Source organism: Coregonus clupeaformis, unplaced genomic scaffold, assembly GCF_020615455.1.
Source record: "Coregonus clupeaformis isolate EN_2021a unplaced genomic scaffold, ASM2061545v1 scaf0821, whole genome shotgun sequence".
NCBI lineage: Eukaryota > Metazoa > Chordata > Actinopteri > Salmoniformes > Salmonidae > Coregonus > Coregonus clupeaformis.
In genome coordinates, this window is record NW_025534276.1 from 150,101 (window position 1) to 222,189 (window position 72,089).

Below are 72,089 nucleotides of genomic sequence, written 5' to 3' on the forward strand. Positions count from 1 at the left end.
TTTTCACATTTCAAAGCTTTCAATACATTCTCTATGGGTGTCTGTGTGCATGCACTTACGCGCTTTCGTCATACGTGACGTAACGTTGAACGTAACTAAGACAATGGCGGCTATCAGCGTCTATGTTGCGACCTGCAGTGTGGCGTTATTTTATGTTTTTAATTTGTAGACTTAGTTTACAAACATTCTGCAAACATTCTGCTTTGGACTGATCTTCGGTTTTGGACTGATCTTGTTGATCGTGTACATACCCGCTACGAACGGACTAAATAATGAAAAACGCTGCTGGCAGAGAGGTGGAGCCGGCCACCTTCACCCTGGTCAGAGCGGACCGCGATCCTGGTAAGAGAGCGACTGTACCCCGACATTGAACTGCTTTCTGTGTCATTGAACCTTACTATTGTTGATAAAACAAGTTTACTGGAGAACGGAGAAAAAAGTAGAGACTTTTGGACAAGGTGGATAATTGTATAATATAAGGCAGTTTATTCAGAGGTAAAGATATCTGCAATCGCGTTCACGGACCCGTTTCGTCAAACTCTTAGGGAGCTATAAATCAAGCCCCATTACTTACCATATCAGATAAGAGAAATTGCTGCAGCTACATATATTTTACATCCTGGCCCTACATAGTTCACTATTTGCATCACTTACCAAAATATTACATGTGGTCATATATGCTTGGAAAGTGGAGATGCCATAGAACGTCAAAAAAGTAAACATTGCTGGAGACACATTGCGTTTGCTAGCGAAGAGATTTGTTGTGGCAAATGAACTTGGGCTGGGAATTGCCAGGAACCTCACGATAAGATATATGCATCAGCATTGCGAGTCTCATGATTCTATACGTATTGCGATTCGATACTGTGATTTTATTGCGCACCATATGTCTGTTGCAGAGGGATCAGAAAGCCATGAGAACGAGTTTTTATCAGTCATGGAAATAAAAGTGCTGAAAACAAATTGGCTCCCAATGTGAAAAGATTGAGAACAAGCTATGAAGGAACAATAATGGTGTTTTGGTGCAGGTACAGCCAACTAGCGCTAAAATATTGCGATATTGTCAATACAGTATATCGTAAAGTATCACTATGTAACTCGATTTCTTTCACCCCAATCCCTCAAATTAACGGTAAATAACTGAATTGTTTGCCCCACATTTAGCTAAGATGATTAGCTAGCCAGCTAAAATGTTTTATTTAGTTAGCAGTCGCATCTACAATAGTTTACTGTCAATAACATGTCTCCAAAAATGACGTGGTGTCTCCAATTGTGTTGACATTTTACAATTGCAATGCGCATCCATGAGTATCCACTTTCTGTAGCTCAGCTGGTAGAGCATGGTGCTTGTAACGCCAAGGTAGTGGGTTCGATCCCCGGGACCACCCATACACAAAAATGTATGCACGCATGACTGTAAGTCGCTTTGGATAAAAGCGTCTGCTAAATGGCATTATTATTATTATTATTATTATCTGAAGAGAGCCCCGAAACATTGTGTGCAGACATTTTATGCAATAAATGAAGTAGGTTCAATCTAGTAGTTCTGATCTTCTGATTGGTCCTGATGAGTTGGGCGAGGTCCCCTCCAGGCTACTGTCACTGTTGCATTGGCTCTGAGTCGGGTTCTCTGTCTTCAAATGTTCAGCCTAAGAGAGGGATTTTTTGTGTGTGTGTGTGTGTGTGTGTGTTTAACAGTGATGATGTGTGTGTGTGTGTGTGTTTAACAGTGATGATGTGTGTGTGTGTGTGTGTGTTTGTGTGTGTGTGTGTGTCCTCAGAGCAAGAACTCGTGAGTTGGAAGAACTGAGAGGCCTATGGCGTGGGTGTTGTCCTTGGCCACCTGCTGACAAGGCTGACAAGATAGGACCCTTTTGTCCATTGTTATTGGATAGGAACATAACTTATAACCAGCTCCTGACCTAAATAGATCTTAGCACAACATTTTACTCAACATATCATATTCCATATTCACTATAACAAATATATTTACTACGACATTAGCAAGAACCGCCACATCCTCAGCCGGCTAATCCAGTGTGTGAAGTTTTGCGGAGTGTTTGAGTTAGCTTTGCGAGGCAAAGATGAAACTGAGGGCTCCACCAACCCTGGTAAGCCAACACTTTTGAGATCAGTCAATAAATGCTTCTGGTATTGACTTATATGCTGCCCCTGTCTTCATGTTGTTGCTGGACATATCTTTTTTTAAATGTGTGTAGGTCACCTAAATCATCAGAAAAATTGCCCCTCCTGAGAATTTTTTCAGGAGCCGCCACTGCATACTGACAATAGTAAAGAGCACAAGAAAAAGACAGAGAAGAGAAACAGACAGGATTGGAATGTATATTCTTGCACAAGCAGGAACCACAACTGAAGTACAGAAAGGGATCGCTATTAAAGTACGATGTCACGGTCGTCTAAGGAGGAGGACCAAAGCGCAGCGTTGAGGGTGAACATATTTATTTAACGAATGATCACACGATCAAAACAACAGACGATAACGTGATGTCTACGGTTTTACACAAACCAAATACGAACAAAAACCCACAACCACAAAGGGAAAGACACAGTTTAAATATGGCTCCCAATCAGAGACAACCAGCCCCAGCTGACACTCGTTGCCTCTGATTGGGAGTCACTCAGGCCAACATAGAAAATACAAACATAGAACTACACACCCTGGCTCAACATAACAGTGTCCCCAGAGCCAGGGCGTGACATACGAGGGTCAAATCATTTGGGTAATTGTGACCTCAGGATAATAAAAGGAACGACAGGTGGATCATGGGTAACTGTGACCTCAGGATAATACAAGGAACGACAGGTGGATCATGGGTAACTGTGACCTCAGGATAATAAAAGGAACGACAGGTGGATCATGGATAACTCTGACCTCAGGATAATAAAAGGAACGACAGGTGGATCATGGGTAACTGTGACCTCAGGATAATAAAAGGAACGACAGGTGGATCATGGGTAACTGTGACCTAAAAAAAAGGAATGACAGGTGGATCATAGACATAAGAATAACAGCCCAAGACTTAGATAAACAATTTGATGTAGTACTTACAAATGCTACGTATCCAGGGGGCAGTGTTGCCGAAGTAGTTATTCCTTGGGAAAGTTCACTAAACCCCTTACATGTTAGAGCCCCATCAGAAGCAGAAGGAAGAGAATGGAAGGAAGAGCTAAACAATGACTGGTATAGATGGGCACAATATACTACATTACAATGAAAGAAAACTGTCTAATCTGCACTTCATCTCCCTTTTTAAAATAATTAACAGTAGTACCAAATCCCCACAGCTACCAGGACTGTGCTACGTTTAAATCACTACTTCTGTCATCTAAGGGACTCGGAAAGACCGTATTGCCCAGCAGAATGTTTGTCATATTTTAGGAAATCCTAAATATGAACAATTTTATAATCAACCAGGATGGGGAGAGAAGTGTAAGCAATTAGACGTTAGAATAGAAACCAGGAAAAGGGAAGCACCAGAGAAATATCAAATAGACTATGAGCGGAAATATGAGTGTTACAACAAAAAAATCGGGTTATATCATTTGGGAGAATTCAAGGGAGAATGTGAAACAACATGGCACCTAGATACAGATAGCTTTTGGAATGCAGACACCCTCAAAGAAAAATGGATCAGGCAGCAGGGTCAAGTACTGGGGTAATAGTTATCCCGGAAGGATGCGGAAATCAGACACTGGCATCACCACTGATCGTTCCTTATGAGGATCAGTCGGGGGGCCATTGAGAATTTCTTCTGGGTCTGTCAGGGGCCAACTAAGGACATTATGGCCAAAAGGATGGAAAGGGATCTGTGCCAGAGTACAGCTGATACAAAATGTTTTAAATAGTTGACTGGAAGGCCTTAAACGTTGATATACAAGATACTAAATTAAATAGATCAGAAAGGGCATATGGAGCTGACCCCAAACGTACAGGTAGGTGCTAAAGGCCAACCTAGAGGAATTCCCAATGAATTTAAAGCTAGGAGTGAGAATAAATCTGGATTTGAATCAATATTTCTTTGGATAACGCTTAATAAAAATGTGGAATGGAACAATTAAATACATTACAATCAACAGAGGTTCATAAATTATACTGACTCAGTGTAACAGTGTTGCTTCTGTCCCTCTCCCTCGCCCCTACCTGGGCTCGAACCAGGGACCCTCGAAACACCGTTACCCGTCGCTCCACAAAAGGCTGCGGCCCTTGCAGGGAAACAACTACTTCAAGGTCTCAGAGCGAGTGACGTCACCGATTGAAACGCTACTAGTGCGCACCGTTAACTAGCTAGCCATTTCACACCAGTTACATCAGCATTGTCAGCGCTGGGAGAACAAGTACAGGCAACAAGTAGGATGATCTGGCAGAATAGACAGGCTCTGGATTGTCTCCTAGCAGAAAAAGGCGGAGTCTGTGTTATGTTCGGAAGCGAGGGCTGAACTTTTAGTCCTAATAATACTGCCCCAGGAGGAATATTCTCTGAGGCAATGATCAAGCTTAAAGGATTGAGACAGGAAGTCAAGATAATACCTCCCCAGGAGGAATATTCTCTGAGGCAATGATCAAGCTTAAAGGATTGAGACAGGAAGTCAAGATAATACTGCCCCAGGAGGAATATTCTTTGAGGCAATGATCAAGCTTAAAGGATTGAGACAGGAAGTCAAGATAATACTTCCCTAGGAGGAATATTCTCTGAGGCAATGATCAAGCTTAAAGGATTGAGACAGGAAGTCAAGATAATACTTCCCTAGGAGGAATATTCTCTGAGGCAATGATCAAGCTTAAAGGATTGAGACAGGAAGTCAAGATAATACCTCCCCAGGAGGAATATTCTCTGAGGCAATGATCAAGCTTAAAGGATTGAGACAGGAAGTCAAGATAATACTGCCCCAGGAGGAATATTCTCTGAAGCAATGATCAAGCTTAAAGGATTGAGACAGGAAGTCAAAATAATACCTCCCCAGGAGGAATATTCTCTGAGGCAATGATCAAGCTTAAAGGATTGAGACAATGCTGGGCAGGACACGTGTGCCTGGGATTGGCTGGTTCTTGACATTTGGAAAACGGGGAGCAATGTTCACTAAAAATGGCAATGATAATAAGCATAGCACTGGTAGTAACGGGAATAGTCTTTTTGCTGTTTGTTGCCATTGCTGAAAACCCAGTTGATCAGAACCACGGTGAAACAAATGACTGTGAGGAGAACGACCATAAGGACCGGAACCCGAATGGGACATGAACTTGACAGAGGTGATCCCAGTTACCAGGGAAACCAGGACATTATACGAATTCTAATGGGAAGCAACGTCAAAGGAGGACCACTTGACTGCCCTTACGGAAACCCAGAATGTCTTTGATAGGGTGGTGGCAGGAGGAAGAGGAGGGGCTTGTCATGACTACAAGGACCAGCAACAGCTGGAGAAACCTGGACTTGGAGATATTCATCCTCCCAGACTTATATATCCTGTTCCATATTACTTTTGTGGTGATAATGACTCTAGAATGACGTCAGAAATTGGATAATAAGCAAACATAGATGAAGCATTAGTTAAGGGAACTAGGTGAGGTAACATTTGAAATGGATTTTGGTGTTGGAACTGGGAGTCCCATATGGGGGACGCCTGAGGAAAACCAGGAATCCTAAAAAAGATAGACTACGCCTCTCTCATGTCTTACCTATGTAGTAGATGTATGTTACAAAGGGTTTTCCAGTTACGAGTGTCCATGGACATGTCTCTTAATCCCCTAAACAGGTTCTGCTTAGATTCAGAAGTCGGTTGTTAGGGAAGTGAACATATTCTGCTTAGATTCAGAAGTCAGTTGTTAGGGAAGTAAACAGGTTCTGCTTAGATTCAGAAGTCGGTTGTTAGGGAAGTAAACAGGTTCTGCTTAGATTCAGAAGTCTGTTGTTAGGGAAGTGAACAGGTTCTGCTTAGATTCAGAAGTCGGTTGTTAGGGAAGTGAACAGGTTCTGCTTAGATTCAGAAGTCGGTTGTTAGGGAAGTGTCCGAAATGGAGAGCAAGCATTACTAGACCTTGTAAACATTAATAAATTATATTATGAGAAATAATATTAGAAATAATTCACTAGTTCATGTATTGCTTAAACAATTGCAAGATAACTGCCTTAAATAGATATTATGTTTGAAACAGAGCTGCATTATTGTTGTGTATTTTTTATGTGTTAGGATACTGACACTTATATTTTATTTCAAGTAGAAACATTTATGTTGTTACCTTTGGAATTGGTCATGTTTGAAAGTATAACCTTAGTGCTTTATATCGTCAACATTGTTGTTCTTATGTTAGTCACTACATATCCCTGTATTCATATATTAGTCACTATATCCATTTGTAAAGATGTGGGACCAATAAAGTCCCAGAGGGGGGATAAGATGGGAATTATTCAGTGGACTATACAGTAGTTACATCTCTTCAGACTCAGACTACAGATAAACATAGTTAATCACAACATGACGAACACGGAGCTAAAAAAAGAGATGTTATTTTTAAAATGTTTATATATTGTAAAGTGGTTGTCCCACTGGCTATCATAAGGTGAATGCACCAATTTGTAAGTCGCTCTGGATAAGAGTGTCTGCTAAATGACGAAAATGTTAATGTTAATCACAACATGACGAACACGGAGCCAGAGTTAAACATGGGTACATCTCTGTTGCTAGGCAAGAACTTAATTGGTTCCTCTCACTGGTGTAGTTACTGCCCTGCCTTGTATACAGTTGAAGTCGGAAGTTTACATACACCTTAGCCAAAGACATTTAAACTCAGTTTCACAATTCCTGACATTTAATCCTAGTAAAAATTCCCTGTCTTAGGTCAGTTAGGATCACCACTTTATTTTAAGAATGTGAAATGTCAGAATAAAAGTAGAGAGAATGATTTATTTCAGCTTTTATTTCTTTCATCACATTCCCAGTGGGTCAGAAGTTCAATTAGTATTTGGTAGCATTGCCTTTAAATTGTTAACTTGGGTCAAACGTTTCAGGTAGCCTTCCACAAGCTTCCCACAATAAGTTGGGTGAATTTTGGCCCATTCCTCCTGACAGAGCTGGTGTAACTGAGTCAGGATTGTAGGCCTCCTTGCTCGCACACACTTTTTCAGTTCTGCCCACAAATTGTCTATAGGATTGAGGTCAGGGCTTTGTGATGGCCACTCCAATACCTTGACTTTGTTGTCCTTAAGCCATTTTGCTAAAACTTTGGAAGTATGCTTGGGGTCATTGTCCATTTGGAAGACCCATTTGCGACCAAGCTTTAACTTCCTGACTGCTGTCTTGAGATGTTGCTTCAATATATCCACATAATTTTCCTTCCTCATGATGCCATCTATTTTGTGAAGTGCACCAGTCCCTCCAGCAGCAAAGCACCCCCACAACATGATGCTGCCACCCCCATGCTTCACGGTTGGGATGGTGTTCTTCGGCTTGCAAGACCCCCTTTTTCCTCCAAACATAACAATGGTTATTATGGCCAAACAGCTCTATTTTTGTTTAATCAGAGCAGAGGACATTTCTCCAAAAAGTACGATCTTTGTCCCCATGTGCAGTTGCAAACCGTAGTCTGGCTTTTTTATGGCGGTTTTGGAGCAGTGGCTTCTTCCTTGCTGAGCGGCCTTTCAGGTTATGTCGATATAGGACTCGTTTTACTGTGGATATAGATACTTTTGTACCTGTTTCCTCCAGCATCTTCACAAGGTCCTTTGCTGTTGTTCTGGGATTGATTTGCACTTTTCGCTCCAAAGTACGTTAATCTCTAGGAGACAGAACGCATCTCCTACCTGAGCGGTAGGACAGCTGCGTGGTCCCATGGTGTTTATACTTGAGTACTATTGTTTGTCCAGATGAACATGGTACCTTCAGGTGTTTGGAAATTGCTCCCAAGAATGAACCAGACTTGTGGAGGTCTACAATTCTTTTTCTGAGGTTTTGGCTGATTTCTTTTAGATTTTCTCATGATGTCAAGCAAAGAGGCACTGAGTTTGAAGGTTGGCCTTGAAATACATCCACAGGTACACCTCCAATTGACTCACATGATGTCAATTAGCCTATCAGAAGCTTCTAAAGCCATGACATAATTTTCTGGAATTTTCCAAGCTGTTTAAAGGCACAGTCAACTTACTGTATGTAAACTTCTGACCCACTGGAATTGTGATACAGTGAATTATAAGTGAAATAATCTGTCTGTAAACAATTGTTGGAAAAATGACTTGTGTCATGCACAAAGTAGATGTCCTAACCGACTTGCCCAAACTATAGTTTGTTAACAAGAAATGTGTGGAGTGGTTGAAAAACGAGTTTTAATGACTCCAACCTAAGTGTATGTAAACTTCCGACTTCAACTGTATATAGGCACGTATAACGCCTCATACTAGTGGACGGGACTCTTAGTCAACAACAAGAACAACACGAACGGCTAGTCAGCCACCTCAGTAGATCTCAGACAGCAGATTCTCACACCAGGCTGGAGAGAGAGAGAGGGTGCCATAGATCAAGCCAAGTAATTAGTTTCTCTCTCTCCAAGAGGTGAATGTTATTATTGATACTGTGTTTATAGCCCTTAATAGACATGTTGTAAGTGAAATGCCATTTGCCATTTATTCATGTACATGTATGTATATTATATTGCATGGTTGTAACTCTTAACTAATACTGTTTACATGCGTGCATATATTTGTCTTTGTACCAAGTAATTAGTTTCTCTCTCCAAGAGGTGAATGTTTATATTGATACTGTGTTTATAGCCCTTAATAGACATGTTGTAAGTGTAATGCCATATGCCATTTGCCATTTATTCAGACGGGTGAGGGCCAAACATTTTTACATGGTCCTTCATTCAGCTGGATTTAGCGATCAATAGTTTTTTACACTCAGTCAGTTTGGTTGTTCCAGTCTCAGTGTCCCCAAGGTTGGTTTGACCTCATATTTGTTTACAATTTCAGAGACCGATGTTGGGGTTGTCAATATAAATGAGGTGAACCTGCAGTTGGGAGGCTCAGTATGAAGCAGAGGGGCAGGTATGAAGCAGAGGGCTAGATTGCACAGTGAAGTACAGTGAGGGAAAAAAGTATTTGATCCCCTGCTGATTTTGTACGTTTGCCCACTGACAAAGAAATGATCAGTCTATCATTTTAATGGTAGGTTTATTTGAACAGTGAGCGACAGAATAACAACAAAAAAATCCAGAATAACGCATGTCAAAAATGTTATGAATTTATTTGCATTTTAATGAGGGAAATAGGTATTTGACCCCCCCTTCTCAAATGGAAGAAACACAAAATAACAGTCAATCTCCCTCTGCCTGGGGCTCCATGCAAGATCTCACCTCGTGGAGTTGCAATGATCATGAGAACGGTGAGGAATCAGCCCAGAACTACACGGGATGATCTTGTCATTGATCTCAAGGCAGCTGGGACCATAGTCACCAAGAAAACAATTGGTAACACACTACGCCGTGAAGGACTGAAATCCTGCAGCGCCCGCAAGGTCCCCCTGCTCAAGAAAGCACATATACATGCCCGTCTGAAGTTTGCCAATGAACATCTGAATGATTCAGAGGAGAACTGGGTGAAAGTGTTGTGGTTAGATGAGACCAAAATGGAGCTCTTTGGCATCAACTCAACTTGCTGTGTTTGGAGGAGGAGGAATGATGCCTATGACCCCAAGAACACCATCCCCACCGTCAAACATGGAGGTGGAAACATTATGCTTTGGGGGTGTGTTTTTGCTAAGGGGACAGGACAACTTCACCGCATCAAAGGGACGATGGACGGGGCCATGTACCGTCAAATCTTGGGTGAGAACCTCCTTCCCTCAGCCAGGGCATTGAAAATGGGTCGTGGATGGGTATTCCAGCATGACAATGACCCAAAACACACAGCCAAGGCAACAAAGGAGAGGCTCAAGAAGAAGCACATTAAGGTCCTGGAGTGGCCTAGCCAGTCTCCAGACCTTAATCCCATAGAAAATCTGTGGAGGGAGCTGAAGGTTCGAGTTGCCAAACGTCAGCCTCAAAACCTTAATGACTTGGAGAAGATCTGCATAGAGGAGTGGGACAAAATAAACCTACCATTAAAATTATAGACTGACCATGTCTTTGTCAGTGGGAAAACGTACAATATCAGCAGGGGATCAAATACTTTTTTCCCTCTTTTTCCCTCTTTTCCCACTTTTTTCAATTCCGGTCCTGGAGGGCCGAGACACCTCTGTTTTTCATCCTCTCCTTCTAATCATGGGCTAATTCAGACCTGGGACACCAGGTGAGTGCAAGTAACTACCAGGTACAAATAAAAAACAGAAGTGTTTCGGCCCTCCAGGACCGGAATTGAAGAACCCTGTGTAGATGCTCTTGATTTTGGATTTATGGATTAGAAGCATTTAAGAACTTACATTGTTCAAAATAGGGGGGGTAAAGGAGGAGTTATCTGGGGGTTAAACATGTTTATTTACAATGGAAATGAGATTGGTATACAGTGCATTCGGAAAGTATTCAGACCCCTTGACTTTTTCCACATTTTGTTACGTTACAGCCTTATTCTAAAATGGATTCAATGTTTTTTTCCCCCTCATCAATCTACACACAATACCCCATAATGACAAAGCAAAAAACAAGTATTAGAACGTTTTGCAAATGTTCAGAGACTTGTCCCGAAGGCACTCCTGTGTTGTCTTGGCTGTGTGCTTAGGGTCGTTGTCCTGTTGGAAGGTGAACCTTCGCCCCAGTCTGAGGTCCTGGGCGCTCTGGAGCAGGTTTTCATCAAGGATCTCTCTGTACCTTGCTCCTTTCATCTTTCCCTAGATCCTGACTAGTCTCCCAGTCCCTGCTGCTGAAATACAGCTCGAGGAAGAGTCTTGGTGCTTCCAAACTTCTTCCATTTAAGAATGATGGAGGCCATTGTGTTCTTGGGGACCTTCAATGCTGCAGACATTTTTTGGTACCTTCTCCAGGTCTGTGCCTTGACACAATCCTGTCTCAGAGCTCTACAGACAATTCCTTCGACCTCATGGCTTGGTTCTTGCTCTGACATGCACTGTCAACTGTGGGACCTTATATAGACAGGTGTGTGCCTTTCCAAATCAGGTCCAATAAATTGAATTTTCCACAGGTGGACTCCAATCAAGTTGTAGAAACATCTCAAGGATGATCAATGGAAACAGGATGCGCCTGAGCTCAATTTCGAGTCTCATTGCAAAGGATCTGAATACTTATGTAAATAAGGTATCTCTGTTTTTTTAAACACATTTGCAAAAATTCATAACCTGTTTTCGCTTTGTCAAAATTAGGTATTGTGTGTAGATTGATGAGTATTTGTAGTTATTCAATACATTTTAGAATAAGGCTGTAACGTTAACAAAATGTGGAAAAAGTCAAGGGGTCTGATTACTTTCCGAATTGTTATGATGAGTTTCTCGGGTATCAAGTAATCAAGGATGTAAGAATATACTTGGACACTTTTGATGGGGAGTTCATATAAGATATTTAATATGGTACCATGGTTAGTTATAACAGACATGGCCCTGCCTCTTCCATCTTCCTAACTACAGAACAAAGATCCACTCTCTCTATATATATACACACTCTGTTACAAGTCTCTCCACGAACATCTGGTAAACCTCAATGGGCACTCCCATTCTTTGATGTTATTACCCTTTACCCCTGTCAGTAAATCCTGTCCATCAATTATTCTAAGATCAACCTCAGTAATCTCCTTTGACATAACTCCGTGGCACCAAACCACTTATCTACTAACTCTCCCCTGGTCCACACAATACTATGACATGACATCATTACAGTACGGTAAATGTATGCACTCACTAACTGTAAGTCGCTCTGGATAAGAGCGTCTGCTAAATGACTAAAATGTGAAAATGTAAAATGTGACACGAATGCACTGTAGGTCATCATTCTCGCCACCGCCAGAGAGAAGACAGGGAAGAAACCACCATTTACCTCTAGGCTGCTATATACTCTATATTTATTTGGTTTGTCATTCTGCCGTTTTTCATGGGATTTTAGTGGTAAATAAATAATTTATTTAGAATTTAACCAAATTAATTTGTCCAGAAATAGTTTTACCAGCTCCTAGCATTCTGAAATTGAAAGAGGGAGGGAGAGCCGCTCCTCTGCGCTCTGCCAGCGCTACACCCCTGCTGAAAATAGGGGCTTTTGTTTATGCCTTTATTTCCATATGAAATCAAATTGGATAAAGCCTACTCAGAAATACATTTGTATGTTTTTTTTATTTTATTTTATAACTGCAGCTGCTCACAAATGGACATTGTCAAATCAAAACCCAACCTTAATTTACCCGTTGTGACGCACGGATGTTACAAACTCCGTTTTAGATGAGACAGGCGTTATGACCAAAATGATTTACACTTTGTAGTCAATTTTGACACTAGAATAAATGCCTCTGACTGTTTGTTTGTTTTAACGTTTTTCTCTGTGTAGTTTTTCCAGGTTTCTGATTTGTTTCTTTGTGTGTGTGTGTCACACACTCTAACTACACCCCCCAATTACGATGTTTGTTTGTTTTAACGTTTTTCTCTGTGTAGTTTTTCCAGGTTTCTGATTTGTCCCTGTTTTTCTGGTTTTTGCTCTCAAAATCACACCGTTAATGGAAAAACAACAAAATTCTAAGTACACAAAAATACTTCAACCACATCAGGAGACCACTTTTGACATTTTCATTTTTGGGTGTAGATACCCTTTAATTCAAGTGGCACCAGCAAGAGCCTTGCTCGGTTAGTGGTGTCTCTGTAGCTCATGTGATTGCAGAGTTTGCTGAACAAATCACACCTGGATTGATGCAAATAATCTGGTTGATTTTAAACTGCTTCTCATGACATTGCTAGATTTCTTTCCAATCTGCGTTATCCACTCCAGTCAGCAGATGGCGATGTGAGTCTTTCAGGTGATGCTTCTTGCGTGACGTATAATCTAGTGGACGGGACGGGAAGCTTCTTCAACAGCGACAAAAGGGTACTGATTTGACCGTAGCTTGCTAGCGAACATAACACCGAAACATTGAAGCTCTTTAGACCAATCTTGTGTATTTAATCTTAGTGTTTAGCACATAATGTTTACGTGTCTACTAGTTCATTTAAACGTAATTTGCTTGTTAAATTATCAAATGTGGTAAATTGATACTGCACTAGGTTAATCGCCCGGAGCTTGAGCTCACTAAACTAGACGGAGAAAGAAGCTCTGGTGAAAGGAGAGGAAGAAGCTTTCAGAATGAAAAAGGAGGAAGAGGAGGCTATCACATTGAAAGAAGAAGAGGATGATATTACAGCGAAAGAGGAAGATGGGAAAGAGGTTGTCAGAGTGGAAGAGGAGAAGGTAAAAACTTTCAGAATCAAAAAGGAGGAAGATGCCATAACATTGAAAGAAGAGGAAGAACCTTTTGGAGTAAAAGAGGAAGAGGAGGCTATCTCAATAAAAGAGAAGCAGGAAGACATTTTGGGAGTGAAAAAGGAGGAGGAGGAGACTGAAGAGCCGATTAACACCAGTGAGTACTGTCTTAAAAACATGGGCATAGACTATGCAGTTCTTGAACTAATGTGTGGTTTTAAATGGTCTTTCTACTGAAGTTCTACACTTGAATATGTTGTTCAGTACTGTAGGTATTGTTTAAGGGGCAATCTGCCATTGGTACATATATTTTTTGGACTTTTAAATTAGATATATTGAATTCTCCATGTGGTCTACATTAAAGTGCACCTCATCTAATATAACAGGCTTTTCAAATTCAATATTTGTGCATAATTCCTATTTAAAATATCAAAGGGCACCAATTTCGTGGAAAGACCCTTTTACATTTGCATCAAACAATATTTTATAAAATCATGATGAATGTGGCCATTTTAGGCCCTGTTTAGATATATTAATGCCTATTGTAAGACTATGATTATAATAGATGGTCATAAGTTTACCATCTGTTTGATGTTCTCGTTCACACAGGAGGGAGACATGACTATCATGGATCCTCTGGGGAGCCTCAACAACATCCTGATGCTGGCGAGGCAGAGAAGAGTCTCTCCAGATCAGAACACCAGATGGTACAGCTTGGTCTGGTCTAGCATACAGCTTGCTCTGTCGGGGTCTGGGTTTCTGTAAAGCACTTTATGACAACAGTGACATCAGCATCCATAATGATATATGTCTGTGTCTCCTCTATATGGTTACCAGGACAACGCTAGCCCTTCCTCCCTCCCAGAGTCCCCGTGTCGTACCTCTCCCAGTAGCACCTTACTGCTGGGTCTGAAGAGGTTGTCTGTGCGGCTGGTGGACTGCAGGAAAACAACGGGGCTGAGTGGAACTGTGAGAGGAGGAGAAGAGAAGAAAGGAGCAGATTTGACTCATCAAAGTAAGTGCTGTAGTTTAGTTTGAACAATAAAATAGATCTGCCTACTGGTATCTGTTCCCAGGACAACCAGCAGAGTTCTGTTAGTTGACATGAAGATACACTGGTATCTGTTACCAGGACAACCAGCAGAGTTCTGTTAGTTGACATGAAGATACACTGGTATCTGTTACCAGGACAATCAGCAGAGTTCTGTTAGTTGACATGAAGATAGACTGGTATCTGTTACCAGGACAACCAGCAGAGTTCTGTTAGTTGACATGAAGATAGACTGGTATCTGTTACCAGGACAACCAGCAGAGTTCTGTTAGTTGACATGAAGATACACTGGTATCTGTTACCAGGACAACCAGCAGAGTTTTGTTAGTTGTCAAGAAGATACACTGGTATCTGTTACCAGGACAACCAGCAGAGTTCTGTTAGTTGACATGAAGATAGACTGGTATATTTCCACCACAGTAGACAGTTCTGTTAGTTGACATGAAGATAGACTGGTATCTGTTACCAGGACAACCAGCAGAGTTCTGTTAGTTGTCAAGAAGATACACTGGTATCTGTTACCAGGACAACCAGCAGAGTTCTGTTAGTTGTCAAGAAGATACACTGGTATCTGTTACCAGGACAACCAGCAGAGTTCTGTTAGTTGTCAAGAAGATACACTGGTATCTGTTACCAGGACAACCAGCAGAGTTCTGTTAGTTGACATGAAGATACACTGGTATCTGTTACCAGGACAACCAGCAGAGTTCTGTTAGTTGACATGAAGATACACTGGTATCTGTTACCAGGACAATCAGCAGAGTTCTGTTAGTTGACATGAAGATAGACTGGTATATTTCCACCACAGTAGACAGTTCTGTTAGTTGACATGAAGATAGACTGGTATATTTCCACCACAGTAGACAGTTCTGTTAGTTGACATGAAGATAGACTGGTATATTTCCACCACAGTAGACAGTTCTGTTAGTTGACATGAAGATAGACTGGTATATTTCCACCACAGTAGACAGTTCTGTTAGTTGATATGAAGATAGACTGGTATCTGTTACCAGGACAACCAGCAGAGTTCTGTTAGTTGACATGAAGATAGACTGGTATCTGTTACCAGGACAACCAGCAGAGTTCTGTTAGTTGTCAAGAAGATACACTGGTATATTTCCACCACAGTAGACAGTTCTGTTAGTTGACATGAAGATAGACTGGTATATTTCCACCACAGTAGACAGTTCTGTTAGTTGACATGAAGATAGACTGGTATATTTCCACCACAGTAGACAGTTCTGTTAGTTGACATGAAGATAAACTGGTGGATATGGATGTTATGAATATCATAACATAGAGTTATTTTTCCTCTGGTTGCGACATGTGACATGCTGGTAGAAATGAGGTAAAACATTAAAGGGAGCACTAGGAGCATTTTCCTGTTTTCCTTTTCTGGTTTCCCTGCATTATATACAAATAGTGATGATAGATATTGTGGTCTACAGGCAAACAAAAACTCAAGATAGTTCAATTTTGAGTCTTAAATGAGGACTGTAGCATCTAATGATGAAACATTATGGAGTCTTAAAGGAGGACTGTAGCATCTAATGATGAAACATTATGGAGTCTTAAAGGAGGACGGGGATTAAAAGGGAAAGGAAAGGGGATATCTAGTCAGTCACAGCTGAATTAATTCACCCTAAATGTGTCTTCCTCATTGAACCCAACCCCTCTGAATCAGAGAGGTGCTGGGGCTGCCTTAATCGATGTTCCACGTCATTAGCGTCCGGGGAGCAGTTGTTGTTGGGGGACAACTGCTTTGCTCAAGTGCAGAACGGCAGACCTTTCCACCTTGCGGGCGTGGGGATTCGAACCAGTGACCTTTCGGTTACTGCCTCAACACTCTTTACCGCTAGTCTACAAATGTTCCAACTTCAATTAATTATTTCTCAATGATGCTTTAAAGGAGAAGTTTACCCCAAATCCAGAAACTCTGAAGTGTTTCCATACTGTGAAACTAGTCCAGTGGAGTTTGTCCTCTCTCCCTGTAGTGCTGTACTGAAACAGCTTCAAACACGTATCACGTGACGTTGCTGAATGCAGGCCAAGCTCTGCTACTTTGCCAGTTAATTTGTTATTTTATTAAAGCGATGGCCTTTGGCTTTCACCTGGAATTGTTTATGTATTAGAAAATGACAAAGTGAAAACAGGTTTTTAGAAATTGCAAATGTATTAAAAATAAAATACCTTATTTACATAAGTTTTCAGACCCTTTGCTATGACACTCGAAAATTGAGCTGAGATGCATCATGTCACGCCACAGATCTGGGGAAGGGTACCAAAACATTTCTGCAGCAGTGAAGGTCTCCAAGAACACAGTGGCCAACATCCTTCTTAAAAGGAAGACCTTTGGAACCACCAAGACTCTTCCTAGTGCTGGCCGCCCGGCCAAACTGAACAATCGGGGAGAAGGGCCTTGGTCAGGAGGTGAACAAGAACCCGATGGTCACTCTGACAGAACTCCAGAGTTCCTCTGTGGAGATGAGTGAACCTTCCAGAAGGACAACCGTCTCTGTAGCACTCCACCAATCAGGCCTTTATGGTAGAGTGGCTCGACAGAATCCACTCCTCAGTAAAAGATCGCAGTGCTAACTGTGCCACTAGAGATCCTGGTTCGAATCCAGGCTCTGTCGCAGCCGGCCGCGACCGGGGAGACTCATGGGCGGCGCACAATTGGCCCAGCGTCGTCCAGGGTAGGGGAGGGAATGGCCGGCAGGGATGTAGCTCAGTTGATAGAGCATGGCCTTTGCAATGCCAGGGGTTGTGGGTTTGATTCCCACGGGGGCCAGTATAAAAAAAATATGTATTCACTAACTGTAAGTCGCTCTGGATAAGAGCGTCTGCTAAATGACTAAAATGTAAAAAAATGTAAAGGATTCTCAGCCCATGAGAAACAAGATTCTTTGGTCTGATGAAACCAAGATTGAACTCTTTGCCTGAATGCCAAGTGTCACGTCTGGAGGAAACCTGGTATCCTCCCTACGGTGAAGCATGGTGGTAGCGGCATCAAGCTGTGGGGATGTATTTCAGGGACTTGGAGACTATTCAGGATCGAGGGAAAGATTAACAGAGAAAAGTACAGTGAGATCTTTGATGAAAACCTGCTCCAGAGCGCTCTGCACCTCACTGGGGCAAAAGTTCACCTTCCAACAGGACAACAACCCTAAGCACACAGCCAAGATAACACAGGAGTGGCTTCGGGACAAGTCTCTGAATGTCCTTGAGTGGCCCAGCCAGAGCCCAGACTTGAACCCGATCAAACATCTCTGGAGAGACCTGAAAATAGCTGTGCAGCAACGCTCCCATCCAACCTGACAGAGCTTGAGAGGATCTGCAGGAAATAATGGGTGAAACTCCCCAAATACAGGTGTGCCAAGCTTGTAGCATCATACCCAAGAAGACTCAAGGCTGTAATCGCTGCTAAAGGTACTTCAACAAAGTACTGAGTAAATAGTCTGAATATTTTGTACATTGTAGAATAATAGTGAAGACATCAAAACGATGAAATAACACATATGGAATCACTATGAAATAACACATATGGAATCACTATGAAATAACACATATGGAATCAGTATGAAATAACACATATGGAATCACTATGAAATAACACATATGGAATCACGTAGTAACCTAAAAAGTGTTAAACAAATCAAAATATATTTCATATTTGAGATTCTTTAAAGTAGCCACCCTTCGCCTTGGTGACAGCTTTGCACACTCTTGACATTCTCTGTCACCTGGAATGCATTTCAATTAACAGGTGTGCCTTGTTAAAAGTTAATTTGTGTAATTGTAATAATAAAGAAAAACCCTTGAATGAGTACCTTTGAATACCCTTGAATGGTATGTCCATACTTTTGACTGGTAATGTACACTGAACAAAAGGATAAACGCCTCATGCAACAATTTAATCTATTTACAGTTCATATAAGCAAATCAGTCAATGTAAATAAATTCATTAGCCACTAATCTATGGACGTAACATGACTGGGCAGGGGCACAGCCATTGGTGGGCCTGGGAGGTTATAATCCCACCCACTGGGAAGCCAGGCCCAGCCATTGGTGGGCCTGGGAGGGCATAAGCCCACCCACTGGGAAGCCAGGCCCAGCCAATCAGAATCAGTTTCCCCCCACTAAAGGGCTGTATTACAGTTAGAAATACTCCTCAGTTCCATTAGCTGTCTGGGTGGCTGGTCTCAGACTATGTGGAGGTCCTGGGCTGGCGTTGTTATACGTGGTCTGCGGTTGTGAGGCCGGTTGGATGTACTGCCAAGTTCTCTAAAATGACGTTTAGAGAAATTAACATTCAATTCTCTGGTAACAGCTCCTGTGGATATTCCTGCAGTCAGCATGCCAATTGCACGCTCTCTCAACTTGAGACATCTGTGGCATTGTGTTGTGTGACAAAACTGCACATTTTAGAGTTGCCTTTTATTGTCCCTAGCACAAGGTGCGCCTGTGTAATGATCATGCTGTTTAATCAGCGATGTCTTGAGTGTCCTAGAACTGTCTTTTTTTGTGTTCTGACTTATAAAACAGAATGAATAAAATAAGTAATGTAAACATATTATCAGTAATTACCAGGAAGCTCTAAAACATTTGTTTTAAAATCACATAAAGATTGTTTTAAATAATGAAATATTTGAAAACTTGCCTCAGGTTATTGAAGGATCTGATTTGGATTAAACCTCACAGCAAGGCAGTTTTATCATGTGGAGGTTTCATTCAGGTCTCTCTTTAAATAAACACTGTTTTTGACAGGAGAAAAACCAAAGTCGGAGGAACCAGAGACGTCCAAACCAGCAAGAGCGACTCCTCTGCTCCCACTGTGGAAAGACTTTTAACCAGTTGGGAAGCCTGAAAGCTCATGAGCGAATCCACACAGGGAAGAAGCCTTTCCATTGCTCCCACTGTGGAAAGAGTTTTATCCGGTTAGACAACCTGAAAAGCCATGAGAGGGCACACACAGGGGAGAAGCCTTACCACTGCTCCCAGTGTGGAAAGACTTTTAACTACTTAGGAAACATGAAATCTCACGAGCGAGTACACACAGGGGAAAAGCCTTACCACTGCTCCCAGTGTGGAACTAGGTTTGCCAAGTTAGGAACCCTGAAATCTCATCAGCAAATACACACAAGGCAGAAGCCTTACTACTGCTCCCACTGTGGAAAGAGTCTTAACCGGTTAGACTCCCTTAAAAGACATGAGAGGGAACACACAGGAGCAAAGCCACACCATTGCACCCAGTGTGGAAAAGAGTTTTAACCACTTAGGAAAGCTGAAAGCTCATGAGCGAATCCACACAGGGGAGAAGCCTTTCCATTGCTCCCACTGTGGTAAAAGTTTTATCAGGTTAGACGACCTGAAAAGTCACGAGAGGGTACACACAGGGGGAGAAGCCTTACCACTGCTCGGAGTGTGGAAAGAGTTTTAGCCATTTAGGAAGCCTGAAAGCTCACGAGAGAAGCCACACAGGGGAGAAGCCTTACCACTGCTCCCATTGTGGAAAGAGTCTTAACCGGTTAGACACTCTGAAAAGACATGAGAGGGCACACACACAGAAGAGAAGCCACACCATTGCACCCAGTGTGGAAAGTGTTTTAACCGGTTAGACACCCTGAAAAGACATGAGAGGGCACACACCGGGAGAAGCCTTACCACTGCTCCCAGTGTGGAAAGAGTTTCATCCGGTTAGGGCACCTGAAAGAACACATGAGAACGCTTACAGGGAAGAAGCCTTACAAATGCGCAAACTGTGGAAAGACATATTACTCATCACAGTCACTTAAAAGTCATATGAGAATCCACACAGGAGAGAAGAATTACTTATCTTAGTGTGTAAATTGATATTTCACATCACATTGACTTAATTACTTCTCCTAGTGTGTAAATTGAAATTTCACATTATATTGACTTAATTGCTTCTCCTAGTGTGTAAATTGATATTTCACATCGACTTGAAGTTAATCAGAGGACATACACAGTGCTCCCATTGTCTTATATTGTTGACTGAGAATGTGTTTAGTTGTTTATACCATATGAAATGTAATTATACAAAGTATACTCAAAAATATATTTGTGTTTTTATTAGAAAACATGAATTGAATATGGAGTGTGTCAGTTTGAATACAGAGTAGATCAGATTCCATGTGTTTAAATGGTCCTTTTTTAAACTCTGACTGTGTGTTTATCTGGGTGTGTCATTCCTCCAGCACTACAGGTAATCAAGTGATATTTGGATGTGATGCATTGGCTCCATTGTTTACATTTGCATTGTTGGCCCACTGATGATTTAATGAAATGAAAATCTTCACGGACTCTGTAATGGAACATTTTAATTGTATGTGTCCACATAACTGAGTATGTGACTAACCTTGTGAAACTGTCCTATTATAATCTCCTGTTCTTGGGAGTATCATACTGTGTTGCAAACCAGATTCCACCTGCATCCTTGTATAAATAAAGTCCGGCCCAGGAACAGGAAACTATAAAGATATGTGCTCATCACCCAATGCTTTGGAATTCATACTGTCTACACTGCACTGTGTAACTCTGTTATTCTCTCTGAGCTCAGAAATAAATAATCTTGGTTTGACTTAGACTCCAGCAGATCCTTATTTTATAATATCCACCACAACTCGCTCAAGGATTGCTGTTTCATCATTGTCTCAATGAAGAGTTCCTTGTTTGACTTTCCTGGGGGCATTTATAAGCCTGCTACTGGTTGAATTAACGTTGTTTCCACTGTCGTGTATTGGGATTATGTCTTTGTTAAATGTTTTTTAAGTGGAACTGAAAGAATGTTGATTTTAGTATCAAGAGGGAATGTTTTAGTGTAACGCCACATACAACAGACAGGAAGTGTGTTGTAGACAGGGGAGACTGGTGATTGGCCAGAAGAGGGAGCCCATCTTTTTGCATTGTTTATAAGTAAGGGGCTAGACAAATAGAGGCAGAACGGCCATGACAATCTGGGACGCCGTTCTCCGGATACCGCGGGTCTGTAACTTATGCTGTAACCTTGTGATATTAATAAAAGCCTCTAATCATTGTGCAGCATAAACGGACTCTTTGTTGACAGCAATAATGGCCACCATTCACCCGATACGACAAATGGCGCCCAACGTGGGGCTGGTCTGCATCTCTCCTTTGCTCATTCGTAGCCGCCAAGCTAACTTCGGTCTGGAGTCATGACCAGACAAGGGTGAGTGTTCCTCACAGCTAAGTTGTTAGTTTTGTTGCTGGAGGAATGTACCATACGACCGTGCCTCGGGTGGCGTTATTGCGGTCGACTAGAGTCTGTTATAATATATTCCATGGGTAAACGGCAGGTAATTGGAAGTTTAGAGCATAAAACGGAGGGAATTAAGTATTGAAGGTGTACAATTAAAACAGATATGCGCATTCATTAGGGCACTGTACGCTTAAGACCCGGGGGCCATTTAGAAAATGATGGGTCGACAAACCGCTTACACGATAGAATGTGCAGTGGTGGGTTTTTAAAGAAAACTCGGTTTGATGGAGTTTATCTGATTGTGATTATGGTTCACTTTCGTCCGGACGGGGTGTCTGATTGGGTCTAATTTCTCGGTGAAATGGTCATTAATCCACGGTAGCAAAAACGGTAGGAGAAATATATGTTAAAAGGAATAAGGGCAGTGAAGGATATTTATTTGTGTGGTAGGCCGCAGTTAGCTAAAGGCTAAGGCTAATGTTAATGCTAAATGCTGGAGTGTGGGTCATGCTACATGGTACATAGCGGCTAATGCTAATGCTAAATGCTAATTGTGTTGCGTGCTACATGCTAACGGATATCCTTAGAGACCCCATTGCGATGGATTAAAGTCTCTTAAACTTGTCTCTGTGTGTGTAAGTCAGGTTATATGTTTTGTGAGCTCTGTTATGTGTAATTGTGTGAGTATAAGGTATGAAATAGTGAAGCTGTAGCGTAATGCTATCGTTCTATGGTGTGGCAAGCATGGGGTTAAATGGATGTGCGCATGTGCATGATTTTACGGCGCTAAAACTACGACATGAGGTTATTTGCTAAAACTACAAACACTGCATTGTGGGTAAAGGTCATAGGTCCCATCTGGGGTTACCCTGCAGGGGGAGAAATAGACAGACAGAGGAGAGATTTTAACACGAATCTTCTAGTTGTTACATCGGCGGATGGTTAAAGATGAAACTTGTTTTGTGACCTATTGAATTTGTAAATTAGATATATGGTAACGGATTATAATAAATTGAATTAAATAATTAAATGACGGATTAAAATAAAATAAAAATGTTTTTGAGCGATCTATTTAGTTCTGAGTTTAGTCTTAGAGTGAATAATGTAGAACGAATGAATATTGAATGGTTGGAAATACTCAGTGATTGCATTAACTACTAAAATGTTATTCTGTGTCTCTGTTTTTCTGTCATATGAGAGGAACATAGAGGAGAGAGGAGATACAGGGAAGTGCTGATGTGACATCACGTGAGGCAGAGGATCGGATCAGATATCAGGCTAGTTCACAAAATATGTGATGGTATGACAATTTCACATAGGCTTGGCAAACTGATTCATTAGAAATTGCATTTTGGAGGCTATGTGCATCACTGGGGTTGATTGGAGTTGTGTTGGGAATCAAGGACTGACATTATTCTGTAAATTTAAGATAATTAGGGGTTATAGAGCAAGGGGTTACAGGCTTTGTTTTTGGGATTGCTTTGAAGTTGACTAACTTACATTTACTTGCATTTGATGGGTTGTGGTAAGATAGCCAACACTAATTAATAAATTGGTGACATAGGATATAGGAATACAATTGGTTTTAATTATTCATGATTTTTAATTGATTTATTAAAACATTTTTTTGGGAGTTGTTAGGTTTATATTAATAATTAGAGGGGGGAAGCCATAGGCTATACAGTCTAAAATAAAATAATTCACAATAAAGGAATATAAAAGAGTAGTTACAATGGGGAGAAAAGGACAGCAAGGCTATAAAAGTCATTACACCGATTGATATGGTATAAAATGGTAATCCTTTAACTAAAGTATTGCGAGGTTATCCGGCAAGTGAAACAAAAGTTGCCCTTCATTCTCAAACACAAACTGATAAAAGATTCCAGCGATAAGATAAACAACGGTATAGAGAAGGCGACAGAAAAACTAAGCGCAGAAGTCAGTACACCTTTCTCACATACGGATTCAGCGGTAAGACACCCACCTTACGAGAAGGAAGTAGAGCTTAGGGATGTTTATCCTCAGCTTCCAGGGATCATCCAGGAGGGTGATTGTTGCATCAGAGATGAAGACGAATAATAGATAGAGGACAAGCAGAAACGACGATCACAGAAGAAAAGTAAGAAGATGATGGAAGATGATATTTTGAGGACAGAACTTAGAATATAAGCTGTTGAAGAATACTGATATGTCAACAGCAAGAAAGAACAGGACGAAGAAACTCTGAGAAAACTCAATCATACAACTGGTGGAGAAGAGAAGCTTTGGTTATGAAGAATCAGAGTGAACCAAATCAACAATCACTGTTACAGCTTCAACTGAACAATATCAAATGCAATTGTACCAGCCAAGGGGCGTACCAAATGTTCCATATCCACAGCCAGTTTCTGGACAGACACAGAATTACAGAATTGGAGAGGAAGAGGACGAGAAGGCTTAGAAGGAGGAGGAAGATTTCAGCTACACTTCCAGCAACTTTCAGAAGACTGTTATAATTGTGGACAGGTTGGTCACTTTACCTGTGAGTGCAACAAGTCAGGAGGAAACAACAGAGAACATTTTTAAGGAAGATACAGGGGCAATTCAAGATCACCTGTTCTCCAGGTGAATCCTAAAGATTCTAGAGTGCCTAGAAGATCCGGAAGGGGGGTGTCATGATAGTACTCGATTAGAGAAGAAGAGAAAATAGCTAACAATTGAAGTAAAACCAGAGGACTATGAGAAGTGATAGTGAATAGTGTAAAAACTAATCTGTGTTGAGCCTAAAGAGGTTAAACATCTCACTATGTAAAATTGACTAATTAGGATAGGGATTTGAGGTAGTAAACAGCTAATTACTCTTAAGGAACCAAGTGAGCTATGCTATAAAAAATCAAGGAGAAATTAAAATAGACATACTAATATTAGAAGATACTGTTATGGCAGTGTTGGGAAGAGATGCATTGTTTAAATTGAATTGTACAATAAGATGTACACTAAACGGCTGTCTGGTAGAGGGTTTTAAAAAGTAGGGTTTTTGGGAATCATATTTGCTTAAAAAGATAATATCATAGGAAGGATGATAATCTATTAGACTGCCTATTAGACAATCTGTCTGAAAAATAAACTTAAAAGGGGTGACTGTTATTCTGGGTTACATTCTTACACCAAGAGATTTTAGGCTAGGCTAAAAGGTGTTTAGTCATTTGCCAAGTCTGTGTGTAAAAAAAAAGTCAGAAGCAGGTGGGGACTTTCCCAATCACATAGTCTAAAAATTGGTGGTAAAGGGATTTTGTGAATAAATCAGTGGAAAAGGTTTTTAAAAGGTTAGGAGGAAAAGATTAGATTAAAATAAGTTAGGAGAACTAGGGTTGAAGGAACTCTAAGACAGTAAGCTAAATTTCAAAGTTAGTAGTAAGACAGAGAGAGAACAGTGATGAAGGACATTTTAGAGTTTAGTGGGAAGATATGGTAGGAGTTTAGATCTGTTAGGCGCAGATGCATTGAGAAAGTATGTGTTGCTGAATGATAAGAGAAGATTGAGGGTGATTGAGTATCTATAGTTGCAGTTCCCAGCAGGGAGATCAAGGTAATTATAGGTGTATTTTTTATAATCAAAAGTTTGAAAGTCAGGGATTAGAGATAGGACTGAGAGTTGGGAAAAAGTGACACTAGTGGTGATAGATGGAAGTACAAGCAAAGACTTCAAATCTTTGGAAAATGGATGAAGTAACTAAGGACATTAACACTTCAGTCTATTAAAAACAACAGTGAGAAGCAATTTAACTCTTTCAACATTGATAGTTATTAAAGCCATAAATATATGCATTTGATTATAAGGGAACCAATAGCTCCAGCACCAATTTTAGGGAAAAATACTTATTAGGGTTAGGATGGGGACGTTCCTCCCACATGGAGAGATAATTATGGAGAAGAAGTATACTTATCTAGTGCAAGCATTAGAATTTGTTCCGGTTAAGAATTATTGGTTAAAAGGCTATGTAATTCATAAAGTAACGCTTATAATGGAAGAGTTGAGGTCTGTTGTGGCCTCCACAGTCATTGAGGGAGTTCAGGAGGAGTAGATTACAGTAGCCACTCCAACAGTAGATAATACACATAGGATATGGGTAACTTTCGCACTAGAAGTAATTAAGGTTGATACATCAACTAAATCAACTACTTTAATGGTAACTTTGGAAGGGATTAATGATACGATGGCAATAGCAAATGTAGGAAGTATGACACCGACAACAACTTTTCTGAAATTAAAGGGGTAGTAAGAAGGACTCAGGGGTTATGTTACGGATGGAGAGTGCTGTCAATTATAGTACGAATAGGGTTAAAATAGGAGAACAGATAGTAGTAGAGAGAATATAGATTCATCATGGAGGTACCGGATGAGGTCTTTGATTTTAATGACAGACAAGGAGAGGTATCTGATCAGTACCGCTCGTTAGGGGAGAGAGAAACTAAAGGGAGTGGTTTGATTCTTCTGTTGTGAAAATTAGAGATAGATGGGCAGGTTCCAGCAGCTCATTCTGTAAGATCAGTGAGGAATATTGAGGGTCCATGTCTGGTGAGAATTCCAGAACCAAACATGTTAGAGACGGTCGTTCGACCTTTATCAAGTATGTGTCAATCTTATGCTTTGTCATGACTGTGGTATCAGCAACAGTCAGTAACAGATAAAATAATGTCATTGTCAAAACATTTGTTTAAGCCTAGGGTTAGGTGTTATTGGGTTAAGTGAATTAACTTGGGTGCATTTGTTAGATGAAAAGTAAAATCAGGTAACAGCAAACCCTGAAGCATTTGAGGTGTAACCATTGAGGGCTAAAAGTTGTTTTTGTTCTAATAAAACATATGAGGTAAGGGGTATGTTTATGGGAATATCAGATTGTGATGTTATATGATAACTTTGGGTATGCATGACCTTAAGGGTAGTAATGAGAAATATGTTACTTTTTATGTACCAGGTAGTAAGAACAGCAGGACTTTGATGGTTAAAAGATTAGCTTTTGCCTGACAATGTGACTATGGGGAAGTATAGAGATATTTGGAGGGTTTGTGGTGATAAAGCATATATATTCTTACCCTATGGATGGACAGGATGTTGTTACATGTCAACGTTGAAGCTTCCATATGAGGTTTCTACCATTATAAGAGGGGTAGCACCGGACACAGAAATCTGAAGCTATATTTGAAATTGGATGAAAAGAGACATGGCTACATGTCATAGTCTTCAAGCCTATCATTGAAGGATAAATCTAAGGGAGAAGGGGGGACTTTTTCCATGGTATGGTGTAACATTTGGGAAGATCATATTGATAATATTAGGTATACTTTGAGTCCAGATAGTTCCGATAATATCACGAGGGTTATATATGCATTGAAGAATATAAGGGATGCGTTTGGGAGATCTGAGAAGACTTGGTTGCAAGATCAGGTAGGCCAGTAGGGGCAGTGATGGGTTACCATTTAATTGCAGCTTTGACAACACTGTGTGATGTTTGTCATTTGTTACTGACCTTGAGAAAGCTATGATATTGAGATAGGTTGGAGAATGATGCCTGGAGACAACACTCAGATGCCGCTGTTGACTGTTCCTGATCTGGATGAAGATGGACAAGTGGAACTGAATGGATAAATATCATTTTGATGTTTTGATCATTTTTCAAAAAAAAATTATCCAATATTAGTGTGATTTGTAGCATGATTTATGAATCAAAGGGGGGAATGGGTTTATGTGATTCATACATCATTTATATATCATTTTTATATTCTTAGTTGATATTGATGTTTAATTTGAAAGTGTTGTTTTGCAAAAGATACAGTTTGGTTTTTCTTTTTCTTCCAGAAGCATTTGGGGGAACATATGGAGAGTGAAATACTCAAACAGGGACAATATGAAGGGACAATATGACTGGAGGAGATGGAACAAGGAGGGTGTGGCTGATTCCATCATCAACAAGTCCATTGGAAGAGGAGACTACGGGGAGATGAAGTGTAGTGGACTACATTCCAGTGTCTGCAATGAAATATAGACATGTGTAATACATAATTGTGTCATATTCTTAGGTATTAATTTTTGTAGAATGATGTTTGATGTTATTGAATACATGTGAGGATCTTAGATGTTTTTGTTTATTTCGGTGATGTTTAGGGACAGAGAGGCTAGGCAGGGAGAGTTCCACTTTAGGGTCCAATGGGTTGACCAGCCTTAGAGTGGATAGTTTTTGGATAGGATTTTGTTTGCAGGGGCTTACATGTGTATTTAATTGCATCATAGTTTCAAATGCATTTACATGGTTTATGAGTTTATCTGAGTACCAAGGTGGTTGCCTGGGGGCAGAGGGACGTGAGAGAATTTTACTGTCTTGATGGATGGATATCTGAAAAGATGGCTGCCGGACAGTTTTTCGCTCTTACACTCCATAGAGATTTGTTCATATTTCATAGTAATGTATTCACACTTCATAAACAGTTATTTCATAGAAAGGTATTTACACTCTAGAGAAGAATGTTTTTGGTTTAATGTTAAAGATACTCAATAAGATAAATTGTTACTTGTCATAATCCTATTCTGTTTGTTTTCGAGACTGTTCGTCTCGAAGGGGGGATATGTCGTGTATTGGGATTATGTCGTTGTTAAATGTTTTTTAAGTGGAACTGAAAGAATGTTGATTTTAGTATCAAGAGGGAATGTTTTAGTGTAACGCCACATACAACAGACAGGAAGTGTAGGTAGACAGGGGAGACTGGTGATTGGCCAGAAGAGGGAGCCCATCTTCTGCATTGTTTATAAGTAAGGGGTAGACAAATAGAGGCAGAAGGCCATGGCAATCTGGGAGATGCTCCGGACACGCGTTGTAACTTATGCTGTAACCGTGATATTAATAAAAGCCTCTAATCATTGTGCAGCATAAGGATTGTGACAGCACAATTGCCACCACACGATACGACACCACATTTTCAGCAAAACAAATATTGATGATGTTAGATCAATGTGGAAAAGGATTGGATTTGAAAAAGCCATCAACATAAGGGTTTTTTATTAATTTTTAGACTTCAACCAAATCCAATGACATTTGATGTTTTGTGTGATTTCACTTCAGTTGACGCACTCAATGAAATGTAAATAGAAACTAGATGTTGAACTGACGCCTGGCCCAGTGGACTGGTTTGAATAAGTGCATTTGTTGGATCAATATCCACCTTAGTAGCTAAGTTTATCAATTTGGTACAGATTTTTCATGTGAATATTAAAATTGCATAAAACAATATACGCATTTTCCCATCAGAAAAGTCCATAAAAGACCATTATGATAAGTGAGTAGTGCACAAAAATAACTTTTGCTGTTAAATTCCATGACAAAACACGAAATGGGTTTCATCCCATTTTCAACTCTACTGATGGTTTTAAACAACTGTTGCTTTTACGTGAGCAAACGTGGTCTTGGCAGTCACTGTAGCCAACAGCTCACAGATACAGTGCGGGTAGGTAACATGATGAGATTGTTATGGAGAAGAGCAATATTATTTTATATGTCAAATGGCAACCAAGCATCGATCATATGTACCAGAATTAGACCATAAAATGTATTGGAAGGAGATCAAGCCATCACGCACTTCACCACTGAAGTATAACTTATTTCATCTGTAGCCCAATAAACTGCATGGGTTCCCAAGTGAAGAGGGAGGACCACACAACATATCATCGGTGACTCCAAGTAATCGATATGATGGTTATTATATCAATATTTGCGCATAAAGGAGTTTCCACCGCCATTCTCGCTTTATACATTTTTATGACACAAAAAGACCCTCACCATGTAAAAACAAATGAACAAATTGTGTCTGGATTTATACAATTGTACGCATATCCCGTTTCCATCAGGCCCCGTCATTACTTTTGAAATGGTTGGATCAACATCCACCTTCAGATATGGATGAAGCCTGATTTGGAATGTCTCAGTAGTTCTATCTGGAACACCCTCGAAATCAAGGATATTAATGATGAATTTGTCATTGTTTACAAAGGGGACATGAGAAAACAAGGCAAGAACAAACACGGAGACCAAGAAGAGAATGGCTGATGGGTGGTGGTGCTACTCTATAGGTAAGGCTGTCCAGTCCAATATGAATGTTCAATACACACAATAGGTTGATCCGTAGACAGTGAAGCTAGTGTCAGTCCAATATGAATGTTCAATACACACAATAGGTTGATCTGTAGCCAGTTAGCTAGTGTCAGTAATATGAATGTTAATACACACAATAGGTTGATCGCAGCCAGTTAGCTAGCTGTCAGTCCAGGGTATGTTATTGGTTTGTATGCGTGTGTCTATGTTTGTGTTACTTCACAGTCCCCACTGTTCATGAGGTGTATTTTTACTGGTTTTTAAATCTGATTCTACTGCTTGCATCAGTTACCTGATGTGGAATAGAGTTCCATGTAGTCATGGCCTATGGAGTACTGTGGCTCCCATAGTCGTTTGGACTTGGGGACTGTGAAGAGACCTCTGGTGGCATGTCTTGTGGGGTATGCATGGGAGTCCAAGAAGTTTAGTTACCCAACCTGCCAACTTCACATTATTCATTACAAGATGTAGTTGAGGTTGAGGGTTTAGTGAATGATTTGACCCAAATACAATGCTTTTAGTTTAGGAAATATTAAAGACTAACTTACCTGCCAACCCATTCGAAACTAACTGCAGCTCTTAGTTAAGTGTTGCAGCATTTCAGTCACTGTAGTAGCTGACGGGTATAGTGTTGAGTCATCTGCATACATAGACACACTGGTTTACTCAAAGCCAGCGGCATGTCGTTAGTAAAGATGGAAAAAAGCAAGGTAGACAGTGCCCTGGGGAATTCCTGATTTTACCTGGATTATGTTTGAGAGGAACTAAAGAACACCTCAGTGTTCTGTTAGACAAGTAACTCTTTATCCACATTATAGCAGGGGGGTGTAAAGCAATAACGAACGTTTCCAAGAAATGATCGATAATGTCTAACAAAAACAGCCCACAATTTTTTATCATCATGAATGTTCAGTAACAAATAGATGAGCCAGTTAGCTAGCTGTACAGTCAATATGAATGTTCAATATTCGCAATAGGTTGATGGTAGCAGTTAGTATGAATGTTAAATGAGGGAAAAATAAAGGTGGGCTCACCTGTCAACATGAGGCTCTGCTGCAGGTAGCAGGAAGAGGTTGGGCAGAAACGAAAGGTCTGGTTTGAATCCCCGAGACGACTAGGTGAAAAATCTGTAATGTGCCTTTGAGGGCAGCAGCAGGAGCCTCATGTTGACAGGAGAGCCCACCTGCTCTCAGCTGGTAGGTTTAATAGGAACAGGATGTGCCTGCCCAACACTCTTCCCCACATCAAGGATGGTGTCACATGGCACACAGCTTCTTCATTGAGACAGCACACTAGAAGCATCAGTAAGTCATCACAAACATTGTTAATTAAGATAATTAATAGACAAGTAAAATGGGACAGGTTTCTTATAGGCTACACATTATTGGAGATAGATACTACATCACTGTTGATGTATTGACACTTTAATGATATTATTTGAGAGAGTTGAAAACTCTGTCCTAAAAGGAGATGAAAAAGACAGTGAAGAGACTCCAGGGACGGGATGAAGTCTGTGGAATGATGATAGACAGTGAAGAGATCAGGAGGGATGAAGGTGTGGAATGAAGATAGAATGAAGAGACTCCAGGGACGGGATGAAGGGGTGGGAATGAAGATCAGACAGTGAAGAGACTCCAGGGACTGGAATGAAGTCTGGGAATGAAGATCAGACAGTGATGAGACTCCAGGGACGGGGGACCAAATAATGAGATCCAATTATCGACCTTGCAAGCAATTAAGACTCTATTATTATGGTGGGAGATTATAATACAGTTTTAAATAGCTCAATGGACCGGGAAAGGAAATACACTACAAACAATCATCCTCATGCTCTTAAGGAAATCGTGAATGTATGGATACATTAGAACTAGTAGATATATGGAGGCTTAAATATCCGATCTAGTGAGATATAATGGCGAGACTCAATCAAGCTTAGTGCTTGACTTCTTTCTTATGTCATTCTCGATGGCACCAAAAGAAAAAGTGTTGATAGGGGAAGAATTCGGGTCGGACCATCATATAATTGTATATAATTAATCTTATGAATTTGGGGAGGATATTGGAAATTTAATCAAAGCCTATTGGATGATAACTTGTTTTTTAACTAGACAGAGGAATTTATTATGATTTTTCCGACATAACATAGACACAACCCCCTTATTGTATGGGACACCTTTAAATGTGCTTTAGAGGAGTGCAATTCAGTACTCATCTCGAAAACGAAAGCAATTAGGTCAAAAGAGTCACACTAACAAAGAAATAGAAGGTTAACAGAACAGATAGATAAATAAAAACTGATCATTGAGGCTCAGAATAAATTAGAGGAAAAACAAAAAGAAATGGAGAAACTTATTCAAGAAAAATCAAGTGTAATATATTATAAAAAATTAAGTAAACTGGATGGAATATGGGGAAAAAAGCACCAAATAATTTTTTTATTTTCAACATAGGAATACTACCAAAAATAATTTATTGAAAATGGTACAAATGACGGAGTCAATGATGTTCTGAGTGGCGCAGTGGTCTAAGGCACTGCATCGCAGAGATAGCTGTGCCACCAGAGATCCTGGTCGAATCAGGCTCGGTGGGAGCCGGTCAGGGACTGGGAGACCATGGTAAGGCGCACAACTGGCCCAGGGTAGGGGAGGGAATGGCGGCAGGGATGTAGCTCATTTGAGAGATGGCGCTTGAACGCCAGGGTTGTGGATTTGTTCCCACGGGGGCCAGTATTTAAAAAAATAATGTATGCACTCACTAATGTAAGTCGCTCTGACTAAATGTAATGATTCACCAAATTATATTTTTGAAGGAGGAAACAAAGTATTTAAGATAAGTTTTCGCTTAGTGCCTCCATCTCCTCTAACTGAAGCAAATTGTAGAGTTTTGTTTCTATTGAGTAATGTAAAATTAACAGCCATGCAGAAAGATCATGTGAAGGTGAAATTACAGAGGAGGAACTCTGGATGAATTAAAGACTTTAAGTGGGGAAAATTTGGATGGTATACAGCGAGGTATACCAAACCTTTTTGATATATCAGAGGACCGTATTAGCATGTTTTAAAACTCTATGTAAATGGTAGATAGTACACCTAAGAAGAAGTGATTTAAATTACTGAAACAGGATACAGTGGAAAATGAAAAATAGAACACAGAAAAATCTGGGGAAGCCAGGCTAATTCATAGCAGACTTCGAAAATAATTTGATAAAGTACAACTGGGGTTTATATATAAATGCCTGGAGCATTTCAATTTTGACACCCTATAAATTGGGTTAAAATATGTATAGTAACCTAGGGGTAAAATAGAAATAATGGCTATTTCTCAGAAAGTTTTAAATGTAAGAGGAGGAAAAAGGTTGTCCACTATCGGCATATTATTTATTATTGCATCGAGATGTTAGAAAAATAGATAACAATAATATCAAGGGATTAGAAATAGGGTAAAAAACAAGGTGTATGTACGCTGATGATTCATGTTTTTTTTAAATACACAACTTGAATCCCCCCACAGCCTCATAGAGGATTAGATACATTTTACCCGGATTACAACCAAATTATGATAAATGTAATATTACGATTGATCACTAAAAATAAATTTTTACATTACATGTAGTTTACCAATAAAATGGTCTGATGGTGATGTGGATATACTTGGAATAATATCCCAAATGAAATAAAATGATCTCACTCCAAAAAATGTTTAGAGAAAAGTTTGCAAAAATAGAGTAAGATTATACATGGAAAGAAATACCGTAATTTGTGGAAAAATCACGATTAACCTTAGTATATCAGTTTACTATTTGCTTATGGTCTCGCCTACGCCTACTAACAGTTTTACATTATATGAGAATATTTTTTTCATTTTATTTGAACGGCAAGCCAGACAAAATTAAATGAACCTATTTATATAATGAATATGAATTAGAGGAAGAAATTATTAAATATTAAAGCATTAGACCTATCACTAAAAGCTCAGTATACAAAATTATATTAAATCTGAACTGTCTAGAACCAATAAGATTGTTCACCCAATGTTCAAGAAGGGACTTTTTCCCTTATTAGATTTACAACCCCTCACTTTCAGGTATTGAAAAGGAAATCGTTCCCAAATATATATTTAAAACACATAGAAAGTGGTTGCAATTCAACTTAATCTCAGAAATGACAGAACAAAATTGAAACAAATATTGTGGTTAAAACTCAAATATAAATGATTAAAAAATTTTTTTTTTTTTGAAAATGTTTAAAAAGGTAAATCTTGAGAATTATATTATGGTAGGAATGGTGGAGTTATGCAGCTAACAAAACATAGGAAATGTCTGCTCTACCCAAAATTACAACCAAACAATTGCAGCATTACTGCAAAAATGGAAGAGGAAAAAGTAAGGAACTTGTCTATCGGCCTTGTTCAAATCAAAATCAAACCAAGCTGCTTAATTACAATAGCAGACGTTTATCAGAGAACATAGTGCATACAACTTATTATATATATATATATTTTTTCATACTGGCCCCCCCCCCGTGGGAATCGAACCCACAACCCTGGGATGAAAACGCCATGCCTACCAACGAGCACATCCTGCTGGCATTCCCCCCTACCGGCCACATGTGACGACCAGGTTCCGGACGCGGCCGATCAACAGAGCGATTTTAAAAGGATCTCTTAGTGGCACAGCTAGCACTACGATGCAGTGCCTGAGACCACGCGCACCGGGAGTGCTTACATTGCAGATTAGCCTTCCAGCCGGGCAGGTCTACAACTTTTGTTTCTGGTGTCCTTTGAACTTTGGTCTTGGCCATAGTGGAGTTTGGAGTGTGAGCTGAGGTTGTGGACAGGGGTTTTTATACGATAAAAGTTCAAAGAGGTGGACATTAATACAGGTAACGAGTGGAGGACAGAGGAGCCCAAAGAAGAAGTTACAGGTCTGTGAGAGCAGAAATTTGCTTGTTTGTAGTGACAAATATTATTTTCACATAATTTGGAATAAACACAAAAATTACAATGGATTTTTTGGATTTTTTTCATTTTGTCTTCATAGCTGACGGTTCCGAGATGAAAATTACAGGCCTCTCATTAAGGGGAGAAATTGCACAATTGGTGGCTGACTAAATACTTTTTTCCCCCACTTAATTGGTTAAAGAAAATTGTGATAAATAAAAAAGTTTACAGTCATTTAAGGACAAAAGATTGAACAGCATCCCATATAGATTGCAAAATAGTTAGGAAGAGATTTTTGACGCACCGATTCCATGGCATAGTGTTTATGAACTGATACGCAAAACGATCGCGGATTCAAAACTTAGAATTTTTAATTTAAATGATTATATAAAATTCCTGCTACCAATAGAATGTTATTTGTATGGGGGATAAATCTCCCAGCTCTGCAGATTTGGTGTGAAGAGACAGAATATTAGAATGCAATATTGGCATGGAGCTGACCCTGCAGATAGCACTACTGGGTGATCTGAAAAGTCATAGCAATCGATAAAATATAATAATACTTTTAGCAAAAAAATGATTTTCAATTCACAAAACTGTAGTAAAATGAGAATAGAAAGGATCAGAACCATAGAGAGACCTTCTTCCATATGTTTGGGGGGTCCCACATGCTTTGGCTAACACCAAATGTGTTTGTTATTTTTTTTTAAGCAATGGTTTTTTGGAGCGCGGGAGCTTTGCAGCCGGTTATTTTTGCCTCTGATTAACGCCCTCCTTGCCGGTCCGTGAGTGGGTGGACTGGCAGGTTGGTTGTGTGCCACATTAATTTTTTATAATGGATTTAATGGTGTCCGTGGGATGTTCAATGTTTCAGATATTTTTTTATAACAACTGAGATTCTCCACAACTGTCCCAAGTGGAGAGCCCGGTCCTCATGGTGCCACCTGGGGCCTAGAAAGATATAAGAGAAATCATGGGACAGATGTGGTGAACTTAGATTGCAACAGGGGACTTTATTTAACTAATTAGGTGACTTCTGAAGGTAATTGGTTGCACCAGATATTTAGGGGATCATAGCAAAGGGTGAATAATATTATGCACCACTTTTCGTTATTTTTTTCTTAGAAATGTTTGAAACAAGTTAATTTTTATCATTTTAACTCACCAATCGGACATTAAATCCAAATAAAAATCATTTAAATTACAGGTTGTAATGCAAACAAAATAGGAAAACGAAGGGGGGGGGGAATACTTTTACAAGGAATGATATACACGATTATACCAAACATTTGGAACAACCTAATATTGAGTTGTAACCTCCCCCCTCAGAACAGCCCAACCCGACATGGTCTCTACAAGGTCTCTACAAGGTGTGGAAAGCTGCCCACAGGGATGCTGGCCCACGTGATCAATGTTCCAAAGCAGGTGGTTGATGTGTTGGGTGCAGTGAGGCTCCATGAGGAGAAGGGGAGGACCATTGAGTGATTTTTAGAAAAATAAAAATGGTAAAAATTTAAAAAGTTTAGATAAAAATAAAATGTAATCATGTAAAATAATTGATTAAACATACATTTTAATGAAGGTTACAGTAGCCACAACAGCACCCTGTAGGGCAGCCCCATGGTGTAGCACGGAGGACAGCTAGCGTGCCTCCGGTACATTGACTTCAACACAAAACCTAGGAAGCTAGGCTAAGCCCATAGACTTACACAGTAATCATGACAATCCGAAGACCAAATCAGAGCCTTGCAGCATGAACTGACATGTTGTCCACCCAATCAAAGGATCAGAGAATGAATCTAGTACTGAAAGCATAAGTGAAGCAGCTAGCACTGCAGTGAATATAATGTGGTGAGTAATTGACACAAAGAGAGAAAAAAGAACAGTGAAAAATAATTTAAAAGAAGGAGAAGCAAGAGAGAGAGAGAGATTTACATTTACTTTTCACTTCAGTTTCACTTACTTAGCAAATGCAGCTGGAGTTTAATTATCAAAACCGGCTCAAACAGAGGGATGTATGTTAGCTAGCTGGCTATGACTATCCAACACAACACGGAACTCTTCCAATCAAGGTAAGGTTGGTTTTATTAATTTATTGCCACCAGGCCCACCGGTGTAAGTGCTAAACTGCTTACTGACCGTACGTACACTGTAACGTTGTTGATGATTATAAGATATATCATGCGTTAGTTCTAGTTTTTTATTGTAATTTTTTATTTAATCTTTATTTAACTAGGGAGTAAGAACAATCTATTTACAATGACGGTACAGCAAACGACGACGCTAAAAAAAATCAATCAGGCCGGTGTGATACAGCCTGGAACGAACCAGGGGGTCTGGAGTGACTTCTCAAGCACTGAGATGCAGTGCCAGACCGGATTGAGCCCATATTATCTATGTTGATCAGATTTACTTAGCTAATGGTGAAACGATGTAGGTGTGGTAGAAGTAGATAGGTTGGTTGGAAAGGTTTTTTCGCATTGGTCACATACAGCTGATGTGGCTTGCATTGAAGTCCAGAAGCAAGGGAAAATGGGAGAGGAGGAGACGGATGGATGGAGAAGGAATAAACGCAGAAGGAAAGTGAAGTTGAGCGGGAAGATTGCTGACAAAATTTAAACGGAACAAACGATAAAAGAATTTGTCCAATAGAAACGCGTTACTGTATGTACCTCAAATGTATCCCGACCTGTGTTAAAAGACTGACAGCAGCTGGTTGGGTGGTGGAATTTTGTACACATGGGAAACTGTTGAGCTGGAAAAAATAGCAGGAGAGTCTGACAAAAGACCGGCACCTATACCCCCGCCCAAAGGCACCTTTAATATTTTGTCTCCCCCATTCACCTCTGAATGAGCACACATACACAATCCATGACTCATTTGTCTAAAGGCTTAAACATCCTTTTTAACCGGCTCCTCCTTCATTTAACTGATTGAAGTGGATTTAACAAGTGACATAATAGTTGGATCATAGCTTTAATTGATTAAGTAGTCCATGTAATGGAAGGAGAAGGTATTTTAATGTTTTGTATATCAGTGTATATCACTACAGATAATCATGCTATTTGCATGTGATGCATTTGCTCTATTGTTTACAGGATGATTTGTATTTATAGAGCGTGGTTTTAAGGGAATAATGTCACTTCGAGATAAAAACGAATGTGAAAAATGAACAGAGAATGTGTATTAACACACTACCTATTCATAGAAGTATTTATTAATAAAATTCAATCAATCACATTTTATTTATAAAGCACTATTTACATCAGCAGATGTCACAAAGTGCTATACAGAAACCCAGCCTAAAACCCCAAACAGCAAGCAATGCAGATGTAGAAGCACGTGGCTAGGAAACACTCCCTAGAAAGGCAGGAACCAAGATTTTTCTCCAAGATGTTAAAACGTTCATAGATGACCAGCAGGGTCAAATAATAATCACAGTAGCTGTAGATGTTGCAACAGGTCAGTACATCAGGAGTAAACATCACTTGGCTTTTCATAGCCGGGCATTTAGAGGTTGAAATAGCAGGTGCGGTAGAGAGAGAGAGAGAGTTGAAAACAGCAGGTCTGGGACAAGGTAGCACGTCCGGTGAACAGGTCAGGGGTTCCAAAGCCGCAGGCAGAACAGTTGAAACCGGAGCAGCAGCACGACCAGGTGGACTGGGGACAGCAAGGAGTCATCAGGCCAGGTAGTCCTGAGGCATGGTCCTAGGGCTCAGGTCCTCCGGGATGGGAGGGAGAGAGGGAGAGAGAGAGAATTAGAGGGAGCATACTTCAATTCACACAGGACACTGGATAAGACAGGAGAATAACACCAGATATAAGAGACTGAACCCAGCCCCCCGGCACATAGACTATTGGAGCATAGATACTGGCGGCTGAGACAGGGGGGTTCGGGAGACACTGTGGCCCCATCCGATGATACCCCCAGACAGGGCCAACCAGGCAGGATATAACCCCACCCACTTTGCCAAAGCACAGCCCCCACACCACCAGAGGGATATCAACAGACCACCAACCTACTACCCTGAGACAAGGCTGAGTATAGCCCACAAAGATCTCCTCCACTGCACGAGCCCGAGGGAGCAACAAACCGGACAGGAAGATAATGTCAGTTACTCAACCCAATCAAGTGATGCACCCCTCTTTGGGACGGTGAGAGATAGGAACCTAAATCTAAATATTCATATTAAGCTTTACGTCTGTGTACAGGAAAGTGTTATTTGTAAGACGTAAGAGAAAATATATCAGCTTATTGCAGGGGCGGTGCGTTCATTAGGGCGATATGGGCGACGCACTGCCAAACGGGAAAAGCAAGGGATTTTTTTTCTAATCAATTATATCACGGCAACAGTAGTTATCAGTGTTGTAATCTAGACGTCTGATCTGCCACTAAATGTCCAATCAGGCTAAAAGTCGTGCTTCAAATGGCCCCGCTCGTTTGGGGCGATTTCAGTCAGGTTGAAAATCGCCCAGAAGTCTCTCATAGCCTCTCATGTAAAATCTATTTTTTTCAAATTTCAGAGCTTTCAATACAATCTCTATGGGTTTCTGAGGGCTTGCACTTACGCGCTTCGTCATACGTAATGTAACCATGAACGAACTAAGAAAAAGAGCGGGTAGCAGCATCAATCAATTCACGTACTACTATCAAGATGGCTATAGCGTTCAGTGCAACTCGATTGTCTCTTTGAAAGAAGTTCACATCAAAGAGACAACCACAAAGTGCAGGAGCGCTTTTTGAGTTCCTTCCCATCTCGGAATCAACCTCAGTCTCAATCGCCAGTGTGCTTTTGGAGAGACTGAACGGTCTTTTTGCCGACGACGTGAAAGTCAAACTCATTGCGCAAGCTTACGATGGAGCCAGTGTGATGAGGCGAGAGAAGGCAAAAGGTGCGTGAGCATTTCAAGAAAGGCCATTACGTGCATTGCTATGCGCATCAGCGAATTTGATCATGCAGCAAGCTAAAAAAGTAACTAGTAAACCAGTCCTCAGCATGCCTGATTTCAATGAGAAAGTCATTGACCGCTTTGCTGCATTGAAGAGAGAGAAGAGAACAGTTTCAGTACAAGTAATGTAGCCTCTCTCTCTCTTTGTCCCTCCCTGTCTGTCTCTTTAACACACACACGCCCAAATCAGTTCACAGTTGATGTTGTTTAAAATAGTTATTTTTCATTTTAAAAAAAGTAAACAATTTTTTTACAAATCTATACAATTGGCCAGAACTATGGTTGTTCATATTTACAAAGCCATACAGATAGCTGTGTTTACCTTTTCTAGAAATTATTTTCAAATTCTGTTTTCAGGCAAAATGTCTATCACTGTTCATTTTCACAAATCTATACAAGAGGGCAGAATATGGAAGTCTATAAAAATGTCTTATTACCAATAACTTGCATCAATGTTTTCAGTAGCCTCTATCAAAAGCTCCTGCTTGCTCAGGTGCACATATTTCCAATTCAACCATGAGGCCTTTTTGAAGCAAGTAATGTGTATATCAGTATTGACTTATATGCTGCCCCTGTCTTCATGTTGTTGCTGGACATATCTTTTTTAAAATGTGTGTAGGTCACCTAAATCATCAGAAAAATTGCCCCCCCTGAGAATTTTTTCAGGAGCCGCCACTGGCTTATTGTTAAATTATTTCGACATTCTTTGCCAATACGAACGATGTAGTAAATATTGTTTCCAAACTGCGTTACCCACTCCAGTCAGCAGATGGCGATGTGAGTCTTTCAGGTGATGATTATTGCGTGACGTATAATGGACTGGACGGGACTCTTCTTCAGCAACAACCAAACGGCTACTCTTTCAACCATCTCAGTAGCTTGCTAGCCAACATAAAACCGAAAGATTGAGGATTTAGACCATGTTTATGTACATTAGCTAACCTCAGTGTTTTAAACACATTTCTTTTGACGTAACATTATCTACTGGGTAACTTTAACCTAATTGGAAACGTGTTAAAGATTGATACTGAGCCTAGCACTAGGCTAGTCGCTAATGCTAATTAGCTAGCTAACTAGCTTACATCCCTGACCATGAGCTCACTAAACTACTCCTCCCCTGCTAAAGAAGAGGAGGTCTGGTGTATGGAGAAAGAAGCTCTTGGGCTGAACATTGCCGTGAAACAAGAAGAGGAGGATGTTACAGTGAAAGGAGAGGAAGAAGCTTTCAGAATGATAAAGGAGGAAGAGGAGGCTGTTACACTGAAAGAAGAAGACGATGTTACAGTGAAAGGAGAGAAAGATCCGTTCGTAGTGAAAGAGGAAGAGGGGATAGAGGCTGTCACAGTGGAAGAGGAGGAGGTAGAAGCTTTCAGAATGATAAAGGAGGAAGAGGAGGCTGTTACACTGAAAGAAGAAGAGGATGTTACAGTGAAAGGAGAGAAAGATCCGTTTGGAGTGAAAGAGGAAGATGGGATAGAGGCTGTCACAGTGGAAGAGGAGGAGGTTGAAGCTTTCAGAATGAAAAAGGAGGAAGAGGACGCTGGTGTATTGAAAGAAGAAGAGGAGGATGTTATAGTGAAAAAAGAGGAAGAACCTTTTAGAGAGGAAGAGGATGGTATCTCAATAAAGGTGAAGAAGGAAGACGTTTTTGGAGTGAAAGAGCAGGAGGAGGAGACAGAAGATCAGATAAACACCAGTGAGTACTGTCTTAAAAACAGGGGCACAAACTATGCAGTTCTTGAACTAATGTGTGGTTTTTAAGGGGCATTCTACTGAAGTTATATACTTCAATATGTTGTTCAGTACTGTATAAATTGTTAAAGGTTCAATCTGCAATTAGTATATTTTTGGGACTTTTAAATGAGCTTTAATGAATTCTCCATGTGGTCTACATTAAAGTGCACCTCATCTAATATAACAGGCTTTTCAAATTCAATATTGGTGCTTAATTTCTACTTAAAATATCAAATGGACGCAAAAGGCACCCAATTTGTGGAACTACCTTTTCACATTTGCATCATAAACAATATTTTATAAAATCATGATGAAAGTGACCATTTTAGGCCCTGTTTAGATATATTAATGCCTCTTGTAAGACCCTGTGATTGTAATAGACGGTCATAAGTTTACCATCTGTTTGATGTTCTCGTTCACACAGGAGGGAGACATTACTATCATGGATCCTCTGGGGAGCCTCAACAACATCCTGATACTGACGAGGCAGAGAAGAGTCTCTCCAGACGTCAGAACCCCTGATGGTACAGCTTGGTCTGGTCTAGCATACAGCTTGCTCTATCGGGGTCTGGGTTTCTGTAAAGCACTTTATGACAACAGTGACATCAGCATCCATAATGATATGTGTCTGTGTCCCCTCTATATGGTTACCAGGACAACGCTAGCCCTTCCTCCCTCCCAGAGTCCCGTGTCGTACCTCTCCCAGTAGCACCTTATTGCTGGGTCTGAAGAGGTTGTCTGTGCGGCTGGTGGACTGCAGGAAAACAACGGGGCTGAGGGAACTGTGAGAGGAGGAAGAAGAGAAGAAAGGAGCAAATTTGACTCATCAAAGTAAGTGCTGTAGTTTAGTTTGAACAAATAAAATAGATCTACCCACTGGTATCTGTTACCAGGACAACCAGCAGAGTTCTGTTTGTTGAGATGACAATAAACTGGTACAGTGAAGTCGGAATTTACATACACCTTAGCCAAATACATTTAAACTCAGTTTTTCACAATTCCTGACATTTAATCCTAGAAAAAATCCCTGTCTTAGGTCAGTTAGGATCACCACTTTATTTTAAGAATGTGAAATGTCCAATAATAGTAGAGAATGATTTATTTAAGCTTTTATTTCTTTCATCACATTCCCTGTGGGTCAGAAGTTTACATACACTCAATTCGTATTTGGTAGCATTGCCTTCAATTGTTTAACTTGGGTCAAACGTTTCGGGTAGCCTTCCACAAGCTTCCCACAATAAGTTGGGGAAGTGTAGCTCAGTTGGTAGAGCATGGCGCTTGCAACGCCAGGGTTGTGGGGTTCGAGTCCACGGGGGCCTGTATGAGAAGAAAAAAAATGTATGCACTCACTAACTGTAAGGTGCTCTGGATAAGAGCGTCTGCTAAATGACTAAAATGTGAATTTTGGCCCATTGCTCCTGACAGAGCTGGTGTAACTGAGTCAGGTTTGTAGGCCTCCTTGCTCGCACACGCCGTTTCAGTTCTGCCCACACATTTTCTATAGGATTGAGGTCAGGGCTTTGTGATGGCCACTCCAATACCTTGACTTTGTTGTCCTTAAGCCATTTTGCCACAACTTTGGAAGTATGCTTGGGGTCATTGTCCATTTGGAAGACCGATTTGCACAATCTTCTAGATTCTTGAGATGTTGCTTCAATATATCCACATCATTTTCCTTCCTCATGATGCCATCTATTTTCTGAAGTACACGAGTCCCTCCTGCAGCAAAGCACCCCCCACAGCATGATGCTGCCACCCCCGCTCTTCACGGTTTGGATGGTGTTCTTCGGCTGCAAGTTACCCCCTTTTTCCTCTAAACATAATGATGGTCATTATGGCCAAACAGTTCTATTTTTGTTTCATCAGAACAAAGGACATTTCTCCAAAAACTACGATCTTTGTCCCCATGTGCAATTGCAAACCGTATTCTGGCTTTTTTAGGGCGGTTTTGGAGCAGTGGCTTCTTCCTTGCCGAGCGGCCTTTCATTATTTTATTTTTTTATTTTTTTATTTAACCTTTATTTAACCAGGTAAGCCAGTTGAGAACAGGTTCTCATTTACAACTGCGACCTGGCCAAGATAAAGCAAAGCAGTGCAATAAAAACAACACAGAGTTACATATGGGGTAAAAAACATAAAGTCAAAAATACAACAGAAAATATATATACAGTGTGTGCAAATGTAGCAAGTTATGGAGGTAAGGCAATAAATAGGCTATAGTGAAAAAAATAATTACAATAGTATTAACACTGGAATGCTAGATGTGCAAGAGATTATGTGCAAATAGAGATACTGGGGTGCAAAAGATCAAAATAAATAACAATATAGGGATGAGGTAGTTGGGTGGGCTAATTTCAGATGGGCTGTGTACAGGTGCAGTGATCGGTAAGGTGCTCTGACAACTGATGCTTAAAGTTATTGAGGGAGATAAGAGTCTCCAGCTTCAGAGATTTTTGCAATTCATTCCAGTCATGGTAGAGAGAACTGGAAGGAATGGCGCCAAAGGAGGTGTTGGCTTTGGGAATGACCAGTGAGATATACCTGCTGGAGCGCAGACTACGGGTGGGTGCTGCTATGGTGACCAATGAGCTAAGATAAGGCGGGATTTGCCTAGCAGTGATTTATAGATGGCCTGGAGCCAGTGGGTTTGACACGAACATGTAGTGAGGACCAGCCAACAAGAGCGTACAGGTCACAGTGGTGGGTAGTGTATGGGGCTTTGGAGACAAAACGGATGGCACTGTGATAGACTACATCCAATTTGCTGAGTAGAGTGTTGGAGGTTATTTTGTAAATGACATCGCTGAAGTCAAGGATCGGTAGGATAGTCAGTTTTACGAGGGCATGTTTGGCAGCATGAGTGAAGGAGGCTTTGTTGCGAAATAGGAAGCCGATTCTAGATTTAACTTTGGATTGGAGATTCTTTATGTGAGTCTGGAAGTTGAGTTTACAGTCAACCAGACACCTAGGTATTTGTAGTTGTCCACATACTCTAGGTCAGACCCGTCGAGAGTGGTGATTCTAGTCGGGTGGGCGGGTGCCAGCAGCGTCGATTGAAAAGCATGCATTTAGTTTTACTAGTGTTTAAGAGCAGTTGGAGGCTACTGAAGGAGTGTTGTATGGCATTGAAGCTCGTTTGGAGGTTTGTTAACACAGTGTCCAATGAAAGGCCAGATGTAACAAAATGGTGTCGTCTGCGTAGAGGTGGATCTGAGAGTCACCAGCAGCAAGAGCGACTTATTGATATACACGGAGAAAAGGTTGGCCCAAGAATTGAACCCTGTGGCATCCCCATAGAGACTGCCATAGGTCCAGACAACAGGCCCTCCGATTTGACACACTGAACTCTATCTGAGAAGTAGTTGGTGAAACAGGTGAGGCAGTCATTTGAGAAACCAAGACTATTTAGTCTGCCAATAAGAATGCGGTGGTTGACAGAGTCGAAAGCCTTGGCAGGTCGATGAAGACGGCTGCACAGTACTGTCTATTATCAATCGCGTTATAATATCGTTTAGGACCTTGAGCGTGGCTGAAGTGCACCCATGACCAGCTCGGAAACCAGATTGCATAGCGGAGAAGGTATGGTGGTATTCGAAATGGTCGGTGATCTGTTTGTTAACTTGGCTTTCAAATACTTTCGAAAGGCAGGGCAGGATGGATATAGGTCTGTAGCAGTTTGATTTAGGAGTGTCACCCCCTTTGAAGAGGGGGGATGACCGCGGCAGCTTTCCAATCTCTGGGGATCTCAGACGTTATGAAAAGAGAGGTTGAACAGACTAGTAATAGGGTTGCGAGCAATTTCGGCGGCTAGTTTTAGAAAGAAAGGGTCCAGATTGTCTAGCCCAGCTGATTTGTAGGGGGTCCAGATTTTGCAGCGCTTTCAAAACATCAGCTGTCTGAATTTGTGTGAAGGAGAAGCGGGGGGGCATGGGCAAGTTGCAGCAGAGGGTGCAGAGTTGGTGGCCGGGAGTAGTGGTAGCCAGATGGAAAGCATGGCCAGCTGTAGCAAAATGCTTGTTGAAATTCTCGATTATTGTAGATTTATCGGTGGTGATAGTGTTTCCTAGCCTCAGTGCAGTGGGCAGCTGGGAGGAAGTGCTCTTATTCTCCATGGACTTTACAGTGTCCCAAAACTTTTTGGAGTTAGTGCTACAGGATGCAAATTTCTGTTTGAAAAAGTTAGCCTTTGCTTTCCTGACTGCTTGTGTATATTGGTTCCTAACTTCCCTGAAAAGTTGCATATCGCGGGGCTATTTGATGCTAATGCTGTACGCCACAGGATGTTTTTGTGCTGGTCAAGGGCAGTCAGAGTCTGAGGAGAACCAGGGGGCTATATTGGTTCTTAGTTCTGTATTTTTGAATGGGGCATGTTTATTTAAGATTGAGAGGAAATTACTTTTAAGGAACAACCAGGCATCCTCTACTGACGGAATGAGATCTATATCCATCCAGGATACCTGGGCCAGGTCAATTAGGGAAGGCCTGCTCGCTAAAGTGTTTTAGGAGCGTTTGACAGTGATGAGGGGTGGTCGCTTGACCGCGGGACCCAGCACGGACGCAGGCAATAAGGCAGTGATCGCTGAGATCCTGGTTGAAGACAGCTGAGGTGTATTTAGAGGGTATGTTAGTCAGGATGCTATCTATGAGGGTACATGTTTACGGATTTAGGTTGTACCTGGTAGGTTCGTTGATAATTTGGAGGTTGAGGGCATCTGGTTTGGATTGTAGGATGGCTGGGGATTAAGCATATCCCAATTTAGGTCACCAAGCAGTACGAACTCTGAGGATAAATGGGGGGGCAATCAATTCACATATGGTGTCCAGGGCACAGCTGGGGGCTGAGGGGGGTCTGTAGAGGCAACAGTGAGAGACTTATTTCTGGAAAGGTGGATTTTTAGAAGTAGAAGCTCAAACTGTTTGGGCACAGACCTGGATAGTATGATAGAGCTCTGCAGGCTATCTCTACAGTAGATTGCAACTCCACCCCCTTTGGCAGTTCTATCTAGACGCGAAAAATGTTATAGTTGGGGATGGAAATTTCAGAATTTTTGGTGGCCTTCCTGAGCCAGGATTCAGACACTGCTAGAACATCAGGGTTGGCGGAGTGTAGCTAACGCAGTGAATAACTCAAACTTAGGAAGTAGACTTCGATATTTATGTGCAAGAAACCAAGACTTTTGCGATTACAGAAGTCAGCAAATGATAGCGCCTGGGGAGTAGGAGTGATACTGAGGGCTGCAGGGCCTGGGTTAGCCTCTCATCACCGGAGGAACAGAGGAGGACTAGAATAAGGATACGGCTAAAGGCTTTAAGAACTGGTCTTCTAGATGCTTGGGTACATAGGAATAAAAGGGGGCAGATTTCCGGGTGTTATAGAAAAGATTCAGGGCATTATGTACAGACAAGGATATGGAAGGATATGAGTAAAGTGGGGGTAAACCTAAGTTGGGTAACAATGAAAGAGATAGCATCGCTGGAGGCATCAATTGAGTGGCTCCCGCGTGTATAGGGGTGGGACAAAGGAGCTATCTAATGCAGGTTTAGCTGGGCTGGGGAGTCTACAGTGAAATGGTACAATAGAAATAAATCGAAACAACAATAAGCTAACCATGTTTGGGCTGAGGCTAAACATAAACAGGATGTAGTAACCGTAAAAGGAACAGTCCAGCAGACATCAACGTATAGCTGAGTTATCATAAGGTCCGTGAACAGCAATAGGATAGTTCGAGTAAGAGGCCACGGCTAGCGTGTGCTAGAAGGCCGGGGCTAGCAGATGGAATCTTCGTGTTAACGTCAGTAACCACATCAGACGATTTCGGTCGGCAGACCAGTCGGTAGGATCGGCGGGTCTCCGTGTCAACACTAGGTGGTCCTGTCCGGTTGACAGACAGGTAGATAGCCGGGAGATGGGCCTAGCTCAGGATGATTAGCCAGACCACAGCGCCCATTCCGTTGCAGCTAGCTAGTAGCGTTGAACGGAGTTAAAGGTCCAGTGATTCAGTGATTCCGTGGAAAAACCATATGTTCTGGGTCGACAATGAGCTGTGCAGACTGGCCCTAATATCCATTGGATTAATGTCCAGTGACCAAATCAATCCCGCAGAAAAAAAATCCAATGCTCTGGGTGAAATACGCCAGCTGTGGCTAATAGCAAGTAGCCAGTCAGCTGGCTAGCTAGTTTCAACTGGAGACTCCAGATAAAGGTAAGTCAATAATAGAATCCGATCCACATTGAGTGAGGCGGGTTGCAGGAAAGTATATTTTGTAGAAGGATGAAAAGTCTGATAGGAAATATGTATGAAAATACAAAAAAACAGGGTATTTACAGGCTATTTACAGACACGACAAAAACAGAACTGCACTACTACGCCATCTTGGATCAGTAAGGTTATGTCGATATAGGACGTTTACTATGGATATAGATACTTTTGTACCTGTTTCCTCCAGCATCTTCACAAGGTCCTTTGCTGTTGTTCTGGGATTGATTTGCACTTTTGCAACTACGTACGTTCATCTCTAGGAGACAGAATGTGTCCTTCCTGAGCGGTATGACGGCTGCGTGGTCCCATGGTGTTTATACTTGTGTACTATTGATTGTGGTACCTTCAGGCGTTTGGAAATTGCTCCCAATGATGAACCAGACTTGTGGAGGTCTACAATTTTTCTTTGAGGTCTTGGCTGATTTCCTTTGATTTTCCCATGATGTCAAACAAAGAGGCACTGAGTTTGAAGGTAGGCCTTGAAATACATCCACAGGTACACCTCCAATTGACGCAAATGATGTCAATTAGCCTATCAGAAGCTTCTAAAGCCATGACATCATTTTCTGGAATTTCCAAGCTGTTTAAAGCACAGTCAACTTAGTGTATGTAAACGTCTGTCCCACTGGAATTGTGATACACTGAATTCTAAGTGAAATAATCTGTCTGTAAACAATTGTTGGAAAAATTACTTGTGTCATGCACAAAGTAGATGTCCTAACCGACTTGCCAAAACTATAGTTTGTTAATAAGAAATTTGTGGAGTGGTTGAAAAACAATTTTTAATGACTCCAACCTAAGTGTATGTAAACTTCCGACCTCAACTGCATATTTCCACCACAGTAGACAGTTCTGTTAGTTGACATGAAGATAGACTGGTATATTTCCACCACAGTAGACAGTTCTGTTAGTTGATATGAAGATAGACTGGTATCTGTTACCAGGACAACCAGCAGAGTTCTGTTAGTTGACATGAAGATAGACTGGTGGATATGGATGTTATGAATATCATAACACTGAAAAAGGATTCTGCCAATGAAAAGAGAGAAACCAATAGACTATATAAAACCTTGATGAAAGTTAGATTTAGAAATAAAGTTTCAAGATGATCTGATGTATGGTGCATGTTTTACAAAAACCTTTCCTAAAAACATTATGGATGTTACATGCCTGGTGCGGGGACGGTTAGTCGAGGTAATTGAGGTAATATGGACATGTAGGTGGAGGTAAAGGAATATGCAGTGGATAATAAACAGAGAGTAGCAGCAGTGTAAAAATGGGGGGTGGGGTGGGAACAAGCAAATAGTCCAGGTAGCAATTTGATTAACTGTTCAAGAGTCTTATGGCTTGGGGGTAGAAGCTGTTAAGACGCCTTTCTTACCTTGACTTGGTGCTCGGTACCGCTTGCCGTGGGTAGGAGAGAGAACAGTGTATGACTAGGGTGGCTGGAGTCCTTTGCAATGTTTTGGGCCTTCCTCTGACACCGCCTGGTATAGAGGTCCTGGATGGCAGCGAAGCTTGGCCCCAGTGATGTACTGGGCCGGACGCACTACCTCTGTAGCCCTCTTCACGACTGTCTTGGTGTGTTTGGACCACGATAGTTTGTTGCTGCCCCACTACAGCCCCGTCAACGAGAAGGGGGCGGTGGCTCGATCCCTCCTTTTTCTGTAGTCCACAATCATCTCTTTGTCTTGGTCACGTTGAGGGAGAGGTTGTTATCCTGGCACCACACTGCCAGGTCTCTGACCTCCTCCCCTAGGCTGTCTGATCGTTGTCGGTGATCAGGCCTACCACTGTTGTGTCGGCCAGCAAACTCAATGATGGTGTTGAAGTCGTGTACTGGCCATGCAGTCATGGATGAAAAGGGGAGTACAGGAGGGGAATGAGCACGCACCCGAGTGGCCCCCTGTGTTGAGCATCAGCGTGGCAGATGTGTTGTTACCTACCCCTTACCACCTGGGCGGGCCCATCAGGAAGTCCAGGATCTAGTTGCAGAGGGAGGTGTTTAGTCCCAGGTTACTTAGCTTAGTGATCAGCTTTGAGGGCACTATGGTGTTGAACGCTGAGCTGTAGTCAATGAATAGCATTCTCACGAGGTGTTCCTTTTGTCCAGGTGGGAAAGGACAGTGTGGAGTGCAATAGAGATTGCACCATCTGTGATCTTTTTGGGGGGTATGCAAATTTGGAGTGGGTCTAGGGTTTCTGGGATAATGGTGTTGATGTGAGCCATGACAAGCCTTTCAAAGCACTTTATTTCTACAGACGTGAGTGCTACGGGTCGGTAGTCATTTAGGCAGGTTACCTTGGCGTTCTTGGGCACAGGGACTATGGTGATCTGCTTGAAACATGTTGGTATTATGGACTCGGTCAGGGACAGGTTGAAAATGTCAGTGAAGACACTTGCCAGTTGGTCAGCGCATGCTCAGAGTATACGTCCTGGTAATCCATCTGGCCCTGCGGTCTTGTGAATGTTGACCTGTTTAAAGGTCTTACTCACATCGGCTGCGGGAGCGTGATCACACAATCATCCGGAACAGCTGATGCTCTCATGCATGCTTCAGTGTTGGTTGCCTCAAGCGAGCTTATAAGTTATTAGCCTCGCCTGGTAGGCTCGTGGTCACTGGGCAGCTCGGGCTGTGCTTCCCTTTGTAGTCCGTAATAGTTTGCAAGCCTGCCACATCCGACGCAGCATCGGAGCGTGTAGTATGAATCAATCTTAGTCCTGGATTGACACTTTGTCTGTTTGATGCTTCGTCACAGAGGGCATTGCGGGATTTCTTATAAACGTCGGGTTAGAGTCCTGCTCCTTGAAAACGGCAGCTCTACCCTTTAGCTCAGTGCGAATGTTGCCTGTAATCCATTGCTTCTGGTTGGGGTGCGTATGGTCTCTGTGGGGACGACGTCATCGATGCACTTATTGATGAAGCCAGTGACTGATGTGGTGTACTCCTCAATGCTATCGGAAGAATCCCCAACATATTCCAGTCTGTGCTAGCGAAACAGTCCTGTAGCTTAGCATCTGTGTCCTCTGACCACTTCCTTATTGAGCTTGAGTCACTGGTACTTTCTGCTTTAGTTTTTTGCTTGTTAGCAGGAATCAGGAGGATGGAGTTATGGTGAGATTTGCCAAATGGAGGGCTGCGAGAGCTTTGTACGTGTCTCTGTGTGTGGAGTAAAGGTGGTCTAAAGTTTTATTTCATCTGGTTGCACATGTGACATGCTTGTAGAAATGACATAAAACGATGTAAGTTTCCGCATTAAAACTATACAGGTGGTTGAGTGCCGTCTTAGTGCCAGCATCGGTTTGTGGTGGTAAACAGACATCTACGAAAAATATAGATGAAAACACTCTTGATAAATAGTGTGGTCTACAGGCAAACACAACTCAAGATAGTTCAATTTTGAGTCTTAAATGAGGACTGTAGCGTCTAATGATGAAACATTATGGAGTCTTAAAGGAGGACTGTAGCATCTAATGATGAAACATTATGGAGTCTTAAAGGAGGCCTGTAGCATCTAATGATGAAACATTATGGAGTCTTAAAGGAGGACTGTAGCATCTATTGATGAAACATTATGGAGTCTTAAAGGAGGACTGGGATGAAAAGGGAAAGGAAAGGGGATATCTAGTCAGTCACAGCTGAATGCATTCACTCTAAATGTGTCTTCCTCATTTAACCCAACCCATCTGAATCAGAGAGGTGCGGGGCTGCCTTAATCGGACGTTCCACGTCATCCGCGTCCGAGGAGCAGTTGTTGTTGGGGGATAACTGCTTTGCTCAAGTGCAGAACGGCAGACCTTTCCACCTTGCGGGCGTGGGGATTCGAACCAGTGACCTTTCGGTTACTGGCCCAACACTCTTAACCGCTAGTCTACAAATGTTCCAACTTCAATTAATTATTTCTCAATGATGCTTTAAAGGAGACGTTTACCCAAAATCAAGAAACTCTGAAGTGTTTCCATACTGTGAAACTAGTCCAGTGGAGTTTGTCCTCTCTCCCTGTAGTGCTGTACTGAAACAGCTTCAAACACGTATCATGTGACGTTGCTGAATGCGGGCCTCGCTCTGCTACTTTGCCAGTTAATTTGTTATTTTATTAAAGCTATGGCCTTTGGCTTTCACCTAGAATTGTTTATTTATGTCTGAGAAATAAACTTTTTTCAATCAATAAAACATATACAAATATGATGATATCATAGTTAATTCATGACATCTGAATGAACAAACCTTTTCATACTTCAGACCCCTTGACCTTTTCCATATTTTGTTATGTTACAGCCTGATTCTAAAATGAATTAAAAAATGAATGTCCCTCATCAGTCTACACACAATACTCCTTAATGACAAAAACAAAACAGGTTTTTATAAATTTTTGCAAATGTATTAAAAATAAAAAACAGATACCTTATTTAAATAAGTATTCAGACGCTTTTCTATGAGACTCAAATTGAGCTGAGATGCATCATGTTTCCATTGATCCTTGAGATGTTTCTAGAACTTACCTGTGGTAAATTCAATTGATTTGACATGATTTGGAAAGGCACACACCTGTCTATAAAAGGTCCCACAGTTGACAGACGCATGTCAGAGCAAAACCAAACCATGAGTTTGAAGGAATGATCCTTACAGATTGTTTCACGGCAAAACATTTCTGCAGCAGTGAAGGTCCCCAAGAACACAGTGGCCAACATCCTTCTTAAAAGGAAGACCTTTGGAACCACCAAGACTCTTCCTAGTGCTGGCGCCCGGCCAAACTGAGCAATCGGGGGAGAAGGGCCTTGGTCAGGAGGTGAACAAGAACCTGATGGTCACTCTGACAGAACTCCAGAGTTCCTCTGTGGAGATGAGAGAACCTTCCAGAAGGACAACCATCTCTGTAGCACTCCGTCAATCAGGCCTTTATGGTAGAGTGGCCAGACGGAATCCACTCCTCAGTAAAGCACATGACAGCCCGCTTGGAGTTTGCCAAAAGGCACCTAAGGATTCTCAGACCATGAGAAACAAGATTCTCTGGTCTGATGAAACCAAGATTGAACTCTTTGCCTGAATGCCAAGCGTCACGTCTGGAGAAAACCTGTCATCATCTCTACGGTGAAGCATGGGGGTGGCAGCATCAAGCTGTGGGGATGTATTTCAGCGGCAGGGACTTGGAGACTAGTCAGGATCGAGGGAAAGATGAACAGAGAAAAGTACAGAGAGATCCTTGATCCAGAGAACTCAACACCTCACTGGGGCTAAGGTTCCCCTTCCAACAGGACAACGAACAAAAGCACATAGCCAAGATAATGCAGGAGTGGCTTCGGGACATTACTTCCTTGAGTGGCCCAGCCAGAGCCCGGACTTGAACCCGATCGATCATCTCTGGAGAGACCTGAAAATAGCTCCTCATCCAACCTGACAGAGCTTGAGAGGACAAGTGTGCCAAGCTTGTAGCGTCATACCCAAGAAAACTCTAGGGTGTAATCGCTGCTAAAGGTGCTTCAACAAAGTACTGAGTAAAGGTCTCAATATTTACATGAATGTGACATTTGTTTTCTTTTAGAAAACATTTGCAAAAATTCATACAAACCTGTTTTTGCTTTGACATTATGGGGTATTGTGTATAGATTGATGAGGGGGAAATTAAAAAAATATCAATTTTAGAATAAGGCCGTAACAAAATGTGTAAAAAGTCAAGGGGTCTGAATACTTTCCGAGTGCACTGTATGTACAGTACTACTCAAACGTTTGGACACCTACTCATTCAAGGTTTTTTCTTTATTTTTTACTGTTTTCTACATTGTAGAATAAGTGAAGACATCAACATTATGAAATAACACATGGAATCATGTAGTATCCTACAAAGTGTTAAACAAGTCAAATATATTTTATATGGGTTTCTTCAAAGTAGTCACCCTTTGCCTTGACGACAGCTTTGCACACTCTTGGCATTCTTTCAACCAGCTTCATGAGGTAGTCACCTGGAATGCTTTTCCAACAGTCTTGAAGGAGTTCCCACAAATGCTGAGCACTTGTTGACTGCTTTTCTTTCACTCTGCGGTCCAACTCATCCCAAACCATCTCAATTTGGTTGAGGTCGGGGTATTGTGGAGGCCAGGTCATCTGATGCAGCACTTCATCCCTCTCCTTCTTCGTTAAATAGCCCTTACACAGCCTGGAGGTGTGTTGGGTCATTGTCCTGTTGAAAAACAAATGATAGTCCCATTAAGCCCAAACCAGATGGGATGGCGTATTGCTGCAGAATGCTATGGTAGCCATGCTGGTTAAGTGTGCCTTGAATTCTAAATAAATCAGACGGTGTCACCAGCAAAGCACCATCACCCCTTCTACTCCATGCTTCACGGGGGGGAACCACACATGCGGAGATCATCCGTTCACCTACTCTGCGTCTCACGAAGACACGGCGGTTGGAGCCAAAAATCTCACATTTGGACTCATCAGACCAAAGGACACATTTCCACAGGTCTAATGTCCATTGCTCGTGTTTCTTGGCCCAAGCAAGTCTCTTCTTCTTATTGGTGTCCTTTAGTAGTGGTTTCTTTGCAGCAATTCGACCATGACGGTGTGATTCAAACAGTCTCCTCTGAACAGTTGCTGTTGAGATGTGTCTGTTACTTGAACTCTGTGAAGCCATTTATTTGGGCTGCAATTTCTGAGGCTGGTAACTCTAATGAACTTTTCCTCTGCAGCAGAGGTAACACTGGGTCTTCCATTCCTGTGGTGGTCCTCATGAGAGCCAGTTTCATCATAGCACTTTATGGTTTTTGTGACTGCACTTGAAGAAACGTTCAAAGTTATTGAAATGTCCGTATTGACTGACCTTCATGTCTTAAAGTAATGATGGACTGTTGTTTCTCTTTGCTTATTTGAGGTGTTCTTGCCGTAATATGGACTTGTTTTTTTACAAAATAGGGCTGTCTTCTGTATACCCCCCCCTACCTTGTCACAACACAACTGATTTGCTCAAACGTATTAAGAAGGAAATAAATTGCACAAATTAACTTTTAAGAAGGCACACCTGTTAATTTAAATGCATTTCAGGTGACTACCTCATGAAGCTGGTTGAGAGAATGCCAATAGTGTGCAAAGCTGTCATCAAGGCAAAGGGTGGCTATTTGAAGAATCTCAAATATAGTGGGGAGAACAAGTATTTGATACACTGCCGATTTTGCAGGTTTTCTTACTTACAAAGCATGTAGAGGTCTGTAATTGTTATCATAGGTACACTTCAACTGTGAGAGACGGAATCTAAAACAAAAATCCAGAAAACCACATTGTATGATTTTTAAGTAATTAATTTGCATTTTATTGCATGACATAAATATTTGATCACCTACCAACCAGTAAGAATTCCGGCTCTCACAGACCTGTTAGTTTTTCTTTAAGAAGCCCTCCTGTTCTCCACTCATTACCTGTATTAACTGCACCTGTTTGAACTCATTACATGTATAAAAGACACCTGTCCTCACACTCAATCAAACAGACTCCAACCTCTCCACAATGGCCAAGACCAGAGAGCTGTGTAAGGACATCAGGGATAAAATTGTAGACCTGCACAAGGCTGTGATGGGCTACAGGACAATAGGCAAGCAGCTTGGTGAGAAGGCAACAACTGTTGGCGCAATTATTAGAAAATGGAAGTTCAAGATGACGGTCAATCACCCTCGGTCTGGGGCTCCATGCAAGATCTCACCTCGTGGGGCATCAATGATCATGAGGAAGGTGAGGGATCAGCCTAGAACTACACGGCAGGACCTGGTCAATGACCTGAAGAGAGCTGGGACCACAGTCTCAAAGAAAACCATTAGTAACACACTACGCCGTCATGGATTAAAATCCTGCAGCGCACGTAAGGTCCCCCTGCTCAAGCCAGCGCATGTCCAGGCCGTCTGCCAATGACCATCTGGATGATCCAGAGGAGGAATGGGAGAAGGTCATGTGGTCTGTTGAGACAAAAATATAGCTTTTTGGTCTAAACTCCACTCGCCATGTTTGGAGGAAGAAGAAGGATGAGTACAACCCCAAGAACACCATCCCAACCGTGAAGCATGGAGGTGGAAACATCATTCTTTGGGGATGCTTTTCTGCAAAGGGGACAGGACGACTGCACCGTATTGAGGGGAGGATGGATGGGGCCATGTATCGCGAGATCTTGGCCAACAACCTCCTTCCCTCAGTAAGAGCATTGAAGATGGGTCGTGGCTGGGTCTTCCAGCATGACAACAACCCGAAACACACAGCCAGGGCAACTAAGGAGTGGCTCTGTAAGAAGCATCTCAAGTTCCTGGAGTGGCCTAGCCAGTCTCCAGACCTGAACCCAATAGAACATCTTTTTGAGGGAGCTGAAAGTCTGTATTGCCCAGCGACAGCCCCGAAACCTGAAGGATCTGGAGAAGGTCTGTATGGAGGAGTGGTCCAAAATCCCTGCTGCTGTGTGTGCAAACCTGGTCAAGACCTACAGGAAACGTATGATCTCTGTAATTGCAAACAAAGGTTTCTGTACCAAATATTAAGTTCTGCTTTTCTGATGTATTAAATACTTATGTCATGCAATAAAATGCAAATTAATTACTTAAAAATCATACAATGTGATTTTCTGGATTTTTGTTTTAGATTCCGTCTCTCACAGTTGAAGTGTACCTATGATAACAATTACAGACCTCTACATGCTTTGTAAGTAAGAAAACCTGCAAAATCGGCAGTGTATCAAATACTTGTTCTCCCCACTGTATATAATATATTTGTTTAACACTTTTTTGGTTACTACATGATTCCATATGTATTATTTCATAGTTTTGATGTCTTCACTATTATTCTACAATGTAGGAAATAGTCCAAATAAAGAAAGACCCTTGAATAAGTAGGTGTTCTAAAACCTAAACAAAAATATAAACGCAACAACTTCAACGATTTACAGTTCATATAAGCCAGGGCTGCCCAACCCTCTTCCTGTAGGTTTTCAGTCCAGCTCTAATTTAACACACCTGATTCTACTTATTAGCTGCTCAACAAGACCTTAACAAGCTGAATCAGATATGCTAAATTGGGGCGGCGCACAATTGGCCCAGCGTCGTCCAGGGTAGGGGAGGGAATGGCTGGCAGGGATGTAGCTCAGTTGGTAGAGCATGGCGTTTGCAACGCCAGGGTTGTGGGTTCGATTCACACGGGGGGCCAGTATGAAAAAATAATTTAAAAAAATAATGTATGCACTCACTAACTGTAAGTCGCTCTGGATAAGAGCGTCTGCTAAATTACTAAAATGTAAATGTAAATGTATATGAACTGTATTGAGCAGCTAATAAGTAGAATCAGGTGTGTTAAATTAGAGCTGGACTGATAACCCACAGGACGGTACATCTCCAGGAAGAGGGGGGTTGGGCAGCCTTGATATAAGCAAATCAGTCAATGTAAATAAATTCATTAGGCACTAATCTATGGACTTAACATGACTGGGCAGGAGCGCAGCCATTGGTGGGCCTGGGAGGGCATAAGCCCACCCACTTGGGAGGCAGGCCCAGCCAATCAGAATAAATTTTTCCCCACAAAAGGGCTGTATTACAGAGAGAAATAATCCTCAGTTTCATCAGCTGTCGGGATGGCTGGTCTCAGACGATATGGAGGTCCTGGGCTGGCGTTGTTATACGTGGTCTGCGGTTGTGAGGCCGGTTGGATGCACTGCCAAATTCTCTAAAAAGACGGAGTTACATCTCCTGTGGATAATCCTGCAGTCAGCATGCCAATTGCACACTCCCTCAAAACTTGAGACATCTGTGGCATTGTGTTGTTACAAAACTGCACATTTTAGAGTGGCCTTTTATTGTCCCCAGCACAAGGTGCACCTGTGTAATGATCATGCTGTTTAATCAGCTTCTTGATATGCCACACTGTCAGGTGGATGGATTATCTTGGCAAAGGAGAAATGTTCACTAACAAGGATGTAAACAAATTTGTGCACAAGATTTGAGAGAAATAAGCTTTAGTGCTCTTGGATTTCTGGGATCTTTTATTTCAGCTCATGAAACATGGGACCAACACTTTACATGTTGCGTTTATATTTTTAGGAACAAAATATTTCACATTCTTTTTGACTTTATCCAAAATATCATGACATTAGTGATAGTCTAAATCAGAAGAATTGCCATTTAAACAGCAGTGTCGGACTCTTTCGACAATGGGGAGATGTTACTGATGTGCTTTGTGTCTGTCTCCAATGTAAAAAAAAAAAACCAATACAATACAAATGTATCAGTAATTACCAGGAAGCTCTACAACATCATTTGTTTTGAAATCACACGAAGATTGTTTTAATTGATGAAATTTTTCAAAACTGTCCTCAGGTTATTGAGGGATCTGATTTGGATTAAATGTCATAGCAAGGTGGTTTTATCAAGTGGAGGTTTCATTCAGGTCTCTCTTTAAATAAACACTGTCTTTGGCAGGAGAAAAACCAAAGTCGGAGGAACCAGAGACATCCAAACCAGCAAGACGACACCTCTGCTCCCAGTGTGGAAAGAGTTTTACCCGGTTAGAGAACCTGAAAATACATGAGAAGGCACACAGAGGAGCAAAGCCACACCATTGCGCCCAGTGTGGAAAGAGTTTTAACCACTTAGGAAACATGAAAGCTCACGAGATAATACACAAAGAGGAGAAGCCTTACCACTGCTCCCATTGTGGAAAGAGTTTTAAACGGTTAGACTACCTGAAATCTCATCAGAAAGTACACACAGTGGAGAAGCCTTACCACTGCTCCCATTGTGGAAAGCGTTTTAACCGGTTAGGAAACATGAAAGCTCATGAGCAAATACACACAGTGGAGAAGTCTTACCACTGCTCCCATTGTGGAAAGGGTTTTAACCGTTTACACACCCTAAAAATACATGAGAAGGCACACACAGGAGCGAAGCCACACCATTGCGCCCAGTGTGGAAAGAGTTTTAACCACTTAGGCAACCTGAAAGCTCACGAGATAATACACAAAGAGGAGAAGCCTTACCACTGCTCCCATTGTGGAAAGAGTTTTAAACGGTTAGACTACCTGAAATCTCATCAGAAAATACACACAGTGGAGAAGTCTTACCACTGCTCCCATTGTGGAAAGAGTTTTAAACTGTTAGACTACCTGAAATCTCATCAGAAAGTACACACAGTGGAGAAGCCTTACCACTGCTCCCATTGTGGAAAGCGTTTTAACCGGTTAGGAAACATGAAAGCTCATGAGCAAATACACACAGTGGAGAAGTCTTACCACTGCTCCCATTGTGGAAAGGGTTTTAACCGTTTACACACCCTGAAAATACATGATAAGGCACACACAGGAGCGAAGCCACACCATTGTGCCCAGTGTGGAAAGAGTTTTAACCACTTAGGAAACATGAAAGCTCATGAGAAAATACACAAAGAGGAGAAGCCTTACCACTGCTCCCATTGTGGAAAGAGTTTTGAACGGTTAGACTACCTGAAATCTCATCAGAAAGTACACACATTGGAGAAGCCTTACCACTGTTCCCATTGTGGAAAGAGTTTTAACAGTTTAGGCAACCTGAAAAGACATGAGAGGACACACACAATGGATAAGCCTTACCACTGTTCCCATTGTGGAAAGAGTTTTAACCGGTTAGACTACCTGAAATCTCACCAGAAAGTACACACAGTGGAGAAGCCTTACCACTGCTCCCATTGTGGAAAGAATTTTAACCGGTTAGGAAACATGAAAGCTCATGAGCGGACACACAGGAGAGAATAATTACTTATCCTAGTGTGTAAGTTGATATTTCACATCACATTGACTTAAAGTTAATCAGAGGACATACACAGTGCTCCCATTGTCTTATATTGTTGACTGACTGAGATTGTGTTTACTTGTTTATACCATATGAAATGTGTTTATACAAAGTATACTCAAACATTTATTTGTATGTTTCTATTAGAAAACATGAATTGAACATGGAGTTTGTCAGTTTCAATATAGAGTAGATCAGATTCCATGTGTTTAAATGGTCCTTTTTTTAAACTATCTGGGTATGTCATTCCTCCAGCTCCACAGATAATCAAATGATATTTGGATGTGATGCATTTGCTCCATTGTTTATATTGTTGGCCCACTGATGATTTTTCTTTAAGAGGCACCTCTGTCCTCCACTCGTTACCTGTATTAATGGCACCTGTTTGAACTTGTTATCAGTATAAAAGACACCTGTCCACAACCTCAGTCACACTCCAAACTTCACTATGGCCAAGACCAAAGAGCTGTCAAAGGACACCAGAAACAAAATTGTAGACCTGCACCAGGCTGGGAAGACTGAATCTGCAATAGGTAAGCAGCTTGGTTTGAAGAAATCAACTGTGGGAGCAATTATTAGGAAATGGAAGACATACAAGACTTGAAGAAATCAACTGTGGGAGCAATTATTAGGAAATGGAAGACATACAAGACCACTGATAATCTCCCTCGATCTGGGGCTCCACGCAAGATCTCACCCGTGGGAGTCAAAATGATCACAAGAACGGTGAGCAAAAATCCCAGAACCACACGGGGGACCTAGTGAATTACCTGCAGAGAGCTGGGACCAAAGTAACAAAGCCTACCATCAGTAACACACTACACCGCCAGGGACTCAAATCCTGCAGTGCAAGACGTGTCCCCCTGCTTAAGCCAGTACATGTCCAGGCCCGTCTGAAGTTTGCTAGAGTGCATTTGTATGATCCAGAAGAGGATTGGGAGAATGTCATATGGTCAGATGAAACCAAAATATAACTTTTTGGTAAAAAATCAACTCGTCGTGTTTGGAGGACAAAGAATGCTGAGTTGCATCCAAAGAACACCATACCTACTGTGAAGCATGGGGGTGGAAACATCATGCTTTGGGGCTGTTTTTCTGCAAAGGGACCAGGACGACTGATCCGTGTAAAGGAAAGAATGAATGGGGCCATGTATCGTGAGATTTTGAGTGAAAACCTCCTTCCACCAGCAAGGGCATTGAAGATGAAACGTGGCTGGGTCTTTCAGCATGACAATGATCCCAAACACACCGCCCGGGCAACAAAGGAGTTGCTTCGTAAGAAGCATTTCAAGGTCCTGGAGTGGCATAGCCAGTCTCCAGATCTCAACGCCATAGAAACTCTTTGGAGGGAGTTGAAAGTCTGTGTTGCCCAGCGACAGCTCCAAAACATCACTGCTCTAGAGGAGATCTGCATGGAGGAATGGGCCAAAATACCAGCAACAGTGTGTGAAAACCTTGTGAAGACTTACAGAAAACGTTTGACCTGTCTGTGTCATTGCCAACAAAGGGTATATAACAAAGTGGCTGACTAAATACTTTTTCCCCCCACTGTAATTGGTTAAAGAAAATTGTGATAAATAAAAAAGTAGCTTTGCAGCTCCTTCAGGGTTATTTTTGCCTCTGATTAATGCCCTCCTTGCCTGGTCCATGAGTTTTGGTGGGTGGCCCTCTCTTGGCAGGTTTGTTGTGGTGCCATATTCTTTCAATTTTTTAAAAATAGATTTAATTGTGCTCCGTGGGATGTTCAATGTTTCAGATATTTTTTTATAACCCAACCCTGATCTGTACTTCTCCACAACTTTGTCCCTGACCTGTTGGAGAGCTCCTTGGTCTTCATGGTGCCACTCTGGGGCCTTTCAGAACAGGTGTATATATAGAGAGATCATGTGACAGATCGTGTGACACTTAGATTGCACACAGGTGGACTTTATTTAACTAATTATGTGACTTCTGAAGGTAATTGGTTGCACCAGATCTTATTTAGGGGCTTCATAGCAAAGGGGGTGAATACATATGTATGCACCACTTTTCCGTTATTTCTTTCTTAGAAATGTTTGAAACAAGTTATTTTTATCATTTAACTTCACCAATTCGGACATTAAATCCAAATAAAAATCCATTTAAATTACAGGTTGTAATGCAACAAAATAGGAAAAACGCCAAGGGGGGTGAATACTTTTGCAAGGCACTGTATATACACTGATTATACCAAACATTTGGAACAACTTCCTAATATTGAGTTGCAACCTCCCCCTTTTTCCCTCAGAACAGCCTAAATTCGTCGGGACATGGTCTCTACAAGGTTACAAGGTGTGGAAAGCGCTCCACAGGGATGCTGGCCCATGTTGACTCCAATGCTTCCCACAATTGTTTCAAGTTGGCTTGATGTCGCTTTGGGTGCAGTGGAGGCTCCTCATGAGGAGGAAGGGGAGGACCATCCTTCTGAGTGATTTTCAGAAAAATAAAAATGGTAAAACATTTAAAAAGTTCTCATTTTTAGATAAAACTATACTAAATATAATCATGTCACCAAAAAATTGATTCAAACATACTATTTTGCAATGAAGGTCTACAGTAGCCACAGCAGCACTCTGTAGGGTAGCCCCATGGTGTAGCATGGAGGACAGCTAGCGTCCGTCCTCCTCTGGGTACATTGACTTCAACACAAAACCTAGGAAGCTCATGGTTCTCAAGCCCTTCCATAGACTTACACAGTAATCATGACAACTTCCGGAAGACTTCCTCCAACCTATCAGAGCTCTTGCAGCATGAACTGACATGTTGTCCACCCAATCAAAGGATCAGAGAATGAATCTAGTACTGAAAGCATAAGCTGCAGCTAGCTAGCACTGCAGTGAATATAATGTGGTGAGTAATTGACACAAAGAAAGAAAAATACAATAGTTGAACAGTTTTGAACAAATTACATTTCTTCCAAAATGAAGGAGAAGCAAGAGAGAGAGAGATTTCGTCATTTCTTTTCCACTTTCAGTTTCACTTACTTGGCAAATGCAGCTGGCTAGTTTATTTACTCAAACACCCGGCTCAAACAGAGGGATGCTATGTTAGCTAGCTGGCTATGACTATCCAACACAACACTGGAACTCTTCCAAGTCAAGGTAAGCTTTTGGTTTTATTAATTTATTGCCACCAGGCCCACCGGTGTAAGTGCTAAACTGCTTACTGACTGTACACTGTAACGTTGTTGCATGATTATAGCAGATATACTCATGCGTTAGTTCTATTTTTTATTGTAATTTTAAAAAAAAATCTTTATTTAACTAGGCAAGTCAGTTAAGAACAATTTCTTATTTACAATGACGGCCTACACCGGCCAAACCCGGACGACGCTGGGCCAATTGTGCGCCGCCCTATGGGACTTCCAATCACGGCCGGTTGTGATACAGCCTGGAATCGAACCAGGGGGTCTGTAGTGACTTCTCAAGCACTGAGATGCAGTGCCTTAGACCGCTCGTGCACTCTTGAGCCCATTATTATCTATGTTGACCATGACTTTACTTTAGCTAATATGGTGACAACGATGTAGGCTGTGTGTAGCAGTTATGATATGGTTTGGCTTGGAAAGGTTTTTTCGCATTGTCACATACAGCTGATGTGGTTTGCATTGAAGTCCAGAAGCGAAGGGAAAATGTGAGAGGAGGAGAGCGTATGGATGCGAGAAGGAATACAACGTGGCTGTTATGAAAGTGAACTGTGTGATCAGGGGTGTATTCATTCTGCCGATTCTGTTGAAAAACGTTTCTTAAACGGAACAAAACCGGGATAAACGTACCTGAATTTGTCCAATAGAAACTCTCTTGTCACTGTATGTCACCTCAAATGTTTATCTCGACCTGTGTTAAAAGGCACTGACAGCCGCTGTTTGGGTGGTGGACCATTCTTGGTACACATGGGAAACTGTTGAGCTGGAAAAACATAGCAGCATTGCAGTTCTTGACACAAACCGGTGCGCCTGGCACCTATTACCATACCCGTTCAAAGGCACTTACATATTTTGTCTCCCCATTCACCCTCTGAATGGCACACATACACAATCCATGTCTCATTTGTCTCAAGGCTTAAACATCCTTCTTTAACCGGTCTCCTCCCCTTCATTTACACTGATTGAAGTGGATTTAACAAGTGACATCAATAGTTGGATCATAGCTTTCAACTGGATTCACCTAGTCAGTCTATGTCATGGAAGGAGAAGGTATTCTTAATGTTTTGTATACTCAGTGTATATCACTACAGATAATCAAGTGCTATTTGCATGTGATGCATTTGCTCTATTGTTTACAGGATGATTTGTATCTTATAGAGTGTGGCTTTAAGGGAATATTATGGTCACTTCTAGATAAAAACGAATGTGAAAAATGAACAGAGAATGTGTATTAACACACTACCTATTCATAGAAGTATTTATTAATCAAATTCAATCAATCACATTTTATTTATAAAGCACTATTTACATCAGCAGATGTCACAAAGTGCTATACAGAAACCCAGCCTAAAACCCCAAACAGCAGCAATGCAGATGTAGAAGCACGTGGCTAGGAAACACTCCCTAGAAAGGCAGGAACCAAGAGAGGAACCAGGCTCTGAGGGGTGGCCAGTCCCCTTCTGGCTGTACTGGGTAGAGAGGAACCAGGCTCTGAGGGGTGGCCAGTCCCCTTCTGGCTGTAAAATACCGGGTAGAGAGGAACCAGGCTCTGAGGGGTGGCCAGTCCCCTTCTGGCTCTGCCTGGTGGAGATTATAACAGTACATGGCCATTAATGCAAGATTTTTCTCCAAGATGTTAAAACGTTCATAGATGACCAGCAGGGTCAAATAATAATCACAGTGGTTGTAGATGTTGCAACAGGTCAGTACATCAGGAGTAAACATCACTTGGCTTTTCATAGCAGGGCATTTAGAGGTTGAAATAGCAGGTGCGGTAGAGAGAGAGAGAGTTGAAAACAGCAGGTCTGGGACAAGGTAGCACGTCCGGTGAACAGGTCAGGGTTCCATAGCCGCAGGCAGAACAGTTAAAACCGGAGCAGCAGCACGACCAGGTGGACTGGGGACAGCAAGGAGTCATCAGGCCAGGTAGTCCTGAGTCATGGTCCTAGGGCTCAGGTCCTCCGGGATGGGAGGGAGAGAGAGATAATTAAAGGGAGCATACTTCAATTCACACAGGACACTGGATAAGACAGGAGAATAACACCAGATATAACAGACTGAACCCAGCCCCCCGGCACATAGACTATTGGAGCATAGATACTGGAGGCTGAGACAGGGGGGTTCGGGAGACACTGTGGCCCCATCCGATGATACCCCCAGACAGGGCCAACCAGGCAGGATATAACCCCACCCACTTTGACAAAGCACAGCCCCCACACCACCAGAGGGATATCAACAGACCACCAACCTACTACCCTGAGACAAGGCTGAGTATAGCCCACAAAGATCTCCTCCACTGCACGAGCCCGAGGGAGCAACAAACCGGACAGGAAGATAATGTCAGTTACTCAACCCAATCAAGTGATGCACCCCTCTTAGGGACAGTGAGAGATAGGAACCTAAATCTAAATATTCATATTAAGCTTTACTTTTGTGTACAGGAAAGTGTTATTTGTAAGACGTAAGAGAAAATATATCAGCTTATTGTTAAATCATTACGACATTCTTTGCCAATACGAACGATGTAGTAAATATTGTTTCCAAACTGCGTTACCCACTCCAGTCAGGAGATGGCGATGTGCGTCTTTCAGGTGATGATTATTGCGTGACGTATAATGGACTGGACGGGACTCTTCTTCAGCAACAACCACACGGCTACTCTTTCAACCATTTCAGTAGCTTACTAGCCAACATAAAACCGAAAGATTGAGGATTTAGACCATGTTTATTTACATTAGCTAACCTCAGTGTTTTAAACACATTTCTTTTGACGTAACATTATCTACTGGGTAACTTTAACCTAATTTGCAAACTTGTTAAAGCCTAGCACTAGGCTAGTCGCTAATTAGCTAGCTAACTAGCTTACATCCCTGACCATGAGCTCACTAAACTACTCCTCCCCTGCTAAAGAAGAGGAGGTATGGTGTATGGAGAAAGAAGCTCTGGGGCTGAACATTGCCGTGAAACAAGAAGAGGAGGGTGTTACAGTGAAAGGAGAGGAAGAAGCTTTCAGAATGATAAAGGAGGAAGAGGAGGCTGTTACAGTGAAAGGAGAGAAAGATCCGTTCGTAGTGAAAGAGGAAGAGGGGGTAGAGGCTGTCACAGTGGAAGAGGAGGAGGTAGAAGCTTTCAGAATGATAAAGGAGGAAGAGGAGGCTGTTACACTGAAAGAAGAAGAGGATGTTACAGTGAAAGTAGAGAAAGATCCGTTTGGAGTGAAAGAGGAAGAGGGGATAGAGGCTGTCACAGTGGAAAAGGAGGAGGTAGAAGCTTTCAGAATGAAAAAGGAGGAAGAGGACGCTGGTGTATTGAAAGAAGAAGAGGATGATGTTATAGTGAAAAAAGAGGAAGAACCTTTTAGAGAGGAAGAGGATGGTATCTCAATAAAGGTGAAGAAGGAAGACGTTTTTGGAGTGAAAGAGCAGGAGGAGGAGACAGAATCAGTGGCGGCTGGTGAAAAATATTCTCGGTGGGGCTGTGCCATACTTTTTTTTTCCTGTAACCATCGCGATATATTTTAACACAAACTGCAGGACAGCAGTGCTCAGTGAAACATTCAGTAATTATTTAATGCCAATATTAAAAAGTTGAGCCATTCTTACACAAAAACATATTACACAAACCCAAGCCTTTCATTTGCATTTAAAGTGAACTTTTTACCATTGGTAGTAAACAGGCAACGCAACAGGCATGCTGTCAGAACAGAGTGGAAAGTGGACAATAACATGAAATTATTATAAAGTTTATAGGAAATCTTACACTGTATAAAAGGATGTATAATATAGAAATGGATATCAAGTGGATGAACTCAAACCTTTGACTGGAAGAATAGCATACAGTATTTTATGATCATACTAAATGTGACTAATTGTTAATGTGCTCCAGAACTGCAACAATTAATTGATACAAAACAACATATATACAGTAATATTAGCAAAGACACTATTAAGACTTTCTAGAGTACCATATATAACTGGATTTTTATGCTAAGGTCAACTATATACAAAGAAACATGCGGTCAGAGCTGCTCTGTGTGTGTGTGTCTGTCATCTTATTTGTACAGGAATTTTGCCCGTCTGTCCTTCTGAGTGGCAAACCTCTCAATGACCCTTTGATTAAAGTCAGGAATGTCCCTGACAAGTTTCTTCTCCATGGAGAGCATGGCCAGAGCGTTCAGGCGATCCTGTGTCATGCTGTTTCTCAGGAAGGTCTTGATCCTTTTCAGTGTAGAGAAGCACCTTTCTGACTCAGCAGTTGTCATGGGTGTGGTGATGAGGATCTTGAGGAGGCTGGCAGTCTCTGTGAAAGTGCTCTGAAGGTTGTTCTCCATGAAGAACTGGTACAGGGGCACTGCACCACTACAAGCCTTGAACTCACTGTTCTCATAGATGAGGGACAGTTCGGTTTTGAGCTTGGCCTGCATGGGGTACGCCTCCACGGTTGTTTCAAGCGCTGTATCGGGAACTTCACACTGTGTTGTGGGAACAACTCTCCGTGCAATAGTGTTGCGCTGATGAGGTGCTGGGTGAAGGAGAACCTCTCTTTGGCATGACTCAGGATGGTATCACATACCTGTAAAAGATACATCATCAGCTTTAATTTGCAATTAAGCTATTTTGATGCAAGTGATCCTGACTGACACATGCCTATGTCCAACTCAAGTATATGATTACCAAGGTGCTGATTGTTCAGGGTTTTGGCTACATACTACCAGGCCTGAAAAAACTTCTATGGGGAAACACTGACAATTACATCACAACTTACCTCTATAGCCAACCTCTGTTGTTCTCCTGGTCCCAGCATCCTCCGTCGCTTGATGGGCTGTTGCTGCTCGTCAGATGCGCTGTCCCCACACAAAGAGGGAATTGAGGCCCTGGGTCCAAAAAATAAAGTTTAATTTGATAACTTGCAATCAGACTTCTTAGCTCACTGTAATTCCCCCCTCAACACACAACCAGTGACTTTTTTTTATATATATATATATATATATATATATATATATATAGACAGACAGACAGACAGACAGACAGACAGACAGATAGTGTGTATATACACACAAACTATGTCTAGTAACTGCTTTTAACCTGTGATGTACATAATTAACTGATGTTATTACGTTTTAAAGCCTTTTTCTATTACATTTGTGAGAGGGATGCAACATAATTTTGTTCTGCTGTGCACTTAGCAATAAAGTTAATCTTCAATAACAACTAGGCCTCTTCTAGAAATTGACCTGGTGGACACCTGAATAATTATTACAAACTGTGTAGTACTTTCCTGCATTATTATCAACGTCTGATTGTGTCTTTTTGGACAAACACTTGTTCTCGTGGTCGAGTAACAACAACTGCGCTCCTTGAGTGACGGGGTGGTACTTGGTGAGAGAGGGAGAGAGACGACCCAAATTGCGGAGTAAACTAGAAAAACGGACGTTACACATGGCGGAGTGGCATTACCACATTTAACAAACCAAACATTGAAATACCGTTATAGAAGGTAAAGTAAAAACCCAAACTGGTCTGTGCATCAATACGGGTATATAGTAATATATAGGCAACATACCGTAAATCTGTATCAATTATGTATCAGTTTTACATGTGACCCATATCAAATTTGCGCATTCACACTGAAGGAGCACACAAATGCAATGCTCATTTGGCGTGATTGTCGTGGTAACACAGGTGAAAAAAAAATCCTGAATGGTATCCTAATGGCAGCCATTTTGGTTAGGGAGAAATACAAACAACTCTACTGCCATACATTCCAATTAGACTGAAGGCATACAGTTGTGTCCAAATATATTGGCACCCTTGGGCTTTTCTTAAATAATTCCCTATTTCTTCTAAAATCAGTTGAAATTTGAGAGGAAAAAATGGGTCTCCACACCTTTAATTATATTTCTGTAAACTTAAGTTTACAATTGTAATTTAGAAAATATAGACAAATGTCATGGACTAAATTATTGGCACCCTGGAGCTAGTACTTGGTTGCACAGCTTTTGGCCAAGATAGCTGCCAACATATGCTTATTGTAGACATCAATGAGCTTGCTGCACCTTTTCTGCTGGCAATTTGGCCCATTCTTCAGCAGCAAACTGCTGTAATTCTTCAATGTTTGAGGGTTGCACTCCACCAACTTCTTTTTTCAGATCTTGCCAAAACTAATGTGGTCCCGTGTAGCTCAGTTGGTAGAGCATGGCGCTTGCAACGCCAGGGTTGTGGGTTCGTTTCCCACGGGGCCAGTATGAAAAAATGTATGCACTCTTAACTGTAAGTCGCTCTGGATAAGAGCGTCTGCTAAATGACTAAAATGTAATGTAAATGTCTTCTCTTTCCTTTTAAAATACTAAAACAAATATAATTGTGACGGCTCTATGATAATCACTCACTTTGATGACCAGACACATTTAGGCTTTTAAACTGTTGTAAGTGAACTATTCATCTTTCTAACAGCATCTTTATCAGCCAATAGTAAATATAGTTATTTACCTGATTGTTAGCATGCTTTCTGTGAACCTCTGGACAAGTGCTTTAATGAAGACAGGGTCGATGTTCCTCTTCTGCAGCTGGCTGAAAAGCATGTCCACATTTGGCATGATCTTGTGGAACAGTGCCAGGAAAAAACAGAAAGCCTCGTCTTCGAGCATCCTCACAAAGCCCCCGCCTCTCTGACAGTCGGGGCATCAAAGTTCCCAGAGTCTCTGATGGTCTGGAAACACGTTAGGAGGTCATCCCTGTACTCGTACACAGTGTTTACAGGCGACTGTGGAAGTTCCACCGTGTTGTAGAGGCTCTGGGGAGTCTCCTCGTGCCCACGCAAGGCCAACTCAAAAGCCCCACAGAACTTCACACAATCGATAATTTTGGATAGAATGTGCCTGTTTTTATCCACCTCCTCATTGTGTTTCCTCACCGCAATCCTGTGGCCGTCATCCAGCTGCGTAGCAATGTTCACCCTTCCTAATACAGCTAGCTTTACAGAGTTGTCCATGTGTGCCCTGGTGTTCTCATGTTTCTTTACCTTCTCTGACAGGTGCTTCATATCCCTCACTCCGGTACCTGTCCATGCTGAATCTGACCCGTCGTTTTAAAAAGCAAGCACGGAAAGCAAAATAAAGCATTAGCATCAGTGCACCCAGCTAGCCAAGCCTTCCTGGTGTACCAGCTACGGGAGAAGCCGCGCATATACTGCTTCCCTTTCTCGCTAGCCTGCTGTCTGATTGAGAGGTCAGGTTGATCTGGGCCCAGCTCTTTCACCCGAACTTTCTCTGACAAAGTTCTCCTCTCAAACGGATCTTGGAGGAGAGATTTCACCGAGTTAGGGTTGGGTCTTGGAGGAGTAACGTTTGCGTTCGCCATTGTCGTCTAGTAAAAATGGCGCCACTGGAGCCCGGTCCTTATTTTATCAGGGCGAGCTTGGGGCGATAAAATAATCGCCCTCCTTGGATTCGAATTAAAATCGCTGATTAGCTACATTTTATGTCATACATTCATATCTTAAATTAGCAATTGGCTTAACTGCTACGTAGACCCGCCTCCTCGGGGCACTTTCTGTATCGCCCAGAGCTGACGAGGCGTTTGACAGGTAGAGGAAAGGTTGCGAATATGATTTTCTATCATATCTTACACATATTACTGTGTGCATTCCATATTTCAAACACACAAATATTGACATACTGATGTTTTTATTATTATTATTATTATTTTTATTTTTTTATTTTTAAAAAAAATAATTTTATTTAAGGGGGCGGCGCCCTAGCGCCCTCTATCGGCCAGCCGCCACTGGACAGAATATCCGATTAACACCAGTGAGTACTGTCTTAAAAACAGGGGCACAAACTATGCAGTTCTTGAACTAATGTGTGGTTTTTAAGGGGCATTCTACTGAAGTTATATACTTCAATATGTTGTTCAGTACTGTATAAATTGTTAAAGATTCAATCTGCAATTAGTACATATATCTTTTGGACTTTTAAATGATCTTTAATGAATTCTCCATGTGGTCTACATTAAAGTGCACCTCATCTAATATAACAGGCTTTTCAAATTCAATATTGGTGCTTAATTTCTACTTAAAATATCAAATGGACGCAAAAGGCACCCAATTTGTGGAACTACCTTTTCACATTTGCATCACAAACAATATTTTATAAAATCATGATGAAAGTGACTGTTTTAGGCCCAGTTTAGATATATTAATGCCTCTTGTAAGACCCTATGATTGCAATAGAAGATAATATGTTTACCATCTGTTTGATGTTCTCGTTCACACAGGAGAGAGATACGACTATCATGGATCCTCTGGGGAGCCTCAACAACATCCTGATGCTGACGAGGCAGAGAAGAGTCTCTCCAGATCAGAACACCAGATGGTACAGCTTGGTCTGGTCTAGCATACAGCTTGCTCTATCGGGGTCTGGGTTTCTGTAAAGCACTTTATGACAACAGTGACATCAGCATCCATAATGATATGTGTCTGTGTCCCCTCTTTATGGTTACCAGGACAACGCTAGCCCTTCCGCCCTCCCAGAGTCCCCGTGTCGTACCTCTCCAAGTAGCACCTTACTGCTGGGTCTGAAGAGGTTGTCTGTGCGGCTGGTGGACTGCAGGAAAACAACGGGGCTGAGTGGAACTGTGAGAGGAGGAGAAGAGAAGAAAGGAGCAGATTTGCCTCATCAAAGTAAGTGCTGTAGTTTAGTTTGAACAAATAAAATAGATCTGCCCACTGGTATCTGTTACCAGGACAACCAGCAGAGTTCTGTTAGTTGACATGAAGATAGACTGGTATCTGTTACCAGGACAACCAGCAGAGTTCTGTTAGTTGACATGGAGATAGACTGGTGGATATGGATGTTATGAATATCATAACACTGAAAAAGGATTCTGCCAATGAAAAGAGAGAAACCAATAGACTATATAAAACCTTGATGAAAGTTAGATTTAGAGAGAACGTTTCAAGATGATCTGATGTATGGTGCATGTTTTACAAATACTTTTCCTAAAAACATAATGTACATGTAGGTAGAGTTAAAGTGACTATGCATGGATAACGTTACGTATGTATTATTATACATTGTGGTCTAAAGGCAAACAAAACTCAAGATAGTTCCATTTTGAGTCTTAAAGGAGTCTTAAAGGAGGACTGTAGCATCTAATGATGAAACATTATGGAGTCTTAAAGGAGGACTGTAGCATCTAATGATGAAACATTATGGAGTCTTAAAGGAGGACTGGAGCATCTAATGATGAAACATTATGGAGTCTTAAAGGAGGACTGTAGCATCTAATGATGAAACATTATGGAGTCTTAAAGGAGGCCTGTAGCATCTAATGATGAAACATTATGGAGTCTTAAAGGAGGACTGTAGCATCTAATGATGAAACATTATGGAGTCTTAAAGGAGGACTGTAGCATCTAATGATGAAACATTATGGAGTCTTAAAGGAGGACTGTAG

At 41.5% G+C, this 72,089-nt stretch overlaps 1 protein-coding gene across 1 annotated transcript; it reads left to right on the forward strand.

Annotated features, from left to right (window-relative positions):
• The first annotated feature begins 12,995 nt into the window (after positions 1 to 12,995).
• Positions 12,996 to 41,948, forward strand: LOC121563696 (cilia- and flagella-associated protein 251-like). Its single transcript, XM_045216843.1, has 4 exons — positions 12,996 to 13,547; positions 14,000 to 14,097; positions 14,228 to 14,405; positions 41,851 to 41,948. The coding sequence occupies exons 1-4, from the start codon at positions 13,274 to 13,276 to the stop codon at positions 41,946 to 41,948; spliced, it is 648 nt and encodes a 215-aa protein (XP_045072778.1). The 5' UTR covers positions 12,996 to 13,273.
• Positions 41,949 to 72,089: the final 30,141 nt, after the last annotated feature.

Bases quoted from the DNA above. Each gene is read 5' to 3' on its own strand.
- LOC121563696 (XM_045216843.1), top strand. From the start codon at position 13,274: ATGAAAAAGGAGGAAGAGGAGGCTATCACATTGAAAGAAGAAGAGGAT. The intron at 14,098-14,227 runs GTACAGCTTGGT...TATGGTTACCAG, and splicing joins CCAGATCAGAACACCAGATG to GACAACGCTAGCCCTTCCTC. The intron at 14,406-41,850 runs GTAAGTGCTGTA...TCGTTCACACAG, and splicing joins AGCAGATTTGACTCATCAAA to GAGGGAGACATTACTATCAT.